The 72,089-nt window shown below is 35.0% G+C and overlaps 1 protein-coding gene across 1 annotated transcript; it reads right to left on the bottom strand.

Annotated features, from left to right (window-relative positions):
• Positions 1-37,460: 37,460 nt before the first annotated feature.
• On the bottom strand, positions 37,461-56,941 carry LOC139982940 (uncharacterized). Its single transcript, XM_071996153.1, has 12 exons — positions 56,751-56,941; positions 49,428-49,508; positions 46,998-47,312; positions 43,820-44,473; positions 43,170-43,508; positions 42,958-43,071; positions 42,284-42,333; positions 41,739-41,760; positions 39,746-41,262; positions 38,896-39,101; positions 38,519-38,595; positions 37,461-37,857 (listed from the first exon to the last, which is right to left on the bottom strand). Exons 2-12 carry the CDS (start codon positions 49,486-49,488, stop codon positions 37,733-37,735), a joined length of 3,480 nt encoding a protein of 1,159 aa, XP_071852254.1. The 5' UTR covers positions 49,489-49,508; positions 56,751-56,941; the 3' UTR covers positions 37,461-37,732.
• Positions 56,942-72,089: the final 15,148 nt, after the last annotated feature.

The following is a 72,089-nucleotide window of genomic DNA, read 5'->3' as shown; positions in this document are numbered from 1 at the left end:
CATAGTCTATGGGGTCTCTTTTATGGTATCGAATATCTAGTACTTTGGTACTTTACTAGACTATCATTTCGGAGTGCATAACTAGGGTCACCATGCTATCGAGTCACATTTTGTTGATTTTCTTGCAGTGGATGTATATGATTCACAAGGTTTCAAAGCAGTTTTGAAACTATGCCTTCATTAAAGAGAAGGTTTGTAAATGAGTTTGTAATATTTTAAGGTCCTTTTTTTTTACTATACGATTTTTTTTTTATGGCACGCTAAGGTGTTCTGTTCAGTTAAAAGATAACTAAGTCCGGTATTCTCTGATCTCACCCCAATCACGGCATGATTTCACTTTTGATATAAATGTATTATTGATGTATGAAACGCATAAAAGGTATTTTGTAAGAGATACTGCATACTTTGCTGTGTTATATAATTTTAAGATACCTTAATGATATATATTTTTTAGATTACATCATATGATGTCATCAATATTGAAGAGGTACACAAACAATTTTTCATGGAGATATATATGTCAATGTATATACCATATGATCATTTTAATAATTCGTAACCAAGATGTTAACCTTTGAGATACATGCAGACCATTTATTGAAGTCAATGAATATTAATGAATGTGCTTACACTACCTTCTTGAGATTACGATAAGTTAAAGCAGTATGATGTTAACATTTTGGAGTATCCAATTTTTTTTTAAATATTGAGGGGGATGTTATTAAATAGTAATACTGCCTCTTTGATGTTCCTGGATCACTCAATCGAGAGACCGTACAGCCCCTTTAAATATATATCTGGGTCGAGGGTTCACGTTATCAGCAGCCTTTTGACTATGCGCAGTGGGATTTTTGGTGGAGTGTTTTATAAAAGGCGGCATGGTCCCGCAAGTTTGTTACTTCGAGTTGCGTAATTGACGGAGTCAGATCATTGTAATTTTGCTTTTTGTATGTTAACGGCAAACTAATCATTTTATTTAATTAGAGAAGAGAATCGACAGAGAAGAAATTATAACGAATCACTAATCAAATCCTATCTTGTCAACTTGTTTTTGTGTGAACTGTCAGTGTTTTCCTCTATCGCCCGTTCGAGACGTCTCCTGAAGAAGCGTAAAATACGGCATCAAGATACACCAGTACCTCTCTCTCGCGAGTCTCTTTATAACATTACATCGTTAAAACATGACACTAATACCATCAGTAAGAACTCAGTTAAGGAATTGATCATCAATCAGAATTTGCAGAACAGAGTGTAAATATTGCACTGAAACAGTCACAATAACTTGAGAGACTAAATTCATTATTTAAGAATATAAGTAAATGTTATGTACATATCCTTTGATCATTTCCATGTTGATCCACATGGTTTTTATGTTACATGTATTAAATTGTAACTATGCTTCACCTTATATACATATACCTATCGGTGGTATATTCCAACCATTCTGGCTTGAAAATTAAGCTTTGAGTATTAAACTTCACAGCAGGTTAGACCTGAGAGTGCGGCATCTAAATCAATTATGCAGGATTGAACAACATAAGAACAAATTATACAAAGAAAAACTGCTGCGGTTTTAAATTTGGTGTCGAACTCTTTTCAAATGAAATGTCAAGGAACACGTAACTTTAGCTTAAAGGCAATTAATAAACAACCATGCGACTGCTAATATGCCTTATTTGTGGTTGTTAACGATTCATTTATCCACACAGCTTAGAAAAAAATACAGGCAATCACTGTTGTTGAATATGAATGTTAGTCATTACCATGGTAACGGAAAATTAATTTCTTCACCTGCCGCTCAAGTATCATGACGTGTCATTATGGAACGAAGGAAATATCAACAAGGCGCAGCGACACTAAATTGAAACAACGTATTTGAGTGACTGTAATGGCTTCTACCAATTAACTTTCATTGACACTAATCGGGAAATAAATTAAAAGGTGGATATTATACAGCTGGGATACTTAGTGCATTAATTTGAAGGAAACGTGCAAAGTGATTTTTCGTGTAGCTTTACACAATGTAACTAAACGAGAATGAAGTAAGATAATACTGAGTCATACTTGCAATTAAAAAAAGGAATATGGTTTATGTGTGTATATATATACACATCGAATATTTTAGTAGCAGACAATTGACCAGTCACTGCCGATTTCTACACTGGCTGACTTTTTTTAATTGAATAGCTCAATGCGACGTATAATTGCTTGGTACTATCGTTTCTTGTTATTGGATTTTGGACTTCATTTCAATGGACACATTCGTTCTGTATCTTACTATATGATTTAATGAGAAGCGTCGTGGTCAAGTGGTTAAGGCAGTGGACTTGTGATCTAAGGATTGCAGATTCGAGTCCTGGACATATCATTGCGTTGTGTCGTTGGGCAAGGCACTTTATCTCCATTGCCTCTCTTCACCCAGGTGTATAAATGTGGACCTGTTAGATAAAACTTTCAACTTGGAATCCAACAGTGATTGCATCAGGTTCTAATATCGTTGTTTAATCTGTGCTCTCGTTGGTTACCACACTGAAGTCGAAACGAACGTTTCCGAGAATGAAAGAATACCGAGAAGTAATTTTACTCCAGAGCTGAGAAAAACTGGATACAGAATCATGTTTTTTCCTATTTATTACATTGTGTACTTTCATTAGAAAGTGTGCCATTAACTTACTGCTCTACATCAAATGGAACAAGAAATATTCATAATTGTGGCTTGAATTTTGAGTTTTTAATTTGTAAAGTATTCTCTTGAAAGATAGGAAAGAAAAAGTCCATTAAAACAATATCAGTAAATGTTGTTTATTTATTTTATAGTTTAAAAAAGTTGTAGCAGCTGCTTTGAATGAGTAAGAACAATTTCATTTTGCTTTGCCTGTGGATGAAACCTTCATTGATTTTATAAACTGAAAGTGATATCATCTTGTCATTACAAGTAAAGTGTAATCTTCTGTTGAAGAAAAAAGAAAGAAACAAGAAACACTTTAAATTATGGCCCGCAATCTTCCTCAATTTTCTCTTTGTTTCAAAACACTTAAAGCAACACATCATTGAATAACTCGAGAACATAGTTCAACTGCGAACATTTATAGCATATAGACAAGGTCAATAAATCCAATCCCAGTCAAATTTTGTTTTGATAGGTGCAAGCTATTCCTTTGCTAATTGTACAGTAAATAGCATATTTCTTAAAACTGTCAATTTGTGAGTGATTTATAGGACAAAGAGATTGATGAACCTATTGAACCATAATGAAGCTTGCTACATAAGCATCAAATGGGATTATTGAAATGTCGCCAAATTACGGTAATTATACAGTATACTTTTGCCGGAGTAAATCCGCTTAGTAAGAACAACTCCTACCTTAAACCTATGACATTGATGTTATAATTCAGAAAGGCTCAGTGAGTACCCGCAAGGTACCCTGTAATGAAAGCAGCGCCATTGGAGTTATGATTACTTAGAAGGATACTTTCAGTAATTTACTGTGAAAAACATTTGATAACTGAACCCATACGCCTACATCGCGAGAATGGAAATATACAAAAATCTAACAACCGACCAGCCAATCTTTGTGACGGTGCACAGTACACTGGATCCAACCTATTTAAACTATTTAGCTTTGCCGATACCACCAGTATTAAAAAACTTCTTAATTATATTATGCAGTTTAGGATTTATTTTGGGATCTTTTGGTAACGTTCTCGTTGTATTTGCGATCACCCAGAACAGAAAATTGCGGATTGCTGCAAATAGCTATTTAGTAAGTTTGGCCTTTTCTGATTTTGGTACTTGCTGCCTTGTGTTACCTCTACTGGCTGTCGCGCTTGCTTCATTAGAGACTGTGATTTCAAATTCATTTCTGTGTCGATTATTTTACCAAACGAGTTCAACATTTATCCCTGTTTCGATTCAACATCTCATATTGATTGCTATTAACAGGTATGTACTTGTGACAAAGAGCCGCACCGTTTATCATAAACTGTTTAACACACGAATTATAACATTGCAGATTGCATTTGTATGGATTTTTAATATACTTTTAAATTTGACAGTCTCCGTTACTTCGTACGGAACAGAACGTTTCTTCGGTAAAGAGTTTTGCTTTTACGAAGAGAATAACTTCATTGGAATCTTGTACAAAGTTTACACATTAATTATTACATTTTGTAGTTGTTTTGTAATTATTCCATTGTTTTATGTCCTGACTTTCCGAACTGTTCGCAAAAGTCATCAAAGAGTGAGACCAAATAATCCTGTAACAAGCAACGTGTCAGTAATCCTTTTACCAACAAACCCATTATCATCATCCGCTGGACAAAATCATCAAACGACTGGTCATCAAAGACAATCATGTAGACAATTTTCCTCCTATGAAATCAAACTAACAAAAGTCAACTTCTTTATATTTATAACAAATGTTTTGTTTTTGTCTCCTTTGTTTTTCTTTCTTCTCATTAGAGGTACAGAATTAAAGCATGGGGAATTAGTTTTGATATTTTTCACCGTGGCAATGAATTCAGTCACAAACCCCTTGGTTTACTGTGGGTTTAATAAAAACTTCAGACGAGTGTTCAAGCACATGTTGAGACTATAATATACAAACAAGCATAATCTTGTATACTGTAATAATCTCATGTTAACTATTTACATAAATGTTGTAAATGTGAACTGTGTCGCAGGAATTGATAGAATGAATATATTTCAAGTAATAACCCTTTGAAGCCATTTATTGGTGTATATCATTAACGCTGATATAACACGACCGGAATCAGGCAAATAATATAATTTATGTTTTCATAAACGTGTTCCAATGTGCTGCTGAATTGTCGATGACAACTGGCTGTTTGTTTCAGTCTTAGTTGCTTTGGTGTTAATATCACATGAAAGCAACATATATTTTATACAGAGCATTATTATACAATCGTAATACTGAATACGACGGTTAATATCATACCTACTATGTATCTGCAGGAAATCATCGATTTCATATTCAAAGAAAGCGATGAGAATTTGAAAGACTACAATGGTGAATGTCTTATTGACTAGAATTAATGTAGCTGTATTACCTGCGCTCATACGTTCTTGTTATTATTTTGGTTGGTTTATGAGGATAGAACAATGAGTTTGATTAAGTCTATCCACTCCTGCGGAATTGTTATAACTGATTGAAAAATATATTTAACTACATCGACTTCACCTTCTGGCTCTGGATCACCCATAATGTTCCCAGAGGTGTAGCTATATAGATATGGGATCCAAGTGCTAATTGTTCCAGCAATCTTAGCCAGCAGATCACAATTGTCGGATTGAATCATGTTCTAACATGGATAATGGAATGGATGCTTACAATTTCATGTTTGATTTCTCTAGTTTTTCCAGTTTTCAAACCACTACATTCACTGATATATTTTAGGTCACAGTGGATGCTTCTTGTACTCATACTTATATATTGCACGTGACATATTTTCAATTCATATAAGATAAACAAAATATAATTGCTGCCCTTTCTTTCAATAATATTACTGCACTAAACGGCATTGCTTAAGCTTTAGTTTATTGCTTTATTCACAAAGAGAGTGCCAGGCAATGCATGTTTTCTTATTCTTTTCAGAAATGGTTTTAAAGTTTTCTGAATTAACAGCATCAACTTTGAAAAAATAAATACAATACAATCATATTATGGTGATGATTTCCAATGATATAATAGGTTGCACTTTTCAACTTTGATACGTTACCACAGCGTGTTGTTCAGGGTCCTTATATGCTTTTAAAGGACAACCGTTGACGTATGTTCATTATCATCAAATGACAATTTTCTTGTTGAAACTATAATATGGTAAGGATTGTTTTTTTACATTATTGTTTCGTCTAATTAATCGATCTTCTTCAGAAGGGAAACTGATTATGACGATTAAAAACTCTTTCTAAAGTAACCAGAAATAATTGCGTGTTTGTTAAAAGTCATTCATATAAAGTGACCTTAGATGAAAGTGATCTGTTTTAAGATATAACCTTCTAATATGAATTTCGTCAACAATTTCCTTTTTAAAAAGTAAGGGAAGACAATAGGTAAAAGAAAGAGTATCGTGTACAGCTTGTATATTTTCTGTATAGAAACGTATTAAGTCATACGGTACATGTATAATGTGTTGTACATTACACCAGCTGTTTATACTCCGTGTGTTGTTATTTCTATTTTGTTTATTCGTGCCACCTGGCATGTTAAACATATGAATTTGCACTTGAGTATATATGTTGGATGTGTCTAAGCGCTAAATATATCATAAAATCAGATGATATAAATTGCCTTGATTTCAATGTTACCGTAAATGTCGTTTCGATCTTTTCCAATTAACGAACGTTAAATTACAACATAATGAGTGGCTTCTGAAATTTCATTAGAGGCATAGGAACCGATGGTTAGGTCCAGTATTACATTCTTCCGCTACCTAACCCCCAAACCTCCAAATGGATCACATGCTATAAGGAAACCTTCCTTGATAACAATAATTATACAGTGGGAAACACTTTGTGTAAAATAGTTGACATAACATATTACTTTCGACTGATAGTCGTCACGATTAAATACTTAACGTCTGTCATATCTAAGCCATTTACTTTCTTTGATATTAAAATTACTATTCCACCTCTACCCATTCTTTACCCCCAAACCCCCGTGTCTAACATTAATATACAAGTAGTTATATTCATTAAGTCAGCTTGTCATATCTTCAGTATTGTATGCTATCCTTACTGGATATCACATGACTTATTTATATTTTAACTTTACCGTCATACACCCCGTCAGCCTGTCTTCACTGGTATTGTGTTGTTGATAAAAATATTACAATGCCTTTCACTATTTAGAACATTATTCTTTCTTTATCATTCTAACTTGAAACACAACTATTTCACACCTCCCTAACTCTACCCCTCCAAACCCTCATGTATAATATTAATAGGCAAGTAGTCGTATTTAAAGAGTAACTTAGTCATGGCAAAGGCACTTTCTTCAACAGAATGTAAGGACTGCCTGCACCGGAAAGGATCCACCAGCTACTCGCATCAATTCGCCAAATTTTTCAAAATAAGTTAAATCTCGTCAAGATCTAGGCTAACAAATGTTGGCCTCATGACAAGTGTGGTAGACTTGCTCCTTATTTAAGACTTTCAAGTTGGCTGCTTCAAAATACTAACTGCACTATTACAAGCGATTCCAGTCTTAGGAAGATAGTGGCACTCAATTCTCACTACCTTGCACAAGAAACTCGTAACGTCTGTTCTCATCGCTGACTGACTTCTGGCAGTCCCCGACAGTTCAGGAGACGTAATTTAAGCAAATGGCACTAGAAGCGGTGGCAAGAACACTTACTCACTCACAGGAAAACTGTTTTGTGCCAATTACGGTTTTCACTTACACTTACAGACAAGGGAGAACAAAGTCAACTGATTTAAGACCTCCTTCCTTGGATTTATCGGAACAATATATTTTTCCATGTAACTCATATAACGGTCAATGGAACCAACATTGCAGATGCTCTGTCACGCCGCCATCTCAGTACAACGAAGTGTTCAATATCAACCGAAACTTGCAATTCACTCTTCCGGAGATGTTGTCGACCGAACATCAACTTCTTTGCATCTATGATAAATATCAGCTTGGCAAACTAATGGTCATTTCACCAGCTAGTCTTATTAAAATATTCTGTACATGAAAGAAGGCCCTTTTTTAATTATTAGTAGGTAATATGTGACTTCACAAAAATGTTACGGTCGACAATAATCGCCAGCTCTAAGTGTGTACACCTGTATGAGCGAATACGATATATATATCACAGCATTAAACCACAAAAAGGGAAACTTCAATTGAGCGTTAGTAACCATAATTGAACTTGATAATATATCATCGTTTACTAATTTGAAACGAATATGTAGTTCATGTATGTCGTACCTAAGACATTTACATTTCACATCTACCCCTCTCTTACCCCCACCCCCAAACCGTCCATGTATACTATTAATAGACAAGAAGTCATACTCGTTTGTCAGCTTGTGATATATGCAATATCGTATGCTTTCTTAAATTGATGTCACATGACTTATTCACTTAACTCTATATGAACATTCCTCCACAGCCTTTCTTTTCCTTCCAATGATATTGTGCAGTTGATACAAATATTTCAATTCCTTCCACCATTTCAGATATTTTTCTTTATTTAATAATTCAAATTAAATGACAAACCCCGAACTATTTCGCACCTCCCTCCAAACCCCTACGTATAATACTAACATTCTAGTCATCATATTTTTGTAGTAACCTAGTCATATCAAAAGGCACTTTCTTCACACCCTGCAAGTCCCTCCCGCTACCATCACCACCCGCTCTAAGATTGTTCTAGTTGACATAACCTTTCCTTCTAAGGAGCACCCGCCCCCACTCGAGAAATCACCCACTCTCCTTACGTCCTATCGAGAAATACAATATGACCATTATAAATACTAATATCACTTAATTGTGTAGTATTTATTGAATAATCAACAGTTAACGTCATAACAATAATAATTACAATACCAAACCCAAAAGACTATACACATTGTTCATTTTTTATATACAATGATATTTACCGTACGTTTCCAATAAAGCAAGACGGTTTGCAAAATTATTACATATATGTACCAAAATAGTTATGATAAAAAGTAAATAACCTAACGTAGGTATATATCCATGTACATTTTTCACATGACATAGTATATTCAAGCTCCGACTGTTCATCATAATGAATCCTCGTTGACGGTAAGCACCCACATGTGTTGTCATTCCTCTGGCCATGTATGTCAATGTATTGCGTATCCTGGAGAGAGTATTTCTAGATACAGATAATAAAAGCTGCAGTAATCACAGTAATTTGACGATCGTTTGACCCTAAAACTATTTACAATCATGACGGCAGTTGCTGCAACTTCCTTAGTTATGTTGTTGATCAAATCATCTACATTAGACGCTCATGTGTCTTCTAGATACCGAGAGTATTTTCAGAGAACCAAGATTGAGGTTGTCTTCAATAACCTGTGTATGCTGTGTATTCACCTACCATGATCCTTGCTTCTGTAGAAAGTAAAAGAAGAAACAATAATACAAATTATGAGCTTAACTATTCTATGATATAAATATAGACTTGGATATCATTCTAACAAGCTTTTGTCTGTATCTTGATTGTGAGATTGGATTAATACTTATATATGAATATGTCTCACAACAACCCACGCATATACATTCATTATTTCAAATAGGCGAACAAGCACCATGGGATAATACAGACTTGGTGGTTATAACAATAATTTGATTAAAGTTGTTGATTTTACCAAAATAGTGGGATCCAAAATGAAGTAAATGTTGAAAAGAAACAGTGCTGTTATTATCTGACTTCTTTAAGAATCTTGAAATCCCTTCCCCGCGGGTTTCTAGGTTGCATCGCGTCAAGCTGGGGGTGGGGTTGTGGGGGGTGATTCATGTTTACACGGTATGCAAAGTAATGTGACATCTGATTGGCAACCCCGGCAAGGAAATGGCTATAAAGGTATCGCAACCAACTAAGTGCTGGAAAACTCAGTAGATCACTGGGTTGTAATCCAGAGATCATTGGTTCGATCTCGTTCTAGACATAAGTTAATATGCTCCTCTAAATGTCCAAGTCAGTTTCCTATTATTCAATTTAATTGTGTTAAATTATTGTTCGAATACCGTTCTAACGTATCTAAAATTATGTTATTAATTGCTTTACTGTAATTAAACGGTAGTGTGTCTTGTGATTGAGACCCCAGCAAGTGTTGGTGTGCAATACCTGTATAGCCAAGTGCTGGGTAGATCAGTTGTCAGATCACTGGTCTAGTAATCCAGAGATCATTAGTTTGAATCTCGTGCTAGACATGGTTATTTGCTCCTTGTGTAAGAGTTTCAAGTCAGTTTCCTATGATTCGATTTACTTGTATTAAGTTTATATAAAAGGTCATTTCTCTTACGCTTCCACCCCTCCGAAGTAAAAGCTTCAAATATCGTTCCAACCATATGTTCTTTTCTTTCTACTACTTTAATTCATTTAAACCTCTTATTACCTGTCTTGTTAGGTGCTCAATTGGGTTTATTGTCTTCCTGGGCCATTATTGGATGGCTGGTTTTGTAAAAACAACAATGTATCATCGTTAACATCTAAAATTGAGCAAAACTATATACTGCTCTGTTTACTACTTACTATATCGTATGTATATACATCCCTTCAATCTAATTTATGCATATTCAGTGGTTGTTAAATACTACATCACTTTCGTCCACTGATTGTATATTTAGCTGTGTTTCGGTACTACTTTCACGTTTTACTACATACTGCATTGTATGTAGTTATTTACCATATGCATCCCTTAACTAACGAAATGCATATTGAGTGATAGTTTTTACTAAATCGCTTAAATCCACTGACTGTGTATTTAGTTTCGTTTAGTTACTACTTTCATGTTACCACTTACTACATTGTTTGTAATTATTTACTAAATACATCCCTTTAATCCAATGTTTGCATATTGAGTGGTAGAAAGTTACTTTATAACTTTAATCCACTCATTTTATGTTTACCCCAATTTATTTACTTCATCACTTCAATCCATCTATTGTATGTTTAATGATATTTATCTACTACATCTCTTTAACCTGGAACGCTTTAACAGTGTGTTCATTGACTTTATTTGTACCTAACTGCTGTCTCCAACTTATTGAGAACACCCCCTCCCCCCCCCAAAAAAAAAAACAAACAAACAAACAAACTAGGAACACAGTCCTCTCCAGAAACATTTATTTACATTATTACACATTAAGACTCAATCTTTACTATTTTCCTGTTCTCCTGAATTAAATCACTGATGTCTTCCCATATTCTACCTACTAAATACACTTACCAGCCAACCACCAGATTCTTGATCCAGCAGGTATTGTTGATGCCGCTTATTGTTGTGAGGAATCCAGAACACTGAAAGAAAGGACATCGGTATGTCAGTGATATGATATATGCCGTAGACGACGAATGAAACAATATTAAAGTATTATTGACGGACTGACGTTTATCGATCCAAACGAGAAACATATGTGAGGTTATAATGGAACCTAGTGTATACATCTAACATGTAAGAGTGACGTCATGGCCTTGGGACTAAGCCGGTCTTAATTAATACTCGTGAACAAGAAATGTCAATTGAAATGTTCTGTTCGTACCTCCAGTACTGCAAAAATACACTTGAAGTAATACAAATAATAATAAAACTAATATTAAAATATATTACATATTTATAAAACAATAGCAATTGCTAAGTGTAGATTACTAGGATAGGAATTTTCCCCAAATCAATAAAAAAAATCTTAATACGTCCGCGGTGTGTAACCGGAAGCTTCGGGTCGAACGGAGGGGACAGGAAGGGGCAAGATGAGAAGGCTTGTAAAACAGAAAAACATCAAAGACAAAACATTGAGAGGATAATGTAAAGTTTCATGATGTAACTGAACGTCTCTAATATACTGTACATATTTACACACTGCCTACGAGTCGGGCATTCCATACACTGCCTAGGAGTCAGGGATTCCTTATGCCCTGTCACACTTCTGCGGTTGGGAACCGTAGCACAACAGTCGTATTTTGGTCGCGGATGTACACTTTCTACGGTTGCATTGAGGTGTGACTACGGCCTCTACGGAAGAGCCAAGGAAGAGTAACGGATGTAGTGAGGAAATGCTACGGGATCGCTGCGGAATGTCACGGTTATGTGACGGTCTCACAACAGTTGTGCTACCTCATCAACGAAGCGCTACGGGCAAGCAACGGGCACGCTACGGTGGCTATGGATTAGCTACGGTCCCATGGTCTATGGGATTATGATAGGACGTACATTCCCCTTGTAAATACCATTATAGGCAAAGTCACTTAGGTCTACGTTGATGTTGTTCACACCTTCACATTCATCCCACGAAGCCAAAATCTACATCATGTCAATGAGTAAAGAACTGATTGACAATTCTTGGAGGAAGAAGAAGCCATGCTCGTAGCGGCATAAAATCCCCGGCGACTTTTCTAGTCGCCTCTGGCGTAGTGGGTGCGGTAGGAGTGTGGGCGGGGTTGGTGATTTCCTAGTGCTAAACCTCCTCCCGGAACTTTTCGTTTTGGCTGACATCATGTGTAGTGCGTCGAGTCTCCGCGTGGAATGGCGATTGACTAGCTTTTTAATACAGGCGATGTTATGCTGGCATATTTAAAAACATGTGTGTAGTGTGTAAGACCGTAGCGTAACCGTAGATACCGTGGTACAACCTTAGCATATCCGAAATATATCAGAAACAGTAGCGGCGTACCCGCAGTATAACTGCAGGTACCAAGACACTAACGTAGCATATCCGTGGCATATCCGTAGCACATCCGTGGTATATTCGTAGCACATCGGCAGTGATACCGTGGACAACGTGGTACGACCGTATCATATCCGTAGCCTCCCCGTAGTGCATTCCTGGCTACGGTGTATGGCGGAATTGCTACGGTTGTGCTACGGGGTCGCCACGGTTGTGATAACGCAAGCTATGGTTGTGCTACGGTTTCCCGCGGCAAGTGGTGGAAGTAATTTAATGTTTGAACATTTCAAAATTTGGGCTGCCGAAGAAACGAGGCTACGAAAGCCCTACGGTCCACCACGGACTAACACGGTTGTGCTACGGGTTCATTACGAATGTACTGCGAATATAATACGGATAGTCGCGGAAGACAACCGTAGCGCTTCCGCAGCCCAAACCGCAGAAGTGTGACGGGGGCATTACACTGTATACAACGACATTGCACAGGTTGGGGCAGTGCCTGTGTACCTGGCACAGCTCGGGTGTTGGGCACTTCACGGGTCGGGCACTGCAGGGTGTTGGTCAGTACGCAGAAAGTTGGACACGCTTTAATTAAATGTAATATCAACAATGGTCCATTTTTTTTCAATACAGAACAATATTTGAGGCTGGTTGTTTTATTTAAAAACATAAGCTTGCTTTACGGGAAGAGGATATGTAGGTTCTCTCTTCAACCCACCCGATCAGCCCTGCTACAGTAACGACGTCTCATTAAATACCCCGGAAATACTACATCCATACACTGCTAAAATTCCCGACCAACAACAATCGCTAAAAATGGTTTCCATATAAACGCCTATATTAGGGGCCAGACCAATCAACGTTCATTAAAACAATCTTGTAAATATACTTGCGATTAAGATCTGAACAATCAACGGTCATTAATATAACCTGTCTGAAACGCGACCAATGATGGTCGACTATCGACTCCCTACAGGTTGCCTGTCTAAACTTAACATGTATTATCTCCATGTACAATCTATAAAGTATATACCCTAAAATAGATACGTTGTGTCTATACGAGCTCAACGGAAAGGTTCCCTTTAAAATTAGCTTACCTAATAACCTTTCAAAAAACCAGGCAATTTCCGCTACAATATGGTTAAACTTTTGTCATCTCATTTCACTGCAAATTGTTTACTCTCTAAAGGGCTTCATTGGAAACTTTTGGTGGGATTTGGCAGAATTCTTTACGTGTTCATTTTTATCATTGAATATTTAAATTCTGCCTTAATATTTCCTAAACATTGTTTTAGTTAGTCTTTCAGACTAGTCACAAGTATCGCTTCCATTCATTTTTGTCTTTTTTAGTCGAAACTGAGGTGTATCATAATAAGGAGGATGATAAGATGCTGGAGCAGCCTTAGGGAAAATAATCAACAGCAATCCCTGTTATGAATAGATACGTTGTCTCTATACGAGATGAACAAAAAGGTTCCCTCTTAAAATGGCTTTCGTAATAACCTTTCAAAAAACAGGCAATTTCCTCTACAATATGATTAAACATTTGTCATCTCATTTCACTGCAAATTGTTCACTCTCTAAAGGGCTTCATTGGAAACTTTTGGTGGGATTTGGCAGAATTCTTTAAGTGTTCATATTTATCATTGAATATTTAAATTCTGCCTTAATATTTCCTAAACATTGTTTTAGTTAGTCTTTCAGACTAGTCACAAGTATCGCTTCCATTCATTTTTGTCTTTTTTAGTCGAAACTGAGATGTATCATAATACATTTTGATTAGTAGATAGATATGAAAATAATTCTACACTGACTATTCAGCTTGTAAACTACAGAACTTGATTAACCGCGATGTGGACTTTACGAAAATATTTTCTCTAACAAATAGAGGGTAGAAAAAAAACAAAAAACATCTGCCTATGGTCATTGTTGTTCCCTTTACTACATTCAGAAGTAACTAAGCAACTCTCACAATATCATGGCAGTGTTAACAAAGCAAAATAGTTGCTATAACCCTTGTTATATTTCATAAATACAGTGATTAGGAGAATAATTTGTAAGATGTTTTTGACTAGAATCCACTGTGTTTGTTCATGTATTATCCGTGTGGGGGAGGATGATAAGATGCTGGAGCAGCTTTAGGGAAAATAATCAACAGCAATCCCTGTTATGAATAGATACGTTGTCTCTATACGAGATGAACAAAAAGGTTCCCTCTTAAAATAGCTTTCGTAATAACCTATAAAAAACAGGCAATTTCCTCTACAATATGATTAAACATTTGTCATCTCATTTCACTGCAAATTGTTCACTCTCTAAAGGGCTTCATTGGAAACTTTTGGTGGGATTTGGCAGAATTCTTTACGTGTTCATCTTTATCATTGAATATTTAAATTCTGCCTTAATATTTCCTAAACATTGTTTTAGTTAGTCTTTCAGACTAGTCACAAGTATCGCTTCCATTCATTTTTGTCTTTTTTAGTCGAAACTGAGGTGTATCATAATACATTTTGATTAGTAGATAGATATGAAAATAATTCTACACTGACTATTCAGCTTGTAAACTACAGAACTTGATTAACCGCGATGTGGACTTTACGAAAATATTTTCTCTAACAAATAGAGGATAGAAAAAAAAAACAAAAAAAAAAACATCTGCCTATGGTCATTGTTGTTCCCTTTACTACATTCAGAAGTAACTAAGCAACTCTCACACTATCATGGCAGTGTTAACAAAGCAAAATAGTTGCTATAACCCTTGTTATATTTCATAAATACAGTGATTAGGAGAATAATTTGTAAGATGTTTTTGACTAGAATCCACTGTGTTTGTTCATGTATTATCCGTGTGGGGGAGGATGATAAGAATCTAGAGCAGCCTTAGGGAAAATAATCAACAGCAATCCCTGTTATGTATAGATACGTTGTCTCTATACGAGATGAACAAAAAGGTTCCCTCTTAAAATAGCTTTCGTAATAACCTTTCAAAAAACAGGCAATTTCCTCTACAATATGATTAAACATTTGTCATCTCATTTCACTGCAAATTGTTCACTCTCTAAAGGGCTTCATTGGAAACTTTTGGTGGGATTTGGCAGAATTCTTTAAGTGTTCATATTTATCATTGAATATTTAAATTCTGCCTTAATATTTCCTAAACATTGTTTTAGTTAGTCTTTCAGACTAGTCACAAGTATCGCTTCCATTCATTTTTGTCTTTTTTAGTCGAAACTGAGGTGTATCATAATACATTTTGATTAGTAGATAGATATGAAAATAATTCTACGCTGACTATTCAGCTTTCGTAAACTACAGAACTTGATTAATCGCGATGTGGACTTTACGAAAATATTTTCTCTAACAAATAGAGGGTAGAAGAAAAAAAAAACATCTGCCTATGGTCATTGTTGTTCCCTTTACTACATTCAGAAGTAATAAAGCAACTCTCACACTATCATGGCAGTGTTAACAAAGCAAAATAGTTGCTATAACCCTTGTTATATTTCATAAATACAGTGATTAGGAGAATAATTTGTAAGATGCTTTTGACTAGAATCCACTGTGTTTGTTCATGTATTATCCGTGTGGGGGAGGATGATAAGATGCTGGAGCAGCTTTAGGGAAAATAATCAACAGCAATGCCTGTTATGAATAGATACGTTGTCTCTATACGAGATGAACAAAAAGGTTCCCTCTTAAAGTAGCTTTCGTAATAACCTATAAAAAACAGGCAATTTCCTCTACAATATGATTAAACATTTGTCATCTCATTTCACTGCAAGTTTTGCTCTCTCTAAATGCCTCGTTTGGTAACTTTTGGTGGGATTTGGCAGACTTCACTATTTCCTTTCTTTTTTAATTCAAGTGTACGATGTACTAATTCGAGTTCACATTTATTAATGACTATTTAAGTTTCAGCCTTCAAAAGATGCACTAGAAAAGAACGTTTCCAAAGCATTGTTTTAGTTAGTTTTTCAGACTAGTAACAAATATCGTATCATTCCATTAATTTTAGTCTTCGAAACTGAGGTGTATCATAATTTATTTCAATTAATATGTATTAATGGAAATAATGCTACCCTGACTATCAGCTCGTAAACTACAGAACTTGATTAAGCGCTATCGTGACTTAACGGAAATATGGATGATTTTCTGTAATAAATAGAGGGCGCATGTGTACAACACACATCTGACCATGGCCGTCGTTGTTCCCTGTACTACACACAGAAGCTACTCTCACACTCAATCATGGCAGTATGAACGAAGCAGAATAGTTGCTATAACCCTTAATTAGATCTCAAATACACTGATTGGGATAGCATTTTGTAAACAAAAAATTGCAAATGTACTGTGTTGTGATTTTATCATCCGCTTGAGGGAGGATGATAACTTTCTAGAGATCTAGTTATTTCTTGCGACTTTGAGAAATTTGCAAATACTTGAGGTAAATATAAATGGTTTGCAAATTTGTTCGTATTTCTTGTATTTTACAAGCGTCCAAAATGCATCAAGAGGAGATTAGTGATTTACAATGAAGAAATAACTGGCTCAATCAAAAAGAAGGTTCACAAATACAAACCAGAAGCAACTCACTTATCATAATCTATTTTTACATAATTATGTGACTTTTTATTCTGCTCTTATACACAAGATATGATGACACGTGTAAACAAGATACTGTACCAAGCATTCTTAACCACAGCTGGTATTCTTCGCTGGATTCGCTCTTTATCAATGGTAATCCTTATTTTGTTAATCTCGCTTCATTTTATATTTACCAATGTGAGAAGACAAACATGATATTAGTGTTTAAGTTTCCATATTTGATGAATCGCTTTGACGCTATTCTTTGTCATACAGGTATATACGTCACACATTTATATATGTAATCTAATAACAGTAGAGGTACTTTCACTGCTAGTACTTCTAAAACACCAATATAAAATGGTTGATCAATATGTAAATATACCACACCTGCAGCACCTCGAGATTTCAATGCGGATAAAGATGGTCCAATAGGTATAGATGAGGGCAGCCGACAATCATTTAGACTGAAATCACAGAAAAGACAAAAAATCATAAAATACAGTAACGCAGTAACACACTTTAGCTAATATTCATGATAACAACCATTTCCTCCCCCGCACCCACAAAAAATGGATCTAGAAATATTCCTGTGTATCATTCAATACATATATTAATTAATAATCTCTCAAGTTTGTGACCAATAATCATAAACAATATACAATTCTCATCAGGTCAATTCTGCTATGTACATGTGAAGGGAAAGTTTCTTTTTGCATTTCCTCTGAACAAGATTGAAAACAAAGCTTACAATATTTCTAAAAGTAATAATTGTTCAACTAACATATATATTCTTTAACAAGGTTGCAGATTATGCTCCTTGACAGTTTTAATTTTCAGAGTCACTGTACTAACATAATGAATATAAAATGATATAATCATGAGGTTATTAACAATGGAACTTCCATAAAAGAAGAAATCATCGAAATCAACGCTCACGCTTTAACTCGCTATCATCGACCTGAAACTCATACTTTGAACATAGATAAATTTTTCGTGGATTGTGACCTGTTCTAATACTGTAAAAAAATAATCTCCCAACACCCCACCGGACCTTCAATGAAGGATGAATAAGTCGTCTCGTCCGTCATCAGGTGATCTGTTGTTTGTCATACATATCATCAACCTATACAGAAAAGTAATCTATTTGTTGAACATTACATTGCGCTATTGAAAGCATAGAAATCAGATGTGTCTATACAACTCAGTAGAATAAATGTGGACGGGCGAGCAACAAACATTACACATAGGCATATAAGGGTCTTTATGGAAGCATACATATAGTTCCGTTTATACAATTTGTATCTTGTACTTTATATAGCGTCGCATGGGGAAGGGGGGGTGTTAGAACTTCCAGTAGATTTGAAATGTTCCATTTCTATGTATAATAATGTTTGGATTTCCGTAAATGTTTTGTAAACTAGGCTGATTTGAGAGTGCATTTGTAGAATGGAGATACGTATGAGTGAAGTGCAGTAAATTCTTCAAACAGATATCGCGATGTTTATTATGACAAACCATGCCTACTTTCAATTCAACTTATGGCATAAATTAGGCCAAATGTAAGTGAAAATAAGAGAAATATTAAAAACCGGTTGATTTCTTTTTTTCTTTTAAAATTCCCAACAAAGTTTAGAGGCAATTAAAAGGGAAAAATACATCCTTAAACAAATCACCCTAAATAATTCAACAAAATTTCAACGATACTTTACTCCAAGTAGGTAACCATTACTAATTACCATTTGGATGCCAATAGAATCAGTGAGACATTGCGTAAATCGTGCACACAATTTTGGTTTTAATGGTAAAACATCTTGTGTTGTTCCTTGATTAACAGTTATAATCAAGCGCCAAACAAACTCCTGACATCGGAATAATGATATTGTTGGAATGTATGACCTAAGAAAGAGTCATGTTGAGTGTGAAAAAATATGTATGAAAAATCAGTCATGAACAATAAACCAAGATGATTCCCGCTGTTTTAAATAATTAAATGAAAGGAAACTGGATTGTTAGTTTTTGGCCAACATTGTTGTAAACATAGTTACAGCTCTACCGATTGTCAAGGTGACCTTCAGTGGTACATGTGTTTGACGTATTCACAATAAGTAAGAGATGTAAGAGAATACGTACTTTAGCTGTGCAGGTGTTCAACCACGTGACACATGGTAATGTGATTGACAGGTCATATATATAGGATACAATGAACATTGTGAATGTAGACGACGTGCGTGTTGGTAAATATTACAATGAAAGGAAAGTTAACATTGCTAGGAGGACTGTGTGTAGATTATAATTGTTGGATGTATAAAGTTAAAGTAGCAACAGGCAGAGAAAAATGACACATTTGGAGAATACGGTTCAGCCATGACCCTGATTTAAAACATATTGGTAGCAGTGTGCGAAGTTTATTAAAGGTCGTTTGAATATTTAACTGGGATCTGCTCTGTAAACATTTTCTGTCCTGTTAATGGCCAGTTTAGATCATTAAGTTTGGATGATATAGAGATCATACAAGGTGGTTTCGTTAAAGCAGGTTGCTAAGATCAAAGAGTTTAATTAATATAATTAAATCATAAGAAAAACACTTGAAAAGATTTTAATAAATGTAATTAAATCCTAAAAAAAATACTTGAAACCATATATTTCATTAGCAGATAGTGGGATCAAGAGGAGGGGGAAGAAAGGGATTAAAATGTTCCAACGAGATGAGAAAAGGGTGATATCCGGTGATATGCACTCTGTTTCTGGATGTCACTTATAACACGGAAGATCTAGACGAGGTTAGGGCAATTGAGTTGTATGGACATTGTGTCATCAACGATATAAAGAGTTACAGTACGGCGTTATAAGTTTGCGTTAATTCTTGAATTTATATATCTTAAGGTCTAAATATCCAATTATCAGTGATGTAGGTATCGGTATGTATGTATCATTATGTTTCGCGATACTCTTGAATATGGGGCATAAGAACAATTTAATTTTACCGCGGTGGGTAGAGGACGTGAAGGAGATGCTACATTTGTAAAGAAAAGCTGACAAATAGCTACGATACTAAGACTATATCTGAGACGTTTTACTTGCTTTGCGACAGGAAGATCAGTTGAATGGTTTCTCACCAGGTTACGGAAAAGAGGAGGCGATAACGTAAACATGGTAGTAGCAGACTAATGAATTCAAATGATGTAAAGATAAGGAACCATCATATGTATATTGCTTGATGCAGAGTCTACACACAATGAATCGGGCATTGGTTGTATCCATGCCAACCAACATGTGTTCCAAGGACTAGGTTTGTTCAGAGAAGCAGTGTTAGGATCAAATACAAAAGTAAAAAACTTAGAGAAGAATGCGAAACAATGAAGTTACAAGATTTGTTCATATATCGGACAAAGGCCACAAGGGGAGCAGGGTAAGGTAATAGGGGTGGGTAGGGGTTGAGGAAACTGGTTCTAGTGGAGAGGTGCGAATGTATAATGGGGTGAGTGAGACAAAACAGGTTTTGGTGAGGGATCAGTTATAGGGTGAAGGGGAAAAGGTGTGCTAAATAGGGTTGTTGTTAAGCGCAAAGAGGGGTGTGGGGTTGATGGGTACATGTTATATTAGCGGATTAAGATAAACAGGGCACCATAACAAAGATAATGTTTAATATGTATTTTCATGTTGCTCTGATTTGTTTGGTGAATTTAAGATGATGTAGGGTCTTAACTGTTAAAATCCTTGACACAAATTATATCAACAGTTATTCAATTCCAATTGCTTCTATTTATTCATATTTTTGATCTGATTAAATTTAATTTTTGTAATGTGTTTCTTTCTTAAATTTCTAAGAAGCAGTAGATTGTTTATATATGTAGTAATTATTAGCATTTAAAAAAAAAAAAAAATTCTAGTCAATAAACTAAATATCCTGAACACTCACCATCCAGTTATAACTGTAATCAACATTACTATCTGTAGTTATTATTAAAGATATTATCTTTGCTTCATGCATTACAATAATATATTTACATATTTATTAATTATACTTACAGCAGTTGCTTGAATCTTTGAGAGTGTTGTACATAGTTTAATATTCCAGTAACTTCATGTTCATTCATTTCTCTCCCTTTCTCTGTCAGTATCTCCATCCTCTCTATTGATGTTATGATTGATAGAGAGAGACCAGAGGAGAGGATAAAGTTCCCATCGTCATCAATCTTACTAAAGGACCAGACTAGATTCACCTGGATTATGGGAATCTGAAGAAAGGAAAATAATAAATACAAGTAATAGTATCATGGTTGTTTACAGGATTGATATATGAAAGTAATACGATATTATTTAAGGAATGTCTACTTTAATTGTTCGTCTTATCATAACATTGTGCTTCTGTTAGTCATATTTTGATAGTTTGTTTTATTTTTATTGTTATTCTTATTAATCCAGTCAGCTTAAAGTGTAAATAATTACGTTAGATTTATTACAAGGTTCAGGTGAATTTATTTCAGTTTGATTGGGTGGAGGTAAAGTAGTTATGTTATTTGTTTATTTATGAAAAAGTAAATAAATAGTATCAATGGTATTTGTATTAGTTGATTAACTAGAAGAGTGTGAGAGGGGTAAGGGAGGGATGGACGGATTGGTGAAATAGGGGTACATAGGGGTGCGTTGGGTTAAAGGGCAGGGTTTTAAGGTTAAGAAAGGGTACGAAGTGGCGTCGGAGTGTACATACATTGTTTATACTCGTATAGGTTATATGGTGCCTATAAAGGTATTTATCGCACACCAGATATTGTTTGCAGTCATATATTTAATATATTCATGTGATTATATTAACTAGATAGGTGAGGATAGGGTGATAATATATTTAAAATGATTACCAAAACGATGCATATTTAATTTTATTTTTAAACATTCTCCAACGCTAGTCATATGTTTGCAGAAAGAGGGTGGTTAGGTTTATGAATGGAAAAGTTTAGTGCTTAGTTAGATATGTTTTAAAGGATGGGAAAAGGGGTAGCGTAAGGTTAGTATGGGGCTAATAGTTAACTGCACAAATATCAATCGTTCTCATGTTTGGTGGCAATTTTCTATGACCTTGGATTATTAATTTTATTTAATTTTTAATTGCATTTTTAACAACTTTCAATTTGTTTTAATTAAAATGTTTCATTTGGAAGAACGTTTAAATGGCCAAAGGGGCTGATGGGTGGTCTGGAAAATGTGTTATTTTTTGCATCATTTTTACAAGTTTTATATTTTCATAGGTGATATATTAACTTCCTTTTGTTTAATGGTAATATTTGTTTTCCGATAAATAATATGATAGATTAGCAAAGTATCAAACTTGTTAAGTTTGAGCCCTTGAGTTTCTATATTATTTATATTTACACATATCATTTATTCATGTCCTTCTTTCAATAGAGGGCTTGTTTCTAATGTATTCTATTGTATAATCATTCCTGAGTATTATGGTCCACAAGGAAGCCATGGTTTACATAGAGGTTGCGTGTATTATTTAAATGAATTGTTGACCTACTATTATTCTAAGCGGAGTTAGAATTTGTGTACAGACAGATGTTGTTGTACGGGGTTTGTTCTTTCCGTTACTCGCTTACACGGTGTACACACTTAGTCTATATATGTTTATGCTGTACCAGAGTTCACGGTAAAACTAGTAGAACTGTACTGAAGCAAACAGTAAGTCTTAGATTCCTCTGTTTGATAAGATATGTTTGTAAATCGTATATCTGACACAGAAACGGGTTCACAATTGTTATTAATTCATATTTTTATAGACAATGATGGTAAACCGGATCAGAATCTACCTTGAATTTAAAAAAAAACAATCTGAATTGAAGAAACGAAATTCAAACAATATCAGAATGACACTAGAAGCGGAAACCAAATATTAAGGAAACAGAATCTAAATTGGCTTATAGGAGGGATTTATATTACGAGAACAAATATTAGAGGTTGCAAATAGATATCAGAAATGGAAGAATGGTTACATGAATAACCAGAGCCAACATATATGGAGGTGCATGAATGGTTAAGTTGTTAGTTATTTGTCTGATTAATGTTGATATTATCTCATTCACAAAATACGTTTGTAATTAGCTTCAATGAGCATATTAACTATTATTTTATGAGTTAAATATTTCAAGTTTTTGGAATCCTAATAACGTGTTTTTTTTATTATTTTGTGTCGTCTCGCTGTGTTTCTACTACCCTTTTAAATAATATTTAACATTAATAAGTGTTTTGTTGAAAAATAAATTTTCTATTTAACAAATTAGTGAAAGGTTGTAACAGCCTCTATATTGTTTATCATCCCACACTCAATTACTCAGTAGTTTATTATTGTATTCGTATTTAGTGTTTGTCGTCATGGTGATGTTGTATTTCTGAATTCATAAATACATAAACTTGTATTGATTGATGTATTTATTCAATATACCCCTGTATGTTTTACTTACGTCATGATTGGATGCTTCCACTAGGAGCTCTATGACTGACCTCTGTACAGACTCACTGGTGTCTCTGTGGATGGCCAAACCATCTGAACACATCTCTGTAATAGTCTGGACGTCATCGGGCTATTGAAATAAATGAATATTAATTTTTAAATAGAATAGTATTCATGCACAATTGAGGTGTTAATGTAACGATGATATTTGGTGTAACAGTAATAGAGAAGATTAATATATTGGTAAATCCAGCAGATATTTGAAACAAAAATTAATATTTCGCTGCTTAAAATTGAGAACTTGCAGTTCTATGTACATTTATGTATTATGAACACAACAATGTGGTACCATGTTTACCCCTTTAAGTAAGTAATACAAAAAAATGTTTATGAGTTTCTTCCAGGAATATCGGAATGAGCGATATCAATATGATCATTAATGGATCGTAGAGTTTAAACAGGAATCCATTTATCCAGAAAGATAGACAACCATTTATCAATTGAAATTATAACCTGTGATGACAGTATAATGCAGCGCCATATATCTTACACACTAAATCGGCCAAGTGATATGGTCTCTAAGCTTACACATAACGGGATAGCTGACACGTTGATCATTCATAGTACCTTCGATTTACCATATCATGACAATGTAGATGTTTAGCTATTTGAATTAAAATTTGTTCCACATAACTGTGAACTTTGTTGCATATGATTTTGCTACTAAAATTTCAAATGTCTGGCTATGCCCTGGCATAATGACTGCTACTGGAGTGTTCAAATTGAAATAAATTTAAATTTAAAAACGAATTTAAACTAGAAATTAAAGGGAACAGTTTGAATCACATGTGGCATGAGGTCATTGCATATTTCTATAATTAGGTGATGTTTCTATTGAAGTAAAAATGGTTTATCTAGCAAGAATTTAGCCACCAGCAGATAACCATGTTTACTGTAGAGTAGGGTACAAAATATCGGAAATGAGAAATATGGAATAATTTTGTCCTTCCAGTGAGAATCACATTTTCTGTCTCCGGAATATTCCATACCGTGAGACGATATGCATGCCAACCCTACAGGATGTTGGCTTTACTTTGATAATTGGCCACGCCTTCCTTCCCACACCATCCCAATTCCACTGTTCATGTTTTACTATTAAATGTACATAATACACATATTAATTACAAAATACCAAATAGTACCAACCTTGCTCCATTTACCAGAGTTAAAATCAAGATAACAGGCGTCACTTGATGATATAACTGTACAAGAAAATAGGAATACAACTAAATTAATTAAAAAAAATGGTAAGTATTTACAAATAAGTGATGTGTAATTTCAGTATTGCTTAATATTACATATTTCATTTTCCATAAGATTTATTTGCTAACAGTAATATACAATGAAACTGTACGGTACTACAGTACCGCTCACGTATAACTGGACATTTGTACGCGCACAGGATCGTATAATGACGTATAAACAAGTACAATCGCGTATAAACTCGTTGACAAACAGATTGCGGGGTAAACATCTCGTATAGGTACAAGTTTATACGCAAGAAATGCTATTGTGCGCAATGAATAGGGATTAAAATCGCCAAAAGAATGAGTGAGATGTTTGAAACAGCGGTTCCTTACATCGTAATTTAACATGTGATATTCACCTAGCAGCGAAGGGGACGTGGGTAAAGAGTTTGACGGCACAGAACTTAACTGTTTTTCGTTAATTGGGTTTCTATTCAGTGTTTACTTTCCCAACTTGTTTTTAAGTTGTAGAGCTTATCTTCCACGGAGGATAAGTTTACTTTGAATAGTTGGCAACAATTTGAAGAAATAATAAAGTATTACTAAGCGTTTCTTGTGTCATTTTTTTATAAAATTTACCGTTCGTTCCAACAGAATGAAAAGAACAAAAACTTCCACCCATCAACCCAACAACAGGGCCAGTAAAAAACAAAACATGTTTCTCGTCCGCGCAAGGGGCCTCCTTTTTCCTGATTCCCGAGTCTCTATTCGGATTTTGTAAAGGTTGCCACATATTCCGAACTAGTATTAGCGCAATGAAAAGAAGAACAAATGGCCGACCGTTTTTTTCAGATCTCGGTACGATAAACATGTATTTCATTTGGATAATAGAACAACTTTCGTTGTGGTTTTGTTATTATTTTCCTATCCTAGCTGTAAGTCGATTTTTTAAAACCTTCATGAAAACATACTTTTTTAATGGATTTTGAAGCTCAACAATTTAAGAAATGCTTACCGTTAAATACTGGCGTCAAACAATACATTTCGTATTGATTCCAATAAAGATCCACAAAGGATTAAAATGCTAAGCAGAGCTTACTTCAAGTGAAATAGACACTGCATGTACATGGTCATTTTATGTATCCAAATACTATACAAAGAGATTGAGTTAACCGAAACACCCCTTTTCTCTACCACCTGAGGAAAACCGTCTTTTTTAGTACCATACAGTACTTTACATTGATACAACAGTTACTTCTACAACAGCTTCCAGAAACGGGTATGTGTCGCAACGGGTTAAGTTTTAACCGCGCGGCACAGTAACATTAATAATTTGCATATTACACCAAGAGACGGCATTCCTTTGTCTTGACTCAGATGTAGCAACAGGTGCACTGAATGACGTACCCTGGACGGACGACCAACATGAATTGTTTATCAGGAATGATTGAGTTGCTCGGTTACAGAAAGACTGGAGAAATTATCATCGTTTACGTTGATATTTTTATCCGCATTTCCCATTTTTATTGGACGTGGCCAGATTGTTTCTGAGTGTAAAATTTGCCGATGCGAGTGCGCAGTAGAAAACTATTTTTTTTTCAATTCAAAGCAGCTGAAAGGGGTACAGGGTCTACATGATGTGGGCCAGTTGTAGTTGATTTCTCGTTATCAATTTTATTGGCAAAGTTACATCGAGGACAGAGGCGTAGAGAAGTTATTTGTTGGAAAGGGTGGGGGGGTGGGTTTGGGCAAAGAATCGATCATGTAAGGGCTGGGACAGTACTTAAATGCTCCACGCAAGAACTTCAGAAACATTGGCATTTCGCGATCATTTTCAGGTCTACTTTAATGTTTTCGTAAATGTATTACACGTCATCATATCAAATATTGCTGACATAAGTATCAAAGTAAAACTAGGTCTGAACAATATAGAAAGTATAAAGCATTGTCTGCCTATGACTGTAATGTGGATGGAAGATATAGAACTACTCCAAGTTTGTTCGCCGTCCCATTGGCTATGACACCCTGGTCCACCCTTCAGTACTCCAACCACCCCACAAATCGCCCAACTCCCGTGTTTCCGACCAAACTAACAGATAAAGGACGATGACTAGAACATGAAAAATGAATCTTATCGGCTCACTGCCCCGTGATTCTTTAAGACTGAAAAGAAAAAAAGAAATCTTTAATTCACCTTACACCATTTTCAACACTTTCTGAATGTTTACTTGCACCCTTCAGTACTCCAACCACCTCACAAACCGCCCAACTCTCATGTTTCCGACCAAACTAAAAGATAAAGGACGATGACTAGAACACGAAAAATGTATCTTATCGGCTCACTGCCCCGTGATTCTTCTAATGTTTACTTCTAATCAGGGACGTCGCTAGAGGGGGGGGGGGGGGGGGGGTGGGGGGTGGGTGGGTGTGTCAGACCACCCCAGTCTTGGTAAAACTGACGATAGTTGGAAAATTTGAGTGCGACAATCGGAATTTCCGACTGTCGCACTCTTATTTTCATATATTCTTGTAATTTGTGAGTGACCTAAAATTTTCGGTCAAGATTGACATTTAATCAGTCATATTTACCACGTTTTCCTTGTCACTTTGAGAAATTGTATCTCGCGATCCTTATATTCCACCATACAAAACTTCGTATGATTTTGAATACTCTAAAAAAAAATGCCTAGCAGAACTACTGTACAAGGTTTGTCAGTTTCAATTCGGTTAATTTATGTATTAATTTTGCTATTGGGTGGGTTGACCCTGTTCGCTTACTTCAAGTAAGTTCAGGATATACATTGTCTCTATGATATACGATTAAAACACTCACTGCTAATCTTAGCTTAGAAGTGCACTCAACATAAGAAAAAATTTGCCCCATAAGTTGACATTTTTCAGTAAAATGTTTACACAACAAGATAAAATCTTATCAAACATCAGAAAAATGTTGGATTGTTCAGTTGCTTTAACTGAGCAATTGAACATTTTTCTGCAAAATGTTTAATTGTTCACTTCATTCCAAATGCTCAGTTGGAATGAAGTGAACAATTGATTTTTTTTTTCATGTGAGTGATAAATATCCCCAACCCCACCGAAATAAAATAATATTAAGCGCGCTAGGAAAAAGCACTGTATTTTTGGTAATTCACTATGTCGTCGAATATAGTTTGTTGGAAAAAAAAAAAAACGTTTGCCCCTTTGTTACATTAACATAGCTTTTGTAGTCAGTAGTCTATGTAGCCTTCAAGCAGATAACTATACTCAGCTGCTTACTTGCTTAACCAGAGTGATTAAAACGTTTGTGGAGTGAGGGCCAATGGTACAAATGTATCGAAAAATGTTCGGAACAAAACTGCAACAAGGCAGCAGTCGGAATTTTCTGGCTCCAAAACCCATCCAGTTGAAATTTCAGCCACTCCACCCCCCCCCCCCCCCAATCATCAGGCCTTAGCTACATCCCTGTTTCTAATAAAAAATAACCAGCAATGGCCCATGGAAAATGCAATACCCTGCATTCCGAAATATTTTGTTTGGCATCATGCCGGGAGTGCAACATAGAAACGCTACATATAGGACAAGTATCAGTGGTCGCTTATGCTCGTGTTTACGATTACATTTTATTAAAACGGCAACCAATCATAAATTACGACTGGTAAAACTTCTTTCGCCAACATTGTCATTAGTCAATGCTAACTCCGCCCACATTTCCTGGAAATTTACACTGTTGCTTTTAGCTTGGGAAACACTTCGGCGTCAAGATGGCGGGAAAATGTATCATCATGTTCAATGTGTTGTGTCGTGCCCATGGTGCAGTGAACTTGGGCAAGTTCGAATATCGATGACCAACTTATGTTCCGTGACCAATTGCAATGGGAATTACGTGTATTAAAACTTAGGTATTTCCACGTGTTATATATATAGAAGTTTTACTTAAGCGGAGCGAAATTCGGGGAGTGAATCCTTAAAATAAAGTGTTCTCTGTGTTCCCTAGGTTAATACCTCCAACGAAACAGTGCTTATTTTCATTCAAATAATAACATTGTGAGTATCTAATGAAAGTAATGTTGCTCTTATTTCAACTATATAAAGGAACTTCACACTCAGAGTTGACAGAAACACAATAACTTAGTAAACTAATCAGTCGATGGATTTACATTCTGTGAATTCAGTATCAGGTATGTATTTTACAAGAGAGAGAATTTTTAGTAGGAAAACTGCTCCTTCCATTTTCAGGGATATCTTTATCATACTTCGGAATGTGGGCTGTTGCCTGTTGTCGCCGTTTACCAATAAAAGAAAAGCCAATGCGTTTGTCTGCTAGTTAACATTAAGAACATAAACATAGGGTGAGTCGGTTAACAATTGTCTGTTAAAGTCGGTATTATATCCGTAACATAGTCTGTACAGTAACTAATGTTTGTTGTCATTCAGGAAAATGCCATTGGGAACTTTGTTTTAGACAATCGAGTTTTAAAGAACTTGTTTGGTTTAGCAAGTGACTAAAGTTGTAAAATTATATTCCTGTTAATCACAGCTTAGATGAAGATTCGAAGTTTATCTCTGCTGATTAAAGTACGAAAATTCATTCTCATTTTGCCCCTCCTTATCCAACCTTTGCAACCTCATGAGAAATGAAGTGACACATTTTGCTTCAAAATAAATTATCTGAATGATTAATATTGCTAATATGAACCGGACCTTTAATATTCCTTGAACTTGCTTCTTCTGGAATGATATCTGGTTTGATCGAAGACGGCAGTTTACAGTTGTGAAGCCTTCAAAGGGGAAACAATGATGAAGTTAAATAAATATATTTCACATGTTATAAAATCAAAGAATGTATTGTGCCATCACGGTAATAATTGAGATGAATATGAATGGAATTTTTGCATCATTTCATTTGTGAAGAGAGGTGTTTGGAAGGTGTGGATGTATCGGCACACTTTTGGTGGGATTAATAAAAAACAAACACGTGATATAAACAAAAGTAATATAACCCGCTATGTGCAAACTTACATAATATTATAATGATAACTACAACCCGTCCTTATGCATCATTCCAGGAATATTATAAATAAACACACAGTGCTGTGAAGTACAGTTTCATACGCGACCCTGACTATTTTACTTTTACAAAACACAGGTTACCTACACCAAACACTAAAATATCCTCATTTATACCATGGACGCTACTCTAAAAAGGATTTAACTAAACAAACCCCTCTCTGATAGCACCAAGTAAAATCTCTATCATAATGTTCTTGATTGTGTTTACCAGATTTCTTGTTTCTGTATCACTATAGGATACCGCACGAATTAAAATTTAAGGAAATTCTCAGTTGGAAATCCTTTAAACTATGTACTATATATTGGTAACAGTTTGATTAATAACCTGCATTGGAATGAAAGAAATATAACTTCAAGATGCTCTTCTCCTAACCCCTGACACGTACCTTCATAGTTCACACTCTTGCTATCCTATCCTCCCATCGTATTGCCCACCCTTCCAATAAAATGTGAATTACCACATACCGTAGTTCCTTGAATCTTGGTGAATTTATTATATATTTTATTAATCCGATCACTTCTTCCTCGCTGAGTTCAAGGTTATTTCTGTTGATGGATATCTTCTTTACTGATGATAGGCTTGATAAACATAGACCGGACTCAAGTCTGATATCTTTACCGTCAAATCCACTGAATGACCGTTGTAGGTATAGATCAGATATTGGAATCTGAAGAATAGGAAAGAAAGATCACAGTCATGTTTCCTAAAAAAATAGACAAGTACATAGTAAGCCTAAAGATAGCAAACATATAACATGTATGGAAACAAATGAAATAATCAACAAATAGCTATAAATTTAAGAAAACATGTAATATTCATTTTGAATGTAAGTACCTATGTTTCCACATATTAAACTACACAATTTAATCAACTTGATACAGAAATTGACAATTATATATTTTGGAATCACGTTCACTTTAGTCAGTTCATAACGTTAAAAAACGACTTTCACTTTGTCCACGCTTGCTGCGAATTTTTCGACCAAACAAACACGTGATCATTGTGTTTCTTGTCAATACACTTAAGCAGCTCTAATCGATTGACGAAAACCGCATGTATGCTTAAAATCGTATAACTTTGATCCAGATCAAATAATTAGCCCCACTCTCTCCTCGCATTTGTTATTCTTTCTGCAGTTATGATATTTAATTTCATTTGCCTTTAATTCAGTTCGTTAATCTTTTACTACAGCCAAACTAGGCGAGGCCATACAACATTCCTGACGTTAACAGCCCGTTACAATTGACTAGCCCTTCCCGATATCTGTAGTTAATCAATAATAGAACTAAAATTTCATAATATAACGATGATGTTGTCTGCACTTAATTTGTGATCAATCTTCTATCATTCACAAAATTAAAATGTAGGCACCAAACATAGAGTACGTGATCATATTTTATTTTGGTGAATACACAACTCTAAAGAATTACAATAACAAATATATGTTTACAATCGTTTAACTATTTCTCCGAATAAATACTTTAACCCCCTGGTTATTCTCTCTAGGTGATAATGTTTTTTTTTATTCCATTTGCCTATTAGTGAATGAATGTTTCACAATTAACAATCCAGCCCAGGCCACACAACTTTCCTTTCAACAATGGACCCCGTTCCCGGAAGAAACAGGCGCAGATCGACGCATTTCAATATGTTTATTCTACATTATGCGCTACTATAAAGTACGAGGGGTTATATGGCTTTACCTGTAATCAATGTCATAATTAGCGTTTCCTTAGCTTTTATAAAGTATTAGTTTTGTCAAGTTTTTCTCTACAAATAGTCAATTTGAAAGATATTCTTTAGAAATCCAATCCCATCAGATTGGCATATCGATAGAACTTAATCAGCCAAATTAAGATAAGGCAATGTAAATCAAAACTCTATGAAATAAGTATGCAAATAGTGACGGTTGCAGCATATCAAACTTTGAAATCATTTCGAAAAATATCTAAGATAGTTTAAAAATTTGCATATTTTAAGTAATTTATCACCCCAAAAAATCGCCCCCAGATGCGATTTGTAGTGTTAAAACAATAATCAAACAAAAACGTTTTTTTCCAAGGACGATATGGATTATGTTCTTCAGTAAAACTACTTTCGACCGACCATTGCAGTAACCAGTTTTCTCACTAACAAGGTCACATAGGCACCGGCGTAAATCGCAAGCGGTTAAACTTCACTACTACCCTACATGAATTTAAATTTAAATTTCAACACTCTTATTTAAAAACATCAAAGCAAAAGGGTTAATTTCCATTTCTGCCCCTTTTTTATCCGCCTCAATTACAAACATAATTATCGGATCGACTAAACCCGAACATTATTGAAAATAAAATTACTCTAAGTTCCAAAATAAAGCACCAGGTTACATCGAAGGATTCTTACTTAATCAAACAAGGGAGTAGGAACCGGGGGGCTGGGGGCACCAGCCCCCAAGTGAAAAATGTGGGGGCGGAAGTATCATTCCGCCCCCCCGCTCCGCGAGTCAGAAAACCCCTTTTTCATTTCCAAATGAGAAAAAAATCTCATTTGGAGCACCAAATTGCATCTAAAAGGCCAGGTGAAAATGCAAAATTATTTACAAAATGGATTGGGTGTTGACGTGTGCTATATTGCACCAAATTGCATCTGAGGCCACCTGGAAATGCAAACAAATTCCAAAGGGGAGGGGGACACCCCCTCCCCTTAGACCCCTCCACCAGGCCGGCCATCAGTCTTCAGCCCCCCACTCAAAAGTACCTTCCTACGCCACTGTAATCAAATATGTCTCCCCTTCCCCAGGAGAGCATTCGCAAAAAGACATTGTACCCCTAATTAAGTGTTGTGCCCTTCTTTAACTCCCCTTCCCCCAAGATTGAAATGTCTGGCGACGCCCCTAGCTATAACTGTTTTTTAGTTAATTAAAAATGCCTAAGCGATAACAACAACTTTCATGGTTTTTGGATATAAAACTTCATGTTATAATCGTGACACATATTAATAACACATTTAATCCATTACTTGATATGTCAACATATTGAAGTAAGTAGCTGTCATACGTACGTGCAGTAAGGAAACTATTCAAACTCGATTCCGGTGTTAAACAGACAAAATATAACAGTTTTGTATAATTTCTTTCCAAGTGATACACTATATGTATACAGTATGCGTAAGATAGGTAGGCCTACATCATTCACTTTAAATAACACCTACCTTTAGGTATTATTATAATTGTATCATCCCATGCAGTATTCATTAATAAACAATAAATCACTCTGTAAGTCACAAAGCACAACTACCTACACAAGAGCTGAATCTTACAATGACAACAGAAGTGTACGTACATTGATCACTGCAGACGGTAGGATTGTTTATACTTTACAAAAAACAGGTGTTAACACCTGTTTTTTTTTGTAAAGTATAAACAGGATGAAAGGAAGTTTCTGAAATAGTTGAAATTCTTTCACTACTGATATTCGTTTCCAGCAGTCCATTTCTCAATTGGAAATAATCTAAGTAATGTTTATCTTCTATCACATTTAAAGTAAAATTACTTATAAAAATGTACTTATTAAATTACTTTAATTACCGAAATGTTGACGTATCCGTTGGAGTATATTTAGTAAATAGTCGAAGTTAAGCAATTTACATTGATTCCTTGTTTGGGCATAGATGGCGCACTTCCTATATATGTCACGGCTAGCGAAAGTGATGAAGGGGCTTAATTAATAATGAGTATCTATATATTATACAATATTTTTGGTATCACAACGACTTCAGTTTGTTGATGAACATATTTGTGTATTTGTTTGTGGTTTCCATATTCGGTGTATTTATATGAGGAACTATTACTTTTCACGTTTCAAATCTAAAAACTTACCTGTTCCAAATTTTATGTATGTAACCTTTTTCTGTTGTTTCTGAAATGCGCCATGAGCACCTTCGGTCGGATACAGGCGTTATACAAAGTGTCCATTAGTATTATGGTTGTACTTACAATATATGGTAAACTACTATAGTTGTAAATACCACAGCTTCTGTCCATTGGTATGAATAAGTAAATCAACCGGTGACATTACTGAGGTTTATGAGATAATACAAAACTTTCCACTACCCGTTCTTGCATCGTATTTTATGCAATCTTGAATTAATTAAAAATAACCCTAGAAATAACTAGTTAATTACACCTGATGTTCCGTCACCCGATGATGCCAATTATGGGCTACTCTAAAACTTAATGACAGTAAATTCATTGTTATTTTATTAGGTCTAGTTTCCTTCGACAGTAGGATTGTTAATACTTTAAAAAAAAAACAGGTGTTTGTGTAAGGATGAAAGGACGTATCTTAAATAATTGAAATTTTTTTTACTACTGATATTCGTTTCCAGCAGTCCATCTGTCAATAGGAAATAATAATTAAGTTATGTCTATTTTCTATCACATTTAGTGTAAAATTACTTATACGAGTATATTTTAAATACCGAAATGTTGACGTTTACGTTAAGTATATTTAGTAAATAGTCGAAGTTAAGCAATTGACATTGATTCAGTGTTTAGTAAATAGATGGCGCACTTCCTATATATGTTACGACAAGCGATAGTGATGAAGGGGCTTAATTAATAACGAGGATCTATATATTAGACTATATCGTTGGTATCACAACGAATTCAGTTTGTTGATGAACATCTTTGTGTATTTGTTTGTGGTTTCATTTTCGATGTACTTATATGAAGAACGTTTCCTTCATATGTCATTTTATGTTAGCAGGCCGTATGAGCAATCTGTCTGGAGTAAATATAGTAATGTTAAAAAACGAATACAATTTTTATTTCCAAAATTACACTTCATTAACTAAAACCACCTCTCGTGTGTTTCACTCCGAGTGACTGGCGTTACTGTCGGAAAACCTACAAATGCTATGATGTATATATATCAAGCAGGAAATGGTCACTCTATATGTTGACAGTTACTACTACAATTGAGCCCTAAGCTAACTTCGCCCCAATTCATATTTACGATGACGTAATATAGGATAATACAAATACTTAACGGTATGTTTTAAAGCTTATTTGTGAAGTACCGCATTTTTGTAGGTTCTATTAGACATATATTGTAATATGAACGGTTCGAAGTAGAAAAACAGTTTCCCAGCTTGTAATTACAATGTATGGTAACCTACTACAATTATGAATACCACAGCTTCTGTCTATTGGTATGAATTAAGAAAATCAACCGGTGAAATTCTAGACATTAATGAGGGTTGGATTATGAGATAATACAGAACATTCCAATAACCGTTCTTGCATCGCATTTTACTGCAATATTGAAATAATTACAACTAACCCTAGAGATAACTAGTTAATTACACCTGATGTTCCGTCACCGGATGATGCTAATTATGGACTACTCTAACACTTTATGACAGTTAATTCATGATTCCTTTGGTAGGTGTATGTTCCTTCGACAGTCATCTTAACACTGCATTATACACATCATCAAATGACCACGTGGTCACATTCGCAAACATGATGACTGTATCTGCTCGTTCGTTGCTTCCGAAATAAATTTATATTTTTGTCATCTATCAGGTTCTTTCCTGCCTGACATTTATTAAAGTATATATGCTATCTCTATATTGAGTTTCTCAAAGCCGTAGCTTTAATGAATTTAAAAACATGTCAAATAAAATTATCATCATAAGATCCGTGATCGTTATGTATCAATCCAAGAACTTGGTATATTATTTACCTCCTAATATAAGAGTATCATTAAATAACATAAGTAAAGCAAAACATACGATTGGTAAAAAGAAATCGGCATACAGAAAAGACGTACATCACTAACTAATGTGATGGATGTACATGATTCTACATCCATGTGATAAAGTAGAAGTATCTTACATTGAGGCTCGATGCAACTTCTAGGAGTACTATCGTAGAGCTCTGGACTTGTCTACTATCAGTACCCCGTAGCTTAATTGTCTCGGAACACAACCTGGGTAGACTTAATTCATCCTGAACCTAGGAATACAAATGTAAAACAAAACACAGGATGATATGTGCAGATTGATGTTTTAATGCGAAATTGATCTATTTGACCGTCCATTAAACAAGTATGATGCTCTTGCTTACGTAACGTTTATCACGACAACAGCTTGCAATCATCCTAACAGGTTAAAAAGGGTCATAGATGGGAACGTAGCTAGAATTATACGTTTTTTAAAAGGATTTTTCTTACAATTACTTTTCGCATGTGGGGGCATCATACCACTGGTTACAAAATCCAATATTTATGTGAAATTCACCTTACACAATACATGCTATTCAGTGCTTTCAACCCTTGTGCAATAAATTGTCTGTGTAATATACAGGACAACTTTCCTCATACAGAAGCCCTCTAAACAGTTACCTACGATATGTAATGTCTTAACAAAAGCGAATTTTATATCGAAAAAAAATGTGATCAACGTATCACTGTTTGGCAATTGAATTTCATTAGCTGTCGTGGTTTTATTTTGTTTGGCAAAGCTTTGACCAACGTTTTTTGGATACATAAGTACCACGGAGCGTCAACCTGAATTGAAACGTCGGGTGTGGGGGGAGGGGGTTGCTGATGGAGGGTGTTATAGGAATAAGCATAGATGAAACAGGAGTCTGCGAGCGACTTGGCGCAAATCCTTTAACTGGCGGGGACCGGGTTAAGAAGTCCCTGAATTCCTGAATTGATATGCCAGTGACCAATATCATTTAACAAAAGTCACAACTGAAAAGTGATTAGACTTAGTTTAAGAAAGACTTATCTAATGTACATCCGAGTGTAAATTATGGCCCCTATCATGATTAATCAAATTGAAACTTAAACCCAATACTGAAACATACTTAAAATGGGTACACAAGAATCAAGTCATTTAGTTATAGAAATGTCTACAAGATTCACACACATGGTATCATAAGTACATTTAAGAAGCACTATTGGGTAACTTATAGGAGATATAAAGTATATAAACGTAACCAATATATTTATGAATCGTAATTTTACATAAGTTCATGCAGGTTAAGTCTGGAGAGTTCTCTAGATTTATTGTTCTTAAAAAAACTGCTGAAAAAACGCTAATTTTATCCGCGATCGTACAATACTTGATGAGCGGCTAAAATTAAATGTTGTGCTCGTTTTGAACGCAATTCCTACAATGCGTGCCTAGAATAGTGAGATTGAACAATACTAACTAATGAAATCAGAAGAAATCGTATGGTAATTTTGCTAAACTAATTGAAACAGAGCATATTGTCCAGGCGTTTACATTACCTTAGGGCTACTTTCGTTTAGGAAGTGGAAATCTCACGGGGCAGCTTACCCCTCCCCTCCGCTGGCTACGGTACTGCAGTTGGCATCAATTGAATTTATCACAAATAAACTATATATTTTGTGAACATATGCTTATAACTGCTGAACAGCCGTACGCTATAAATGCAATCCGTAATTCTTATTTCCACCTAGTTGAAAAGTCCTATCTTTCTTTGGGAGTTGCACGGATGAGAATAAAACATTAATAAGAACTATACTCATACAACAATGTTTGAGCTCCCTTTATGAGATACATGAGTCATTGCAGTCAAAGTCGAAGTCAATTTGTGTAACACAATTAAACAGGTTAAATTGTTCAACCTCATGATATAACATCGAAAATAATTAATTCTTCATCAAAGGGATATCAATCACCAAAAAAATACCGTTCAGAATAGAACACTTTCACCTTACGTTAAAAGCCAAGAGAACTATAACAAATTTGTTTACCCACTTTGTATTTGTTTTTTGTATCCAGGAGAAAACAAATTGTTCTTAATTATTGGGTGGGGGTGATACGTTATTTGTATCGCATATTTCATTCTTATTTAGCTATGAAAATGTAACATCTGAACTTTAAAAAGCACTAATTTATCCTGGTTGCACTTGATATGTAAACATATCATGTAAAAGCGCAAAACCAATATTTCTGTATCAGAAACAATTAAGTTAGATATTAAATATTCTGCCGCAGTAACTTACGGTAAGTACCAATGATTCTTGAGAGTTGCGGAGCTTCCATGTGCCTGTTGAGATGTCTAAACTAAATTCATGCTTGGATGTTTGCCACATGACTGGAAAAGACGAAAACCATATCACTTTAACTACATAAAATATTCCCAACACTTCCGTTATAACTATGAAATATTTAGATGTTTTAGAATGCTGAAGATTTTCCTACCAACTTTGCAAAGAAAAGAAATATGTAGTTAACTTATCTGAATAGCTAAAAACTATTTCAAATAAAAATTTGAAAGTAAATGTGTACTTCTATTATCATTTTTTTTTAATTTGCCAATTTTGATTAAGAATGAAGTGCTTAGATGTTTAGAATGCTTAATATTTTTTATTAGCAACTTCGCAAACAAAAGAAAAATCTGGTTAACTTATCTAAAATAGCTAAAAACTATTTCAAAAACAAATTCAAACTAAACGTATATTTCTATCATCATTTTATTATTTTTATTGGCATAGTTTGATTAAGAATGAAATGGAAACAATTTTGTTTTTCATGAGCATACAATGTTGAGCATGCAATGTTGAGTAGTTACTTCCTTTATAAGTCAAATATCATATCATGCTAGTTATACTTGCTTCAGTTACCAACATTAAGCAGCTGCACTGGCTGAGTTTTGTGTTTTTTTAAATTTGATACTTCCGCTTTCTTTTATTTTGTTAATTAAAAGTACTCTGAAATTAACTGTTCTGTTTTTGTTTAAATGAGTCCGATCATACCTTGAGGATGTTTTGATTTCAGGAAAGAAGATAAAAATTCCATAGAAAATGAAAGTGGTAGCAGACAGTCAACGAATCTGAGGGCAAAAAAGGAAGTCATTTCAATATAATTAAGCGATATGAACTAGTGTATAGTTCAATTAATTTGTTTTTCGTTTATACAAGACTAGTTGAATATATTGTCGAATAACTCGGAGTATGATGATTCTATTGACGTATTGATTCACACGTACGTTACATTTTATTTATATAACATTTAGTGAGATAAGCAACAAATATGAGTTATTATATTTCAAAATTATTATTAAAAGTTTACATTTCTACTTCACCGAATGATTTAAGATCAGAATGTCTTGACGTATAACATTTGTACTTACATCAATTTCGTTAGCTTATGACATTGTTGTGCATAACTAACCACTCCTAGCACTTGGTCATTCGTTAATTCTGTTCCCTTTTCTGATCTGATTGTTATCTTCTTAATTGTCGACAGAACTGGAATATGAAACCCAGATTCTAGACTAATACCTTCGTCACTGGCTTCGGAAAGGCTCTTATCCAGTAATAAACAGGAGATTGGAACCTAAACGAAAATGTTTGCATGGAATTAATTATTCATACATAGTGATGACAGCGGTTTAAATAAATACTACTCTTCCAATTATTTTTATTCAGCCGATACATAATTAAATATAAGTTTAATTGTTTCAATCCAGGTATATAATATTGTCGTCACCTGGATTGTTTCGCAAATACGTTTATTTTCATACTGATTCAAGACACAGCGTCCATAATGAAACCTAAAAAAATTAAGAATAACGAACATAATATTGAATGAATGTGATCTCAAATAGCTGCCTTGGAGTATCGCTTTAGTTTATATGTACAAAGTAAAGTTTCCTCAGTAAAATATAATCACAGAGTACATATATTAATCAATGTTCTTTAAATAAATGCATCTACATTCAGTACAGTAGTTTACAACCACTCTGAGTTTGGTGATGTGACTCTTGCCAAAGTAAGAACGTGGACTGTATGGTACTATCATCGTATTTGACATTCTTAGTATTCAATAATGAAGACATTTTGGTTGCTGATAGTTCGATCGTCTACTGTAAACATGCTTCCAAGGGTTGATTTGATGTCCCTCACTTTTAGTTGGGGGTCTACATTATTTATTAGCGTCCTAATATTAAATACAAACTTGACGAATCGTAACTGCATTACCTGCTTTTTTGATGCAACATCCAGTATTTGAAGTGTCGATCTCTGCAGTAGTTTGCTCTCATCCTTACTAATGGTCGTAACACTAGACAAAACAAGATCAGACACTATTTTTATAAATCTGTCAGTTTTGTCTTCCTGTTCTAGCATGCACAAAATTGCGAATTTTTTACCCTCAATCTCATTCTGCAAGTATTGGATGATTTTTTCCGCTGCAATGTTGTTAAGACCACACGCAAATCTGTACACATATTGTAGATCAAAAGGATCTACATTCTGCAGAAAATTGTGAATAGAATCAATTCGTCCACTTGCTAATTGTTCAGCAACGTAATGAGCAGCGTACCATTCACAAAATAGTTTGTGATAAAAACGAACTTCTCTTTTGTACTGAATATGGCTTTGTGGGTACAATGTATCTGGAATATTTAGAATTTCTTCTTCCACTAAAATTCCAATACGAATATATTGATCGTAAAATTCATGTCCTAGCTGATTGCGAAGCTGCTCACGATCCCAAACAATTTTCTGGTTCTTTCCACTCAAAGCTTCAAAAGCGATTTTATCAAGATCTTTGTGTTCATTTTCCATAAACTGGAACTTTTCTACGTTTTCGTCTTTCATTTTATTTCTCATGTGGCTGTGAAAAGAAGCTATCATGAAACGGAAGAAACTAGTTACGGAATTTAATGTCACAAGTTGTACTTTTTCGTGCGTCATGTGTGCAAACATGACAAAGAAGAGTGGGACTTGACAGAGGTCATCAAGAACAGGGTTTTTCCGCAATTTTCTCATAATGCTATCAACAGCTTTTCCACATTTTCCAATAACCGCCTTTTCAACATACTTTCTGCGCGCCTCTTCACCGAACCCTGTAAGCCGAACACGATCGGAGTGAGGTGCAAGTTCTTGTGGTACACAAGAGGGTCTTGTCGTTAAAATGACGTTAAATCCCTGAAACATATTTTTCTTCATGATGTGATAAATGTCTGTTCCTGTACTTTCTTGATCGGGATACTCATCAAAGCCATCAAGTAAAACCAACACGGATTTCATTTGATTCAATAGTTCGTTTATATCTTCCTCACTGATATTTGAATCCCTCGGTAGAATGAATTGTCTAATCGCACTAAAAATCGATTTAACTCCTCCAAGTTGCCGTAGACGTAAATATATAATAACGTCTACTTCCTTTAACGGTGATGTAGGGATGGATTTGCACCAGTCATAAAGTAACTGTAAAGTCAACGTTGACTTGCCGAAGCCAGGTTCACCTTCAAGAATCTGTCGCTTTGTTTTTAAACAGTTTTTTTTTACTAATTCTTGATAGGATAACAATTTATCCCACTGTGCCTTTCCTTCGGATAAACCTGTCATATATCCAATACCGCCCTCAACAAATACCTTGTCCACGCAATACATCCTATCTTTAATGTAGGGGATTGGTTGCACAGAATCGTACAATATTTCATAGTTTGCTTTTAAATGTTCGATGAAACGCTCAGCTTTCTTCGAGTATTCTGTGATAAAAAAGGTTAATGGTTAGCAATGTATATAATAAGTTTCAAATATATGGACTCGTTAAATAAATTTGAAATAAAATGTATCAAACTTAACCCTTTCTGGCGGGCAGCGTCACTCTAAATTAACCAGACTCTTCACGATAAAGATTTTAGATAAATACAAAATATCAACTTATCCATCAGTGACATGTGTTAGATATCCTTTGGTAGAACTACATGACAAGTATCATTAACATATCATCCACCAGAATAGAGTGTGTCTATGTGTGTATTCATAATTTAGCGATAATGCGCAGTATCTTGGAATCACGTAGGATTACATAATTGTTACTACAATACAGTGTTTACGATGTTAGGTGCTTACAAAATGTTGATCACATCACGACAAATTACATGTTCTTTGTTTTGTTAGTGTAATGTATATTACCAATCAACGATGTTAAAGTCAAGTTAATATTTTCTGCAACACATACCATTTTCCAGCATTGGGATACCCTGTGAAAAAGAAAAAAACATACCACTGGTTTTAATATACTTTAAAACGATAACATAAAGTCTTATATTTTGCATCAATAATACTTCTCATAGCGATCTCCTCTTTCTACGTTTGATTTTTATATACAGCTAATTGTCTACAATTCGTTGAATTAAATGGAAGCTGTGTAGCACTCATTGTACTGTTGCCGATATGATGTATCTTTTTAGCGAAGAATGTATACCGAAATATTACACAATATGACTGTTGGTTGCAAGAGGGACAACAGCAATAATTCCGACAATGTCGAATGTGAATTTATCGCATATAGTTATATATATCAAAATGCTTCAGTGTATAATAAATACTTGCTTACATCTTTAGATGATGAAAGCGACAAGACAGTCTCATGAATATTTGGTTAGTTACAAATCAATTTCAGTCAAGAACCGCGAAAAGTGTAACCTAGTTTTCTTCTTGAAGAATATAGTGACAGCCTACTTCAGTTATAAAAAGAAAGTACATTTTATTAATAAACATTACCTCACTTTCTGCATCACCATCCTTAATTCGTTTCATTTTAATTTTCCTCGCTGTAAAGAATACAAAAATGTATTAAAAATCCTGATGTAGAATGTTGTGGGTAGCTAAAGATGTTGTCATGGAAAAAATCTTACTTGACTTGCATGGTTTGTGTGAATGTTTTACAACTAACAATTGTCGGTAATTCTGAAGTTCAGTTCTCGAACAGAAATACATGCAATTATAGTGGATCAATTTGACCCCAAAGTAATTGTGCAATGAACCCTGCATCCTCTGTTCTATTTATATAGAAAAAACACATGAGAAAATTAGTATAGTTTATTGGAAAATAATTATCGTTATCGTTAATGTTTCACTATAATGAAATCATAATCTTGAACAAGAGTTGTGCAGTGTTCAATCTACCAGAAAACAACTTTAAGACGACTGTTTGTGCATACGTCATATGTGTTTTGCATGATGGACACGTACATTCATTCAATAGTAAAGGAATTCAGTATCACAAAGTTTTCTGTACATATTATAATCCCTATAATCATGCTTCCTATGTTGACATATTATAAGTACGTCTAGTATTCTATGTTAGTATGCATTTATGTTGTAGTTGAAAAATAGTTATATACACATATAATCAAAATATATGTAAATCATGTAACATTAATAGTATTATGTACCTCTTATTCTGCATACAATCACCACAGCGACTGTGATAATGATGATGATCATTGTGACCAATACGGCGATTATGGTTGTTGTGGAGGTGTTTGATCTCTGTTCCGTGGGAAGCACTGTAAATAAAACAACAATACGGAATGGTCATAAACAACAAGTAATCATGGAAACACTTCACAAAGCTGCGCATTTAATGCGACGTGTATTAACTTACCATTTGGAAAGAGCAGATCAATCTTCGTAGAAAGACTGAATAGTTCAGCATTCTCTCCTACAGCGCGACACTCTACGGTAACTTTATTTTGAGTTGTTAGAGGAAAGTCAACATTAACCGTCAGAGATATATCATACAAGTCACCCATCTGTGTCTCCTTAAATTGATGTTGTGTAAAGTCAATGACTGTTTCCTCTCGAACGGCTCTCCATTCAAGAGCCACTTTAGGTCTTATTCCTAGCACCGAGCAAGTCAAAACGTCCTGAGGTTGTTTCTCCAGGACGCAATATTGCTGGTGATTACATCCATCTATGGCTGGAAAATTTGGAGTTGGATCAACTGAAAGGAAATGATACATCAAATATATTATATATTTGTATAGCCTATTTGGTGTAAGATTTCGAGTGTTTAATCCTAGAACTATAACGAGGTCGAATGGTATAAAGAATGAAGGAATCAAACAATCTGCCCAAACGAGCACATATATTGTAATACGGCATTCCACGAAAACGACTTTATGTAGCATTAAGCATATGTATAATATTTAACAAAGTATAACGCAATTTGGGAAACGTATATTTGCAAAGACCCAGTGGTGATACAGTAGTGACTGAGAAGCATCAAAGATAAAATGATATAAACCATCGTACCCATCACAAGCACATCGTACAAAACCACGCCTCCACTGACACCGTTATCGTGAACACACGCGTAGAGTCCTTCGTGTTCTACCAACGTGTTCTGTAGAGAAAGACTGCCCTCATCTTTTAGCTTGTATTCCTTGTTGCTGATTATTGTGTGATTAATATTCTGAAAGATGCTAGCATACAGAGTTTCAAAAGCATATTTTTGAGGTGACCACTTCCAAATGACTATATTAAATCCAAGGTCTTTACAGGATAAATTCATCGGTGAATGGATCTTCAAATATTTTCTAATGGGATTTGCCAAGGAAGTGTAATCAATCTCTTTTTCAATCAAAATAACGTTTTCTTCTCCCACCATATTCAGTGGTACACTATCCGCTCGGCAAACCAGAAGACTTAAAACAGATGACACCCCGAAAGAGAACGTCGTTGTAACATGTGATGTATATGTTACATTATCAGTTGTGAAATTCCTGTAGTTTGATGGTAGGGTGTGATCGCCACCATGAGTTCTTATCGTCCAACTCGAGTTGACTGCGGGACGGCTATCTCTGACAAAGCAGTTTACCTCAACGGAATCGGCTGTCGACCTGACACAGGTAGTACCGTATATATTTGAGCACTCCTCGATGACGGGAATGGTTATAGCTGGTTTCACTAAAACAAAAGAACAACAAAGAATACCATCTCATGACTGAAAGTTAATTTTGGGAAATTTTCTGCATTTTTGGGTTACAATTTTATCCTTTAGCAGATCAAAACGTATAATTTGGGGACCTGTTTATGTATGAAACAGGCTATGTAAATGATTCCATATCAAAGTTTGAGCTAAAAAATCATTTATTAAAATGTTAACAATGTATAAATCATGTATCCAATGGGATACACAATATTACATAATGTTGTACAATATAGTTACTCGCGCCTAACAATTTAGATCAATGTACAGCTATTTGCTACAGTATACATTACACAAGTATGCAGTAGTATCCCGCTTGTATTGAGACCTACGCTCTGCGGTGCACCTGATGACCTTACTATGGAAATCAAAGAGAGACCCGACATACACAGACCGTTAAAGGAAATGAATTTTACCATTATATCCAAGAGGGTTAATACATTACAGTTCTTTCTTGGCAAAACATATCTATAGGAATAATACAGCATTACGCGATGCCCCGATGGTGTCAAATGAAATACAGTAAGATGTAAGCTAATAATATTAGACACTCTTTACCATCTTAAAGGAAAATGTTACTGTACCGTTCTGATATATATACCTGTATGAATACTGTGACACTAACAGTGGGACTATCGCTCCGCTTCAAATCTAAAAACCTACCTACTGAAATATACGAGAGACACGACTTAATCACCATAACCGGGAACAAAACTGTTTTATCAAAGCCATTAAAGACATAAATTTACCGGTATGCATACAAAAAAAATACCGTTTTAGGTAAGTTAACGATTTGGTACACTCTTCTCCGTTTAAAAGATTTAATGAGTTGTACTATTCGTACAGTGCTAAAGTGCTTGTTTTATTCTTGTCCTCAATTGTTCACTAGACCTGTACAGCTTGTTCTGCTTTCTTCATTTCTAATTTAAGAGTATCCGATTATGCAACGTATCCAACTAACTTGGATGTATATTTTAGGAACACTGAAAAAGCCTCAGAAAAGGCGCAAAAATATGAAGTCACAATTTCCTTTTCTTAGAAGAAAGTAACAAGTCCCCAACCTGTCAACAAGTTAACAATATGCAAAAGGAACCCGCCTACTATACCCATCGATCAAAACTTACCCCCCCCCCAAAAAAAAAAAAAAAGAGTGCAACGAACGTTAACTGTGAAGCCCCTTGTTGGCACATGTCGGAAAGACTATCAGTAATACTTATAAAATGGTTTTCTATCTTACTTTTGCCAAACTGCAATTAAAGCTACACCAAAAAAAGAAGAAGAAAAATGTAGTGCATTCTTTCGCCAATCTTTTAGAGATAACTTTATTAACCATTAAATAGCACGCATATTTAATGATAGAAATATCAAAATAAGTCTTACAAATGGCATTTCGCTTATAGACTGCAAGCGTACGATATATTAAACTAGAAAGCCAATTGTCTTTGTGACTCCTTTTCATACAATTTTCTCAAAATTCCACATATAACTGTCTGACTAAAGTAGAGCAAGTGATTTTTTCTCCAGATTTTTTTTTTCTGCAGAATTTAGTGAAAGCCAGAAATGATAAAAAAAATCTAGCTATTATTTGTAGCAATTCCTTGTGGGCGTCAACCAATGAGGTCACTTGTAAGGGTTTTACAGTATAATTTTTCTTTCAAAATGAATCAATTTCCAGGAAAGAACAGGCTTCATATGTGAAATATAGACACATAGATGTACAGTATGAGCAAATGGACATTTTTTTTTGAGAAAGCAAATCGGCTGTCACCTACCATCCCTTTAATAATTCATGTTTCTGAATAAGAGTTACATGACATTGTTTATACACTTTGAAACATTTAAACATCCTACTGCTGGAGCTTACATCATCTAGTATAAACCATAGAGAATTTGAACAATTTTGAGACCTTTTAATATATTTGACCTATTGACCCCTTGATGCTTAAGCCAGTAAAAATTGCTAGGTCCATTGTGAGTTTGTTTGTTTAATGCAGATAACAGCAAGAAATATCAACTCTTTGAAACATATTCAATATCTTGAAGGACTGTATGTTTTTAGAGTTTTTGGAGTTATCATGTTAACAAGGATTTGAGACTTCCTAGTATGAAGTTCAAGAAAGATCTACGTTTTGAGTTAACTTGTTTACAAAGTTTCCAAGCTTTGGTCTCTTTCAACCTCAGATGACATTTGACCTTCGGTCGAAAGAGTAGCGTTTATTGTACTAAATAAGACAGATGCACCTACCAAGTATGAAGTTAATCCACCATGGTATTTGTTTTATTTAATGTTTTACAAGCAAGTGCTACTTACACATACCCACATACACACAGGGGCAAATTGCAAATACGACATAGTTACGAAAATGTTCATCTACTTTGTTTACTACTGTATTGTGTGGGAGCGGTTATTTGGTAATGACTGCGAATGTCATTTGTTATCACGTATTTCCTTTCCGTTCTGACACTTCATGTTTAAAATGAATAAATATCAAAGCTGCATACCGGTTGTGTGCACACATATCTTCGCAATTATTAAGGCCGAACTGGAGATTGCCGTTGATACTCGGAATACAGATTCGTGGCTCGCGGTCACGTTATTTATAAGTAACGATCCGTTAGGATAAATATCATATTCTCCAGATTCGTAGCCAACTCCACTTTTCTCGCCATCATGGAGTAATATGGTATTCCCTTCATTAACATTTCGCCAAGCTACAAGTGCCAAAGAGCTTCCATTACAGGAACACGGAATGAGTCCCACTGAACCAATTTCAACATACTGTGTCTGTGTGCATTCTGTAGCATCTACCGAAGTTGCTGTTCGAGGGGAAAAAGTAATGCGCAATGTGTTAGTTCTCGAAGACGGCAATGATTTTATTTACTTAAAGCGTTAAATTATTCAATTACGAAAGGACAAAATCAACATATTAAAGAACACAGAAATCCAGAGGAAAACCCCTCTCAGCGGTTTCTTGCATTTAAAATCATTACATATGCAACAAAATATTAGTTTGCAGGCTAGCAACGGCTGAGGTTTACACTGCATATGAAAAGCAGTATAAATCTACACAAAGTCAGTGTTTACATGGTTTGATGACAATAGGAATCATGTGACATATTACCACAACGATGAAAGAAAGTCAGAGGGCCATTTTTGGTTGTTCACAATTTGTATTGCATGCGCTCTTTAACATAAAAGAGCTAAATTTGCCTTTAGTTACCGTGGTGAGATCCATTTAATGTTATGATCTTTGTTGACCTAAATTACTCTTGACCTTCACCCAAAATAATAGAGTTATTGCAACCATTACAAGTAAGACATGCCAAATATGAGCTATGTGATGTAACCTATCTTGGCATATCGTGTTTACATGGTTTCAAATGATTTACAGACTGTCACATATGAACACCCAAATGAAGTTTGACCTCCACGATAAAACAATAAGATCATTGTACTGCTTATTGGGAAGCTACATGCAATACAAGTGATCCAATCAAGTTTCCTATCTGGATATATCGTATTAAAAGATTTCAAATGTTGACACCTGGCGATCTTAAATGAACTCCAACCTACACTAAATTGTGTACAAACCCTACACTCCTTCTATCACGCTATTCTACCATGCATATATCAGCTCATAATTTTATGTTCAGGTTTTGGAGATTGTGAGACTTTCATTTTTGCCCTCTAGTGACCCCAGATGACCTTTGACCTACCTAAAACCCTGTACTCACCATAGAGAGGCCACAAACAAAACACGAGAACTGCAGAGGTTACTAACCTTTATATATCTTCTCATACACATACGCACACGCAAACACACGCGGAAAAAAAGCAACCCCATACACGCAGACACACACCCGACTTGACTGCACTGGTGACTTCCTGCCTTTGGCAAAAACTAACTAGAATGCAAAATGCACTTGGATTCGATAGGTCAGTCTACTGTACGTGGCAATGCATACTTCCACAAACAATAATAGGGGTCTGGTTCTCAATTTGATTCATCGTCCCAAAATTATGAAGTATCCATGATTCCTATCTTGAGTAATCATGTTTACAACATTTCAGAGATCGACATATGGTGACCTCGCATGAACTTTGATCTCCACCAAAAACTACAGGATTCTTGTACTTAATATGGTAAATCCACATACTATACATGAGAAGTATCTATGATATCTTAAATGAATATCATATGAGAAAAGTTTGACCACTGGTGACCCAGATGATACTTGACCTCTCAAAAAAGAACCCCCCAAAATCAATATAACACATCCATAAGAGAAGTATCCGTGTCTCGTATCTTGCGATATCTTGGTAACAATTGTTTCAGTCTTTGACATCTGGTGACCTCAAGTGATGTATAATCTCCTCACAAAAAAATTATAAAGAGTATTCATACTTCCTATGATGAGATGTAATGTTTACAACATTTTCAGCGTTGAATTCTGGTGACCTCAGATAATCTTTGATCTCCACCAAAAATAGGTTTCTTCTACTCACTATATTCCATCCATATGCCACGTATAATAAAATATCTACGGTTCATAACATGATATATCGTGCTAACAAGGTTTTAAGTATGTAACCTTTGGTGACCTCAGATAATATTTGGCCTCCACCGAAAGCAATAGGGGTTTTCTACTCGATAAGTGTCAACTGCATGCTACGTATGAGAAATATACATGCTTTCAAAATGTGATATCATGTTTACAATATGGGCGTCATTCATACATACACACATACCCCCACATAGTATGCATTGGTTTCTTTTGTCATTGAAACCAAACATGGGAGTATGAAAGACATGCACGTTTGCAAAGTACTGTGGTAATTCATACCTAAGCTCTTACAATGTACAGCCACTGTAGTATAGCTGCTAGTATGTAATTAATGCTTCTCCACTTTTTCGCTTGATTACAACTCACCTGACGATAGTGCAAGTATTATCGCGAATGCTAAACAGAGTCCTGTGTCGAGAATCGCCATGTCTTTTCATACGTCAGAATCTAAAAATAGAATGAGCATACGTAACTGTGACAATTAATGAAACGTTCAATTTCGAGGTTACTAGTTATAGCGAAAGGCCAGTGTGTATGTCGTTGTTTATCTTGCCAACCGTTTCTCATAGAGGTACCCAGTAAAAAATGACGGTTTAACCGTTCATTATCTATACTTGGGAAGTGGAATGAATATAGCAATACATCTTATAGATCTCAGAGTAAGAAACTGTGATGCTGATATATATCGTGTTTATTGTAAAAGCGAAAGGCCAGTGATAGTAGGTTATATTTTGTTTATTCTGTAGGAATCAAAGGGAAAGCGAAGAAAATGAGAAAAGCGAACTGTAAAGCTTTTAGGCATAGTATAGCAATAACTGGGAAACTGTTTTACACCATAACCAGTATGAACTGATAAAACACTGAAGACAATCGTGTTATCTCGCAGTAAAACTCGTTTCATAACGATTCTCAAAGCTCTTTAAAGCAAAGGAGGCAGTTTGAACTTCCCAAAGTCGAATTAAGAATGAAGGTACAGAGAAAAATAATATTTATTACGTGGGCTGTAGAAATTGTAAAATGACGTCACTTCACAAATGTTAATATTTCTTTGGTATTTTTCGGAATATACCATTTATGTCCCAGTCATCACAACCTTGTGGGATAATGTGGGTTTACTAGGAGAACATGGGGTTAACTTGGGTGTGAGCTACCATGGAGTACTTAGTAAGGGCTCGTGTGGTGCGTGGTGCGGGTGGTGCGTGGTCTACCTTTGACATTCCCGCTTTTGTCAACTGTTGGTTGTATGTGGGCGACAAGTTGGTTAGTTATTTTGGGTTAAAGTTTCCCATGTGGGATTTGCCATGAGTTTGAAATGAGTATATCAGTGTAGGTATACCAAGGGATGATCACACTAATTTCCATGTGAGTACAATAGCACACGGCCAGTGGATGTGAGGATATCGTGTGATTGGATCTTGGACACTTGTCTGAAAGTAGAGGGGTATGTTTCTTGGGCCCCGCCAGGCTACCGGACTGCTGGGGAGGGGTTCATACCCAAATGGAGTCATATTGCCACATTAGACAAATGCTCAGTTATTGATAAAGACTGGTATACATTGGAAGTTGACTTGATCATGCTGAGGTTAAACATTTCTTGAACATTTTTCTTGCGCATGTTTGTCAATTAAGTCTACAAAAGCTTAACCTCATTAAAGTTCGAGAAATTGTTTCATTATTTATCTGCAGGTAGCTTACATTAATGCAACAACCAAGATGCCATCGTTGCTGTGTATAAGGTGATGATGCAAGTGCAAACACACAACAGGATTTTGGATAGAAATTCTCAAATGTATTTCTTTGTACACGTTCTGACTATTTTCAGCTATATATTTGTTCAATTAAAACACCGCAATTCAATTTTTCTGGAACCTTGAAAACGTCGTTAAACGTTTAACATGCTTCCGTAGATAAGTTGTGTAATCCCAGCAGTACATATCGAGCAGTAAGAAAGTGTTTCATTTAACCAAGTTCACCAAGAAACACGAAGAGGTTCCGTTTCGTTTACTATTCCGCACAAGAATGCTCTTAAAAGTGGCTCACAATTCAGTGTATTTTTTTTTTAAAGAATTTCTTACAATCTGGAAAATTAATTGGACACTTCATTGCCTAACGCTAAGACCCTATGTTAATAGCAATGTGGGTTGACGCTTTTGGGTGAGCTGTTGATCTTCAATTCGCTTCTATGTGTACGCTTCCCAGTGTATTTCCCCAGGTATAAGCATGCAGTAATGTTATGAGGTGAGTTACTTCGGCGCTGAAACCACTGTAGTAGTTCTAGTACAGCTGTTTTTTTTTTTTTTGCATGTATGTAACTGATGTATGTATCTATTAGCTGTGATTGTAATATGGTCTTGTCATGTTGTGTTTTGCATGTCAGTTCCAAGGTTTTATGACATCAGACATGTGTGCTAGTGTAGTGCAAATGCTAAGGATTGGATCAATATGAAATGTTAATAAAATAACTTCAAATGGAATTAAACTGGAAGCTTAAATGATTTAAAGTTTGAAAAAGGATTAATGCATTAACTGAGTTCCCACTTGTTGTGTAATGGTAGTGATAAAACTATTTCGTAGTGAATGAGGGACTCATTGAAATATTTCTGAAAACAAACATTTACTAGGGGGGGGGGAGGTTATATGTTTTCTATTTTTTCTGTAAGTTCTTATTTTAGAAAATGTCCTAACCATTTGATGAACCCAAATTGTATGAAGTTTCAGGAACATGTATGGGCTACGGGTATTAAATGGCAAAGTGTGGGCTGCAGAACTTGGAATCTTATGGGTTAAGATTGAGAGAAGAGCTAGGCTAAGTCTATATACTGATACAGTTTACCATTTCTTGCTGAGACTGTGAGGGACTTAAACCTTAAACCAGTCCGCATATTCCGCTGTTAACTAATTGTACATAACATACTATTACACCTCAGAGCATGTGACACTCTACATGCAGTATAATTCAAATACAGACAAACTTACGAATGCAAAAATACAGAAAATTAATAAAAGTATAAACTGTAATTGGCTGAGGAAAAATTAAATAAAGAATTCAGTGGGCCTAACTCATATTATAATAATATGTCTTTTAATATTTCACTATCTTATATCATCTGTGTATAAAATATGTGTTCGGCTTGCAGCTGGAGTGTGTCGATTATTATAGGGAGGCAATCTTAATACAACATACATGGTGAGCTTACTCCTAATTTTGGAGCTTTCTAAGAACTTTGCATTCAGCATTGAAAGTAATCACTCCATAGCTCAGCGTTTACATAGATGTAACGAGACAGTCTCATTACATCTACCCTATAGACTGTAACTAGCAAAAGTTATCCATGTACTAAAAATACAGCTGAAGGGTGCTTTATTGTTCCAGTGGTAATGTTCTGGATGCTAAAAAAAAATATGTAATAAACAAAGCAAAGACAACACACTATTTTCAGTGTTTGTTAAAAATCTCAGTACATTGTTAAAAGATGTTTGCTTGAAGGATGTAAATCGACCATGTACAACTATGCCCTGTACTACATGTGATATGGGTTGTAATCAGGGGTGGCTGCTATTACACACAACCAGTCTGTATTTGCTCTGGTCAGAGTGTAGGGTATTACAAGTATGCGGTGACTGAACTATTTGAAAGAGATTACTCTGTATCCGACCACCTGTGGTGGATTAGTGGTTGAACTCCTTGATCCGTCAATGCTTCTATGACCATTACTGTGTATAACAGACAGAGTCTGATTCACCACTTGATCAATGTTAAGTTGTTTCCCCATGATTTCCCATGTGAACTGACCTTTCCAAGGGAATGAATCCAAATATTATTTAAAGTTGTTCACTCTTATTGGTCTTAACCATCTCCCACATTCCTGCTGATTAGCGTCATTTTATAAATGCCCTTCAAGGTAGGCTTAATAAAGTGATAATATATCATCGCAGATGATTTCACTGTGTATCGTTACCATATTTGTGAAGAAACCAGCAATAAATCATAGGTTATACAGGTGAACACACATTGATAAGCTCTTAGCGTGTTACTTGCAGTGCATACTGCATGAAGTTTGTTTAACGAGTATCAAATTTCTTGTCATATTAATGTCAATTTGGTGAAAAGGCTGGACATTCAGGGGTTGCATCTATTCTTGGGGTTATAAGGTGGAAGACACACAGAACATAATTTACAGGGCCTATATGTAACTTTCCTTGTTTGTAAAAGATAAAGTTAAACTGAATGGCCTAAGCTTATTAAATACTGATTTTAGTGTATTTGTCGGCCAAAAGGTCTGACCTTAACATGGATGCTCGCCACACTCTTGCCTGCTCACAAAAACTAAGCTGCCACGTCGAGGTTGACATAGTAAACACGTCGCGACGTTTTGCGACGGTTCCCGACGCGAATTTACACTTCGACGATTTGCGACACTTTTATTTCGAAGAATTAACAGATCTACCCGACGGAATGTTGTTAATTACACCCCATTGTAGCAAGATATTATATCGATCAGTTTACAAATAAACAATGACAAGAGTCTCGGAAAGTATTATTCTAATTCTAATTCTATTCCAAACATCATTAAAACAGCATTTCCTTTTCATGTTCCAAATGTCGTAGAAAAATATCGGATAATCAAATAACATACATTGCAAGGATGTACACCAAGATTTCCAATGGTGCTTGTCATACAGTAGTAATGTTGTGTCGATATTGCCAATTTCGGTTTTCACATATACCCCATATTCCAATCCAAATATCGGCCACAAACTGACACCGATATATTTAAACAGCCAGAACGACAGTCAACTCCCACTTTAAGTTATGCATTAGTATACGTAAAGTATCAAAATTATAATCGGTTGTCATAAGTTATTACCGTTTATACTACTCACAAACAGTAACCACTTGTATAACGCTCCTGTTAACGAGTCCTGTTAGTAAATAAGTAATGCACAAAGATGTGTGTATTCTATAACACTAATCTTTACTTCGTTTTTAAATGAACGATCATATGCCCCACCAAGCTGATATGCATGCAAAACTGTGTGCTAGCCTATCCTTATTGTTATTTTGGTTGAAAGTTGCGTTACTCTGTTTGACCAGCTACGTTGAAAACTTAAGCTGCAAGTATTATACGAAATTTGTCACATGGAGCTACATATTTCTTTTCAAAAATGTTAAAGTTGAAATCGTGTGATGAATAAAGCTGATCTCACGTAGAAGAGAAAATAGAGTATCATGGCTTAGAACTTTTTCTACCCCTTGTGCTTAACAGAACCAAAATGTACAAAAGTGTTTGTTGTTTTCATTACTGGGTAATCAATGAAATGCATGCAGCTCGCAAAGAAGCAAGTTGTTACAAATTATGGCTTTGTGTTTTACTTTAGTATAATTTAGTGTCCATGATGTTTGTCGTTAAACTATGATTAATTGTTGATGTGTTCCTTGTGGAATTGAATCTTGTAAAGAAATAAACTATGATGAACAGATCTGACTGTAATGCTACAACATCAGTATTTTGCTTTGTTTCAAAGAACATGTTATCATAAATACTATTTATAAAACAACTTTGGATTTGCTCTATATAGCTGGAAATGTGGGTAAAAGGGATAAAGCACTCTTCATAATGGAATATTTGTTTTGATAGTAACTTTCATATCATTTATTTATATCAAAATCATAGAATTATGTTGTTAAAAGAGCTGAATAAGAGATTGCTCATGATCAACAGAAAATATTTAACATAAAGAGAAAATTCCACAAACTTGTCTTTTTAAATAGTTTACTATTTAATTTTATTCAGATAAGATGCTTACTTTTAGTGACATACGAGTCATGAAACCAAACCTGTGTGAAATATGGGACGAAGATGTAAAAATGAGTCCGCATTTTGGGTCGATATGGACCCAAATAATCATTGAATTAAAAAAAAAATAGTACTCAGCCATCTTACAACCTATAACATTCATTTATGTATTGAAATGTAGCTGAGACCATACGTTTGTGTATAAAACAAATAAAAAGGGGGTAACTGTTTTTTTTTTAGTGGGTGGGGCTCAGGGGTCAAAGGTCAATCTGAAAATGACGTAATTTGGCTAAAAATCAATGTTCGCATAAAAAAATCGTGACAGAAAATAAGAGTTGAACAAACCCCCTCCCCCATTATATTTGGAATAAACCCTGAGCATTTCAGCAATGTATCTATAGAGAATTCTGAAAAAATGTAAATGTCCTCAAAATTTCCTGTAATTTGACACCAAAATCGTCCAAACCCGTTCATTTTTGAAAAAAATTCTCGTTCCCGAACGCTTCAACCTAGGTACGTGTTTTCTTTTTTTTCTTATTTTAGATATTTAGGCCACTGTCTTATTTGTAATTGATAGTTATGACATAGCGCCCTCGCATTCCTTTGTAAATTTATCGCAACCGCCGCTGTTGCGTAATACTGTGCCACTGATCTGTTAGTGTACAGCTCAGTGTACTGTACCTACTGTACACTTGCAAATAGGGCGTGGCTGCACACAGCTTCCCCAAATTTACTGCCCAATAGGTCCTAGAGATGTGGGACGATTGGTCAGATACCGATACAATTGATGATGAGGACCAAGACGTTCTGGTCGAACCAGTTTATCAAGATTCGGTCCTTTTTGAGGATCCAGAAATTAGTTTTCAAAAAAGGCTAGGATAGGCTTAACGTTATGCCAACGTTAGGCTGTAATTGTAGAAAGTAAACAAAGAAAACAACATTTGTACTAAATGAAATCAGTCATAACTCTGTCAATCCTCAACAGATTTCAGAAAAGTTGGTATCATCTGAAAGAGCAACCCCAGAAGAACCTTTATTATATATTTTGAAGTCAATTTTGAAGTCATTATTGATTTTATTGTATTTTGGTGTTTTCCATTTAAAACAAAAGTCCTAATTTGCATATTATTATTTGAATATAATTTGCATTTTTTATAAATTATCAATTCCACATTTTGTTCCCTATTGATCTAAATCAACTTTCTAATAGAGAAGTTGTCCCTAACCTTTATAAGCCAGCCCTAACAAGATAAGTGCCCCCAGACCCTAATTGTTTTCCCCACCCCCCATGCGGAAAAGGGTCCCTTTTTTTAAAAATACTCAGATAAAATGAGTATACGTACTATTTATTCTTCAGATCTGTATCAAATTAATTGTACGTTGATGGTAATATAACCGAAATAATGTGCATATGTTGCAGAGTAAATTTAAACGTTAAAATTGGTCATTCAACCCGTATTAATCTTTGAGCAAGCTTTGCAAGAAAAAACCCATCTCCAAATTGTATCTATCTCAGCATTTTATTTGTCACGAATATGTGAAATTTACTTTAAATATAAAATTAACTAAATTGAATTATTAAATTAATTAGTTCATATTGTCTTTACATCTTGGACATGATCATTACAGCCCTTTTGTGTTCTACATAACATGTGTTTCCACATGTGTGTCTCTGTTAGTGTTACTTGTTATAAGTAAGACCGAAAGCAATTAATGAAAGTCCTTAGTTTATTTTTGATGTATCGGATAAGTTGTCAGATGAATAAATTCATTTCTTCAATCCCTTTTCATGGTAGGATAACCTCATTTTACTCACGTGTGGACTTTTATGATAATTTTGATATGCCCAGCCTTAGAAAAAAAGGAGAATAATGAACATACAGAAACTTACCTTTACTTACGTAAGTTGTCCGATTATACTTTGATAAAATGTATAGACAATGGATAAATGTAATTTTTCTTGTCAGTGTCGTTGATCCACGGACGCGAGAAGATCCAGGTATTGTAACATATCGAAGGTTTTGTTTTCGATGAAATATCGAAGTTTGTAACAATTTAACTGTCGTTCAATAATGTCCTTATCATAGGACGTACACTACCACAATATCTTAACTAGTCGCATCGCTTCATAAACACCATCTGCTGCATTTCCGTAGTCAGTTTTTCTTTTAAATTAACAGTGTCTCCAATACCGTTGAAGTTACATATTCCGAAGAAGAAAAACCGTTTGTCAACGTGTCCACAATTATATATTTAGGCAAATCAAGGCGAAAGCATCCACAAATAATTGTTTACAAGTAGACTCACAGAGTTCCCAAAACTTTTCCAAACTTATAAATACTAATTAAGTTTCTTGAGGTATACATATCTTTAGAATTATAAATGTGACCCAACCAGTTTGTAAGTAAATAGTTACAAACAAATAGTGCTAACCTCACCCTTACTAACTTTCCGATAATAAGTTTCCTTCTATTCATACGGAGCTCAAAATTCTGAGCACTACGAACAAACCTGTGGCCATGTAGGTTAATGATTCGCTACTGATAATTTGCAAATTACTAACGCTATGCAATGGTGTGTGATAATATCTATCGAAACAGGTGACGACTTGTATGCTCAGTTTGATGACGCATATGGAATCTACTATTTTCGTTTGGGACTGGTTAACATTTTCGTCGGATATTCCTATGAATTACGATTACGGAACCATTTCCTGTGATTAGATATAAATATCATGATATGCAGCACGTGCGACCGCCAACAGTGATGCAGTTATTTCTCTGACAAAATACAAACAGTTTCAGACTTACATTACCAATCCACCTTTACTCGATCATTTGCAAATGGTGAGAACTGATTGGAACCATACAAGAACTAGTCAACCGTGACGTTTGACTTTTGTTCAGCCTCGCAAGCCTCAGTAGAAGAAAAAATTACAAAAGACAGTTGTATGTTTACCAGTGATCATGAACTTTTGACACGTATTTCAAAAACTAGCTAATATGAACTCCACAGCTAGAATTCCATTAACACACGAATATGTTACTTTATTTGGCTGTGGTCATATAAATATCGCACCACAATTAATTGCTCCCAGTTACTTACACAATAAAGTCGTCAGTTTCCAAGGCCAATAGAGCGGTAGACGTTCTTAACCGACATGCTCTAACCACCATATGATGGCTAATGGCTAGGGTTATCACAACACATTCAACTTTTGCCAGGATGACCGTTTAGATTTTGAGCTAGAAAAATACAACGTTTATCATAGTGCTCCCCGTTTTATCTGCCAGCTGTCGCTGTGGAATCTTCTTGTTTCACCCAAAAGTTCTAAAATACCTTAAATCACATTCAATGCTCTAGTTAATCGTGATCGTCGTTTGTTGATCTTTGTTAAGCCTCTCCAGCCTGAGTAGAAAGAAATACAAAATGCATTTTCACCAGTGAACATGAGCTTTCTTCAGTACTCTACTTGTTTCTGTCTTTAACGTAGAAAATAATTAAGATATGCGTCATAGTCATTTGAACTTCCTCTTTTAATCCATACCATTAGCTTTATACTTTTGAGAACCGCAAAAAGTAACACAATCATGCTAACCACGACCGAGCCATTCATAGTACGTGTAGTTATTCAATGATATGCGACGGTACCAAACAGCAATTATATTTAGGTGTTATTTATACATTGGTTAAATATAAAAAAAACAGCACTGCTATTCATCGCCTAGGGAACCTTAGACACTTGCATAGAAATTATGTTATAACTATTCATTCATTGGTGGCTGAAATAGCTCTAGACTTGTATGTTATTATCAGCAAATTAGTACACGTATATATTGCAAAACGAGAGTATACATATATTACACACATCACACGTTGTGTACTTCCATTACATATGTACACCGAAAACAATAACATCAAAGGAACCGATATTAACTATTACGGTTAGTGATATATTACACAATAATCTAGGGAACATGTCGAAGGCAAAGTTTCAAACTTAGTAATAACTCAACGTTGATACAATATATTACACTTTAGACATAATTTTAGAAATGTGGTTAGTAAAGGTTAACGTGGCGTCAATATCAGCTTCTAAGTACATATTATGAGATACCGGCTCAACAATGGAGCCTTAAACATAAGTTTTCTGATCCCTGGTCTGAATGAAAGCTTAATGTTTAATGTAAATGTTCTGAAAAATGATTTCTTTGGATTTCTAAGTATTAAGTAAGAGGTTCTTGTGCTAACACAAATTGACCATATGATCAAAACATGAAAAACCATTATGAAATCATTATATATTCATTTCCATGTAAATGATTTTAATGTGTTGATACACATTTTCTTTATAATAATATATGCAGTAGGTTGATGCAGGTTAGGAGATCGTTTATTTGTTTCATAAGAAAATCGGTGAAATTGTTACATTGGATTTGTTTCTGAGACGAATTTCAATTGGATCATAAAATTCTTAGAATCCGTTTTCAATAATGTCTTTAATATTGAATATTAATTACCACTATATCTTAACTACTCGCATCGGCTTACATATTTATATAGACATTCTTCTGCTTTCTAAAAAAAAAATGATATGGTCGTGTAGGGTAAGGGTTTGGTACTGATAATGCGCACAGTTTTGTTACTTTGCAATATAGTGTGACAGTTTCTAAAAAAAGGTAACGTTTGGTATTATTAAGTTTATGACGCATATTGATTCTACTATTTGTTGCGTAGGGCATGTTAATATTCTCGTCGAACCAACCTAAGAATTACGATTACGGAGTGGTTTCCTATGATTTAATATAATCAAATAAATTATGGAAGGCAGCAAATTACCCATCTACCTTTAATTAATCATTTGTAATGGTAAGAACTCATTGGACATATACAAGAACTAGTCAATCGTTAATCATTGCAAAGCCTCGTAAGCCTTAGTAGAAAGAAAAATACTACGAATCAGTAGAGGGAGACTGTGGATGCAACGCCTTCGCACCATTCAACCTCATGGGCTCAACATGACTAACTGTTCTTCTGTTCCCCACTCCTTCTCCCCTTGTTCACCCGACATTCAATCCTCTTTTCACATCTCTCTTCTACCCTTTTTCTCCACACCTTTCTGTCTTCGTCCTTCTTCAGTTTATTCTCTACCCCTTTCCTTAATCCTCTCTTTATCTCTCCACTGTTTATCTCCTACATCTCCTCTTCCCCGTTGGTTTCTTTATTTCTTCTTTCTTCTCTCCATCCCTTGTCTATTAATCCCCTTACATATATATCTTTGTGCTCACCATGCTCATTAACCTGTCTGCATTCTGTGCGTGTTTTTGTCCCTTCTGTTACTGTTACTTTACTTTTACGCATTCTCCTACACAGGCTTTTTAGTGGATAAGCAGTCTGCCAACAGTTTTATTTTATTTTAATTTATACTATTAAGTAAATATGTATAAATAAGAATCCAAATATATTCAACTGAAAGAACGGTTACAATAATCTCGACTGGTACGAATTAAACATTACGTTTATTGACCCATTAAGAACGGTACATTTAGGTTTCAGGTATTTTAACATCATATTTTTCGTTAAATATTGAATCCAACCGTGACCTCTACTTGTCATGGTCATTTGACATCCTCTTTTAGTCCATACTATTACCTCTTACTTTTGAGAACCGCAAACATTAGTTCAGGCCTGCTAACCACGACCGATTCCTTCACCGTAGTGCGTGTAGTCTGTCTCATTCAATGATGTGTGACGGTAAACACCAATTGTATTTAGGTGTTATTTCTAGATCGGTTAGATACAAAAAACAGCGCTGGTATCCAATGCCCATGGTAACTGAGACAATTGCATAGAAATGTTGTTATAAATATTCATTCAGTCGTAGCTTTTTGTTCGATTGTACATCGGTTGAAATGGTTCCAGACTTGTGTGTTATACACAACCACTTATACCACGTTTATATTGCAAATCTAAACTACACATGAATTACACATATCGCAGGTGGTGTGCTTCCATTGCATATGTACACCAAAACGATTACATCAAAGGAACCGATATCCACTATTACTGGTAGTGATATATCACATAATAAGCTAGGGAACTTATCAAAGGCAAAGTGTCAAACTAAGTTATTTGAACCTCTCTAATATTTTCATATTATATTCAACATAGATACACTTTGAAGTTTAGGGATATATGCTTTTAATAAACACACAACAACCTTACTTATCGTCGTAATTGACTAATGTCCAACAGGTATTAACATAGAATACGTTAGCTATCATTTATGTTGTATGGAATGAGGACTTACATCACAGCATGCCACCTGAATTGGAAAGTGATTCCTGGTTGTAACCTAAGTAGAATTAGGTGACGCGTTGAGCTACATCATATACATTTAATTTGACATGCATTTGAATTGTGCAAGAAGTGTGAAGCAGATTCTTATACAAGGTGAAATTGCGTAAGTGTCACATGCGCTAACAAGACAATTGTGGAGAGAGCGATGTTGATATTGAAAATATCCAGTCTGAACAGAACCAAAGACATTTTCTAAACACAAATGTTGACGACATAAGGACAATATGAATAACTAATAATTGCTTCGCTGAGGAAAACATTGAAGTATGAAATAAGAACGTGCACTATTTCTAAAACACATTTCTACAACTAGTTAATTTATAGTTTCATCTCTGGTCAGTTGAATGCCAGACGGAACATTTACAATGAACTCTACTAGAGATAACATTCACATTGAATTATTAAATAGTTTGTTTGTTCTCTCTATTCTTTTCTTAGGCAGTCATCATTGTGTCTCAGGTCAAATATTATTCCCAATGTTAGTGGAAGGTTGTGTTAACTAATACTCTTATTTGCGTTGTTGAAAGTAGCGAAGTATATATATATATATATATATATATATATATATATATATATATATATATATATATATATATATATATATATATATATATATATATATATATATATATATATATATATATATATATATATATATATATATATATATAATTGAAAATCGTAATGAGTTTCAAATCAAAAACAGTGAAAAAAACTGCCAGCCTCCACCGGGATTCAAACACGGACCCGCCGCTCTGTACGTGGACACCCTAACCACTAGGCCATGGACGCTGATTGTATGTCCAGAGGTTAAAAACCGGTAAGGATTCCACTGTAGGCGCTTGTCACCTGTATCGATCAATACTTTTTTGTTTTTGGTGACATATGTTATCTTACTCTAGAGATCAAACATTATGTTAACCAAGTCGAACTTGCCATCTGAATTTAACTTCCACCGTCTTCTCTTACAAGACCTACTTTTGCTAGTCAGGGCACGCCATCTCATTGCTGACACATGGCCCACACAGTATACGCCACGCGGCTCACAGTAATACACCTGTAAAAGTCTTCATTCCAGATCCCGTGTGTCGAGTTTCATACACTGATTGTGGTACTATACTGGACTAGCTGTATCAGGCATATGGATATATACTGCCTGTTATATCACAACTGCCATGTCTATTGTGGAAATGAGATGCCGCGGGGTTGTGTCACTAGGTTATGAACAAATAAAAATTCCGTCAATTAAAAAGGTGTGTTAAAATAATTGTTTGGTAGGCCTTAGAAGTTATCTTAGAAAACGATACATAATTTTCCAAACATGTTGCTAAAATACGAGGTATCCAATATTGCGATTGACAGATAAACGAGTTTTGAATCGTTTAGGATGGATATTTCAAATATACTTCGAACTTGACGTCATCTTTGTAAATTCAGATTGTTACATAACCCACGTTCCATACAGTTCCTATAGTAATAAAAAAAAAAAACGTGTTTGAATACAGATTAATTTCTGTCCTAATTTTCGGTGAAATTTCTTATTAATTATAAATGTTTAGAAAAATCGTTAAGCCTTCATATGTGTAGTGCATTGGTGACTTCGTGATATTTGTGTAACATAATATAAGTTTGAACAGCAGACTCTTCGTTTTTTATACATTCCTCCGTCCATCTACAATGCGAATACTCTTCGTATGTATGTTAACTAACGTTTACAATCGGCCAGTTCTGCGAAGCCTAAGCTGCGTAGTACTACATTTTGCTCTGAGATCGATTCCGTCAAGTTTCATATTTCGATGTTCAAAATTCTTTTCAAGCTTTTTTTTAAGGAAAAGTTGATCAGTGAATTTTCTTTTAGCGATTTCGAAGAACGGTTTAAGAACAGTGTTTTGAGTGTGAGATTCTATGTAATATATAATAGGCAATCACCAGTGTGTATACACGCGACAGTTCGTTGCTGAAGAAATGGTAGTGCTAACTCCAAGTCGCCCGTTTTGCCTATTTGCCTTCACTATGCCATTCACCAAATTGACACGTTCGAACAAACTGTGCTCTTGGTGAGATATATGTGAATTTGAAAACCAGATTTCTACAAGAGGAAAACGTCAAATGGGAACACTTTTCATATGGTTAGAAAGAAAAACTTGAAACTATGAGCACAATGTATCCAAATCTTCCACCAGAAAATTCCCTTAAGTGGATTGTCAGTCGCCTGCACCAAATGCCTGCTATATAATATGTCACCCAGAGTAATATCCATGCTATAAAATAATAAATACATATAATATGAATCTACGAGTGGCTGTGTCATTCAACTAGACTAGTTTGTCGTGTCATATATATTGTAACGCTGTTACTGTAAAGTTGTGGAGCAATGGGAGTTATGTGTGGACGGTGTGGAACCATTGTGGTAGTTTAATCCCCTTGGAATTATATAGGGATTATCTCCAAGGTATTAATTAAACCAGTTGTAATTGTTGGCAGATTATGGCTTTTGGGGCTGTTCCTATGGATCGTATTGTGGTATCAGGCTTATCCTGGGATTGTAATGTAACATATGTGATATTTTATAGGGATACTTAAGTGGTCACATTGATCTCAGTAAAGGAGTACAATTTTGGGAGATGCAAGGAATGCACTGTAGTATAATAAGTAAGTTCATAATTGTATACATGTGGTATTTCCATGTATTGTTAAGGGTTTTACATAAATGCATTACTTGGGAGGGACAGGAAATTCTACCTTGGTTGCTGTTGGAAGAAACATTTTTGATTGTAGGCTGCAGGGCCACGTAGCCTCAAGTTTGTAGAACACACCCAGTACATCACACTTAACCTTACTGTTAAATGTACCATCACTTCTCTGAATTTATTTTGTGTTCATCTTCATTCTCTGGCCAATAACAATACTTCAAATTAGGCCAAGAACCCCGAATCGGCTGGTCGGCGCTACTCACAGAGGAAAGTGTTACAATAGTTATAACTCCAGCACTAAGAACATTTAAGGATGTCATAAATAGACTGAGTCAGGTTATTCTAGTCATGAATCATAATGTAACCTGGAAAACATTTGGTTGAACTGTCCGTAAATCCAACAGTCTACCTTCAAAATAATTGGCTTTCGATCGGTCTTTAGGGACTTGAGTTGAAATAAGCTGACTTACTTAAATTGACCTGATTGTTTACCAATGAGAGGCACTTTTGTTGGAAATTTTTTCCTTGAGGGAATTAAACTACATTGAAGATATTTTGTTACATCATGGTATATTGTAGAAAATCTATCGTGAAAAAATGTGGTAGCTGGTATTCCTTTACGAGCAAAGTTAAAAACAAAACTGATTAAGAATATGCATTTCAGTTATTGATTATGTGGTATTAAATATTCGTATCTATCAGGTGTATTACGTGAACTAGGTACCTTGGTGCCCCTAGGTTGGTAATAACTGTATAACGTAATTCAATAGCTGTTAAATATTATTCGATACTACCACCATGTTTGTTGCAAATTTATGAATGTGCTTGATAAGCCATATGCCTCCTGATGCTATATTTTTGACTGAACATGATGATATATCAGTTCCATTTGTTTAGAATACTGTATTATAGATTACATAGCCATCTGACCTGAAATGTCATTGTAGGTATGAACAAATTACTATAGTTGTAGAGGGTACTTATTCAACCACCCCTAAGTTTCCATATGTCTATTCTTATGCCTTTAACTTCTTTCTCCTTTAATAATGCATGAGTTGAAAGGAGGAGGGGGCCGGGGTTAGTCAACAAGAAAAGGTGAATGTTCAACATTTTGAGTCAAAGTATGAAACAATTAGAAGTTTCAAATGGTGCTGTGAAACGTACGAATTATGTATTAAGGGGACTGGTCAGGAGAAGAAACTGTTGAACGCACATAAAATAAGTTAATATATGCTTCACAACATGCAGTGTTGGCAACATAATTGTGTGTTTGTCGTTACTATAACGGTGTACTATTCTGGAATCTCGAAGAACTCTATCAATGTATATCCAGTTAAGCGTTTAGTGTATGAAAGGCTTAGTATAGGTGTAAATCGATTTCTATAGCAAAACGACTTCGAGCGAATCCTCCATTGTCTTGGTTTCTTTCATTAGCTCAGTACAACGCAGTCTATGCATTCCGATTATTGTTTAAGCATGATACGGTTCAGTAGCCAATCATAGTAACACGTTAACGATTATGACTACGGATTTCTTTTTACTGGTTACACATACGTACAGTCTGCTGTTTTCAAATGCTCAACGTATAGTATTACATCTCACCGTTTTCCCCACGTACATATGTACAGTCTGCTATTTTCAAACGTTCAACGGATAGTGTTACGCCTCACCGTTGTCCCACGTATTCTGTTTGCTACCACAAATTCTGAAGATCAATGATTTGAAGACTAAATCACACAAAAAAAGCAAAGTTTAGTGTTCAAGTTCATACATTGAATACGTTCAAAGCAGTAACAAATGACTTTTATTTACCGAAGATCAATTGAACTTGACTCATTTCAGAGGCATTCTGCAAATTTTGTTTCATTCCCGAGATGAGTAACATGTGACTGGGAATGTAATCAATATGCCACATTGCATCTTATTCCCTAGTTCATGAAACACATTGCAATAATGGTATTGATAACATTAGTACGCATCTAGAAGCATGACATTATATTTGTATAGTGCAGTTTTAACACACATATTTCACTCTGCAACCTGCAAACCTATTACAATCCCGTGTTAACATTTTCTCTCAATCTAACAGGAATTTATCAATTCAAATCTGGTAAACTGCGACAGCAGACAGGGGCTATTCGATGAATGACAATGTGTGTCTTACTGGTGTACCCTAAAGTTATAGATATCACTTCTTGATTGTGTTGAAATAGCTGGTTCACTTGCGGTAGTGTTGAAAGTATGTAGCCCCATGCAATTGAAACAAACGTCAACTTCAAATTAAGCATGTTGTAGTGTTTTGTAGATTAACGTTTAAAATACGTAACTCAGGTTCTTCATTGAAATAGTGAGATGTCTAGGCTTCTTAGCAAGTAAAAAATATGTGACTGGGATTGTAGTCAAATATGGCCATATTGCATCCTACTCCCTAGTTCATGAAATGCATTGCAACAATGATATTGGCAACACTAGTGCTCTTCTAGAAGTGTAATATTTGTTTAAATAGTGTAGATTCAACACACACACATTCCGCTCTAAAACCTGCAAACCAATAATAATCCGATCTTAACATTGTTTTCGAATTATTAATTCAAATATGACATACTGCGACATCAGAGAGGGGACTAACTTACGTACCTTAAAGTTAAATATATCAATGATTGTTTATGTTGAAAATAATTGATTCACTCGCAAACTAAGTGGAAAGTATATTCCCCCATGCAATTAAATCAAAACGTCAACTCCAAATTCAGCATGTTGTAGTTTTCTGTAGGTAAACGAATAAAATACCTAATTTAGAGTTTTTATTAAATATATGTCTGCTTGAATTCGAAGTTATGTCCATATCAAATCTTTTTAAATGTAGACATAAAAAACTGCCTCCTGATTCGCTAAGAATTAATGTCTACACATAATGGAATTGATGTTATGATTAATTCGAATTTATGTCAGCATTAATTCAAATTTTATGTCAGCTTAACTCCCCGAATTTTGGCTGTGGCCAACCATATACGTTTAGTGAAATTTGACATCTTTGTGTACCTTAAGTAGATGTCAATCATATGTTATGTTTTTTTTTTTTTGAACATTGGAAGCAACTGGTGTTAAACTAAGGGAAAAACTTAGTTCAATACATGCATAACCTGTAATAGTAGTTAGGCTTCAAGGTTATAATGACTATAATGTTAGTATAGCCTAGACTATGTCTAAATAAGCGGTAGCACAACATTGTATGAGGTCTATTAACCTAAGTGGAGTGGCTGCTAAGTGTTAATACCTGTACAGAGAATGTTTTCATTCACATTTAGCGAATACTCTCCTAAAGTTATAATGCCATTTTCTGCTTCTGCATATATACAGTAATGGCTGTTTGGGCCTACTCACTGTCATTACATTTCTGTTGTTTTGTAAATTTTCAGAGAAAGTTGATGTGCTGAGTCCTCAGCATTCACAGCTTTACCGTTTGCATGGATGTAGTATCAATGGACTCCACTGGTTAGATGAGGTATCAGCACATCCCCAACAACTCTGACAGCAGAAAGAGATACCCTGATGCTCCCATGGGAGATATACTCTAGTAACTACAGAACCAGTACTTGCCTGCCAATTGAGAATAAGGTAATTTGTCAGTGTTGCTCTTTGCCGAGCAATAAATTTGAATGTTTTATCTTGAAATATAACCCCCTATCCACATCTTTTCTCATATAACTGTCTTAAAAGCAATGCAACAACCTATGTACAACCTTTAACTGGACTGGATGAATAATATATCTAGATATCATTTTAGAGTATTGTAAATACCGTTACAATGAGGCTGTTGTTTACAAATCCCGATGATCCAGTTTTTGAAAAGAACACTTTCAACTCTCTTCTTTTATTCTTCGCAACATAACAGTTGCACTAGAATGACATGCAATATCAGTTTACCATGTTCCAAACAGTTCAGAAATACATTGAGGTATGTTCTCAAAGTCAGTTTGAGAGGAATCAGCTGAGCTAAACAAAAGCATTTCAAAACTCTTCAGAGCCAGGGACGAAAAAGCCCGCCCTGCTGACCTTTGCTGGATGTAGGATGCATGTAGGGTAATCCAGACCAAGTAGAATATGATCAGGGATACCAATACAACCTGGAAGAATCATAAATGCACCCGAATTGGTCATCTAATCAAACTTTGTGACTGAGAGTGTTGTTGCAGATATAGACCTGGTTAATGCTAACACAATTTTAGCCCATGTGTGTATTACACAGTGTGCACAGTGCATATTGAAATCTCTGAAAATACATCTTTACGGAACTAAAATGATAATTGCATACAATTCCGTTCATTTTTATATTGTGACGACTGCAAAAAGTATCACTTCAATATTGAAAAAAATATGTCATTTAAAGTGGCATACTGCTATAAGAGTCTACATCAAGCCGCTAATATGTTCTCCTTCACGAAAAGTGCCAAAGGGCAGTAGGAGAAAGCATCTTTGATATATTATCAATCAGGATCGGGTTGTTTGTGGCTAGCATGTTAAAGAACATAAGTTGAAGTACATGTGGTGCAAACATTGGTTCAATTGAGGATCTCTATATGCCTCCCCAGGAGCAGCTTACAAAAATTGTTTCCTACTGAGTATAGAAGTTTGTTTAAAAATGACAAATACATCAGGCTCTCGTAGCAAAACATCCTAACATTCATGATACAAATAATTGAATGTGCCATGAAAGGCTAACTTGTCAGCTATAAAGTGTTGGGTAGCATTTAGCTAGTGAAAACTTCTATTTAGGCTCAGAGACTACATTACTTTTGTGATTTGGTTTGTATGTCAATAGGGCTTTTAATAGGCATATGCTACAGTATGGTATCTATCGACAAACCATTAGACAAGCATGAAGCACGATTTAAACGGGAAAGGAGAAGTTGTGACGATAAAGCGAAAACGAACATAAACACGTATTATTCCCGGAAAAGAAGCGCGGCAAACCATGTTGGTGAATAGATAAAAACGTGTTCATAATCACAGAAATGGCGTGATTATGTATTTTCCTTTTTGTTATTAACTATATTTTAGCGACATGATGTATTTACTACAAATATATAACCTATAATTTATTATGATTTTGTTACAATGGAAATACTAGCATAATTTTGATCAATATTTTAGGAAGATTCAACTTTTAAAATCTTAATTATCAATAGCTAATTTTTATAATGTTATATGTAATTAAAATGAGGTGATGGTATCAGATTCATTTATATTACAGCTGATAAAAGTACTCTCAATATTATATTAAAGAATAAGTCAACAAAGATTAACATTTCAAAAAGCTAAAAAAGGAAAACTAAGTAATAATGTCAGTATACATTGTTGAATTAATTGGTAAACTTGGCTGCAAATTTAAGTAGACCAACAAATATGATCATTGTTTGTTTTCGTAAAAATTATTTTCTTAGCTTCAGAATCTTGATTAATGTTTTCCTAGCCTTGGAGTAGTGTCATGGCTAATAACATTGTATATCAGTTCATACCATTTAGCATTTAGCTGATCTAGTTCGACGGCATATATTACATGCTATTAATGGTGCAAAATTCAAAACGTCATAACCATCACATTGTAAATTTTACTTAATTTCAACCTTCTATTCTTTGCATTATACATTTGACAAATGTGCTTCATTGCAATTTCATTCACTTAACAACTGCATCAATTTTTTATCATTAATATTTTTCAAATGAAGGATTCAAGCAAGTTATTTCTCTCAAGATCATTGTCTTTATCAATATGATCCATTTTTTCAAACCAAATAAAAAATGTAGTTAAAGAAAATTATACGACATAAGTAAGGGAAATACTATTTTTTTTTTTTTTAAATTCCCTTCAAATTTCCAATCGAATTCTCTCATTTGCCTCTTTAGCCAGGTTCTTAAAAATCGAGACAAACCATTAAACTTTTATGTCATTGGTTAGGGTATTTTAAAATGAGTCAAGGCCTCTTAATGTTTCCCTGATCTCTTCATTTGTATGCCTTCTCTTCTCTCATCTGTAGGCATGGTATCTTAGAGTATAGTATTTGCAAGCCATTTGACCCTATGCCATGTGCTTACATATACCAAGATGTATACTTTTTGATGGTGATGCGATGCCTCTTCTGAATATGCATTTTCAAAATTCAGATAATTTTAATTTCCACTTTATTCTCTCCTGAAGTTATGGGCAATTATTGCTACAATTTACAATTGCAGATAAAAAGTTAGCAAAATATGTATATACCTGATGTCGTAGCATGCAGAGTCTACGGAATAAAAATGAAGTGCGCCATCAATGAGTTTTGCGATGGAGTCGGCGGTAGTATACCACTTGGGAAGAATAAAACAGACAGATCAAAGGCTGAACGTGACTTATGAGGGTAATTTTAGCAGCACAAACTTAATCATATGAAGCGTGACGTTTCTGATACCGAAGGGACAAAAGGAAACATACATAAATGTGGAAGTTTTCGTCGGTCAGTTTTGTTAATATCGAGAAATTAACCTATGGCGCAAACTTTACCTCATTATACCGGCTTAATGACTCAAGTAACATGTTAACATGTAAACAAATATTCGTTTTTAATTACTCTTATATTATTGTTTGTTTTTTGTGTCACATATATGATTGGAACGTAAACATTCTATTATTCGTGCGTTTTAATTACACTTTGTAATGATCAAAGTGGTCCCAGATGCCAGCAGTAAAAGTTTTCCTGCAGGGCTCTGATCGATACAATGCAAATGTAAGCTAACAACACTAAACAAAGAAGCTTACTTAAATAAGGGGAACTATTGTATGCTACAAAGTAACCTTCATAAACGAACGAAAGGGACGATCATCTTTCGATTTAATTATATTATGTTATTATCGAAGTTATACCTTTAATTGCTTAATTTAACTTCGATTTAAAAAAATACAAATGTAGTTTAAAACGAATATATATAATGTATAACCGTTTAATAAACATTAAAAGATGTGTTTTCCTTTATAGCGAACTACCCTACAGCACGTGTGTTCCTTCTCATAGTGTTCTTTACAAGCCACTACCAGAGAAATGTCAGTTGTTTTAGTTTCAACAAAACTATCACTTGACTTTCTATGTCTTTGAATGAAATGTATACTGATGACAATTAGTAATGAATTAATATATCATATCGCACATATGAGAATTCCGATCCACCTGTGAAAATATATCGTTTAACAGATGCGTTTTGAACTGCAACAATCGTCTTCAATTCTGCAATACTATAATCCAAATAATCATTCGTGCCCCCCCCCTCCCGTAATACATACACCTATATCAAACTCACACAAACATATATTCTAGATTGGAATCAGAATTTACCATTTGACTTTTAAATGGTTAATATTTCTGTGATAGGACCCCCAATCTCCTCCGTCAGCCTCACAGGGGTAAACGCGCCTGACTAAATCAGTACGAGGAAATTTTGTTTTGATTATTATTTATTAGCACAACCTTTAGTTTAGAGTTATGTCATGAGGACCTAAACGATAGTTTATAGATGTCTAAAGAATAAATCATTTAACTTTTCTGTTAACATTTTTTTCTCTTTGGTGACCCCCATATGGGGCCGGAGTCAATGACCCCACATCAGCATCCCTTCCCTATAAACTATTCTATTTGCGTCTGACCCTCCCATAAAGATCCAAGTCACTTTTCAAACCAATAGGGGGAATTTCTAAGTTTAGTATTATTGATTAGCAATATATTGCCTTAAGAGCTACTCAAATGGACCTAAATATCACCTCAGAATTATACTCTTCTTTTGGTGAAGGGGGAGGGGGCGGTTTGGGTCTGGGTGCTACATAAGCGTTTGCTCCAATGATCCAATGGAAATCCGCATCCTAAGTTTATAACATGCGTCATTCGCCCCAGGCCATTCAAAGACGTTCAGCACTTGACATGTTAAGGTTGAATTTGAATTCTTCCCCCCATCAACTTTGAAATCATGTGCACGCCAGTGTTGTGAACGTTTAATTCATTTTTTTTTTTGCACAAACACGGAGTTAGCTAAATGTAACAGTTACGTTAACCACTTACCTTCCTCGCTCGCGTAGTGTGTCTTTTTACTGTCTGGCGAACCGGTTGTACAACCCCACACCCCCCTCCTCCCCCTCCCCCCGCCTTCGATAT

The sequence above is a fragment of the Apostichopus japonicus genome, chromosome 16 (assembly GCF_037975245.1).
Source record: "Apostichopus japonicus isolate 1M-3 chromosome 16, ASM3797524v1, whole genome shotgun sequence".
NCBI classification, from domain to species: domain Eukaryota; kingdom Metazoa; phylum Echinodermata; class Holothuroidea; order Aspidochirotida; family Stichopodidae; genus Apostichopus; species Apostichopus japonicus.
This window is presented reverse-complemented; position numbering and strand designations above follow the sequence as displayed.

Bases quoted from the DNA above. Each gene is read 5' to 3' on its own strand.
- LOC139982940 (XM_071996153.1), bottom strand. From the start codon at position 49,488: ATGGCGATTCTCGACACAGGACTCTGTTTAGCATTCGCGATAATACTT. The intron at 43,509-43,819 runs GTACGATGGTTT...ATTTCCTTTCAG, and splicing joins GTACGATGTGCTTGTGATGG to TTGATCCAACTCCAAATTTT. The intron at 37,858-38,518 runs GTATGATCGGAC...CGTCTTTTCCAG, and splicing joins GAAATCAAAACATCCTCAAG to TCATGTGGCAAACATCCAAG.